The 54,395-nt window shown below is 43.5% G+C and overlaps 1 protein-coding gene across 6 annotated transcripts; it reads left to right on the forward strand.

Annotated features, from left to right (window-relative positions):
* Positions 1-933: 933 nt before the first annotated feature.
* Positions 934-40,372, forward strand: sepsecs (Sep (O-phosphoserine) tRNA:Sec (selenocysteine) tRNA synthase). 6 transcript variants are annotated; one of them, XM_021577629.3, is made up of 12 exons: positions 1,111-1,209; positions 1,602-1,726; positions 2,484-2,638; positions 2,767-2,885; positions 5,546-5,704; positions 8,843-8,996; positions 9,236-9,338; positions 10,750-10,879; positions 13,159-13,250; positions 34,023-34,116; positions 34,909-34,999; positions 39,595-40,372. In XM_021577629.3, exons 2-12 carry the CDS (start codon positions 1,613-1,615, stop codon positions 39,836-39,838), a joined length of 1,455 nt encoding a protein of 484 aa, XP_021433304.2. In that variant the 5' UTR covers positions 1,111-1,209; positions 1,602-1,612; the 3' UTR covers positions 39,839-40,372. The 6 variants fall into 6 exon arrangements, 5 of the variants coding, with proteins under 5 accessions (XP_090070479.1, XP_090070478.1, XP_021433304.2 ...); XM_090214355.1 differs by having other exon boundaries at positions 1,144-1,209; positions 6,410-8,996; XR_016490269.1 differs by lacking the exon at positions 1,602-1,726 and having other exon boundaries at positions 934-1,209; positions 34,023-34,185.
* Positions 40,373-54,395: the final 14,023 nt, after the last annotated feature.

The following is a 54,395-nucleotide window of genomic DNA, read 5'->3' on the forward strand; positions in this document are numbered from 1 at the left end:
GACACAATGCCCACTTAACACAGAAGCACCAATGTGTCAGACCTTGTCAACTAGTGCGCAATGGGACAAGCACATCCCTGCCGGCCGAACCCTCCCCTAACCTGGACAATGCTGGATCAATTGTGTACCACCCCATGGGTCGCCACCAGCTGCGACAGAGCCCAAACGCGATCACGATACGCTGGTTAAAATAGCAAAACAAACTCTGAACCAATTACATAAATTTGGGGACAGGTAGAAAAGCATTAAACATGTATGGCAATTTAGCTAGTTAGCTTGCACTTGCTAGCTAATTTGTCCTATTTAGCTAGCTTGCTGTTGCTAGCTAATTTGTCCTGGGATATAAACATTGAGTTGTTATTTTACCTGAAATGCACAAGCTCCTCTACTCCGCCAATTAATCCACACATAAACGGCCAACCGAAACGTTTCTAGTCATCTCTCCTCCTTCCAGGCTTTTTCATTGGATTTATATGGTGTTTGGCATCTAAACTGTCATAGTATTACCATGACTACCGGCAAAACATTTCATCTTTCAATCACCCATGTGGGTATAACCAATGAGGAGATGGCACGTGGGTACCTGCTTCTATAAACCAATGAGGAGATGGGAGAGGCAGGACTTGCAGCACGATCTGCGTCAGAAATAGAAAGGAGTTATATTTTAGCCCTTGGCAACCAGACTCTCGTTGGCACGCAATAATTGAATAACATGGATTTCTAAATTTATTTTGCGAAGTGTCTGGTCTGGTCAGCATGTTAGACCACTGCGCCACTCAGGAGGTCCAAGTGTATTGCACGAATGAAGTGGATGGAGAATAAAGTGTTTCTGGGTATTTAGACCTCAGTCCGCCATGACATAACACCATTTATAAATTCCACAGACCCTACTGGGTATTCACAACTTTTACTGCAACACCAATAATACTTTTTGCTCTATAAACCAATATATTCCATATACAGTGATTTGCATTGTGGCCATTTATTTGACATTGGAACATGTTTAAATATCACATGTAAGGCAAATGTCACTTAAATATGAACAAATATGAATCATTGTTAATGTTCCGACAATAAATGTTTTCTACTATTACATGGGACTTTATTTTAGGATGTTTCCGAAATTATGTGACCCGGAAGTACTTTTTTTTTTGTGAAGAGAAGGAGATCTCTAGCGACTGGTTCGTGACAGTGAAAACCGAAAGAAAGGTAAAGCAGATTAAAAAGATAAACGCTACAATCAAGATTTTCAGAAACGGTGCTGAGCGTCACTTGGATTCGTCGTTTGAACTGAATAAACCACTCGTTCTAGCCTACACACTACACCCAGATTCTGGATTAGTCGTAGCATAGCTTCGTCCTGCTACTAGCCATTTAAGACACCATTTATATTTACAAATAGCCATCTGTAACATAAAATACAATTCTAAATTGTTAATGTAAAGGGTAATTTAAATGGCTAGTTGCGCGACGAAGCTAGTCGTCGCATAACGTTAGACGCAGGTTGTACTTTGTACTTGAGTTTCGTGCGGAACACGTTCCCTAAAGTACACGTTTATACTGACGAATTGCGTATGTTAATCTACACATCTATTTGACAGCAATTGTTGAGATGAATAGTGAAAACTTTTCCATAAGTGAGAAGATTGTGTCGCCATCATACATTCGCCAGGGGTCACAGGCACGTCGCAGTCATGAGCAACTGATTAGACTGCTTTTGGAACAGGTATTATCCGATTTACCGACCTTAGAATTATCTGAATAGGGACGTCAAACATTCAGCCTGCTGCACAGACCCTATTGACGACCTAGTCTAGAGCGCCTGGTTAAATTCTGTTTAAGAGCATTTAAAAAATAAACGATTTTAAATGGTTAATACTAAGACGTATGTGATTATTGAACAAATGTGTGAATTTGCTTAATTTACTATCATCCTAAATTAAGATATTAAGACAAAACAAATCTAACATGTCAATTTAGGATGATAGTATATGTTGTCCACTCACAAGCTATTGCAACAATTACACCTATTTGTCAAAAAATGTAGAGTGTTTAAAAATGCTCTCGAACACGGTTTAACTGGCTCCTCTAGACTAGAGCTCCATAGTCTGTACAGCAGCTTGAATGTTCGATGGCACTACTAGTATTGGACAAATTCAGGTATGTCCCTCCCCGTTTCTTTCTGTTTACTTACCAACTTTTGGTTCTTAAACGATTTCCGTTGCAAGACGTAATGGAACCAAGCAGAAACAAATGAGGAAGGACCTATCTAAATGTATCCAATAGAAACTCATTTTTATTGCATAACGCAACAGTTTGGACTAATGATTACATCCATGATGTGAATGGAGATGGAGTGCACAACAACCATAACTTAGATGGATACTACACATACATTTGTTTACAGTTCTATTTAGCCTACATAATTCAGGTGTTGTGGCTGAAGCATGTACCTTGTTGCGTATACTCAATGTACCTTATAGGGCAAATGTCCAGAGGAGGGATGGAGCGAGAGCACAATAGAACTTTTCCTGAATGAACTGGCTGTGATGGACAGCAACAACTTCTTGGGAAATTGTGGCGTTGGCGAGAGAGAGGGCAGAGTGGCCTCTAGTCTGGTGGCCCGACGACATTACAGGTTATCAGCTGTTACTTGGAGCATTTTCAAAATAGACAAATTTACTTTAGCTTTGCTAAATTCCAAGTAGCCTTCAGTTTTGTCACACATGTCATGATCATGAGATCTGTGTTTATTGCTTTACACAGGTTAATCCATGGGATAGGACGATCTGGAGACATTGCTGCAATTCAACCCAAGGCTACAGGTTCCAGTCTGCTGAACAAGCTGACTAATTCAGTTGTGCTGGACATTTTAAAACTTTCAGGTGTGTAACTAAGTTTCCATTCAGCCTACTGATAAATTGATGGGGGAAAAAATCGATAGTATGCCAACATATCACAATATTATTTTGGACAATATTATATCGATACTTTCACTCCCAAGTATCTATTTGTTTATTTATTTTTTAATAGTATGATTATTATAAACTCTTAACATGTGTAAACATTTGTATGAACATAACAAGATTCAGCAACTGAGACATAAACTGAACAAGTTCCACAGACATGTGACTTTGCAGAAATGGAATGTGTCCCTGAACAAAGGTGGGGTCAAAAGTAACAGTCCGTATCTGGTGTGGCCACCAGCTGCATTAAGTACTGCAGTGCATCTCCTCCTCATGGACTGCACCAGATTTGCCAGGTCTTGCTGTGAGATGTTGCCCCACTCTTCCACCAAGGCACCTGCAAGTTCCCGGACATTTCTAGGGGAAATGGCCCTAGCCCTCACCCTCCGATCCAACAAGTCCCAGATGTGCTCAATGGGATTGAGATCCAGGCTCTTTGCTGGCCATGGCAGAACACTGACATTCCTGTCTTGCAGGAAATCACGCACAGAACAAGCAGTATGGCTGGTGGCATTGTCATGCTGGACGGTCATGTCAGGATGAGCCTGCGGTAAGGGTACCACTTGAGGGAGGAGGATGTCTTCCCTGTAACGCACAGGGCTGAGATTGCCTGCAATGACAACAAGCTCAGTCCGATGATGCTGTGACACACTGCCCCAGACCATGACAGACCCTCCACCTCCAAATCGATCCCGCTCCAGAGTACAGGCCTTGGTGTTACGCTCATTCCTTCGACGAGAAATGCAAATCCGACCATCACCCCTGGTGAGACAAAACCGTGACTCGTCAGTGCACTTTTTGCCATTCCTATTTGGTCCAGCGATGGTGGGTTTGTGCCCCTAAGCGAAGTTGTTGCCAGTGATGTCCGGTAAGGACCTGCCTTACAACAGGCCTACAAGCCCTCAGTCCAGCCTCTCTCAGCCTATTGCGGACAGTCTGAGCACTGATGGAGGGATTGTGCATTCCTGGTGTAACTCGGGCAGTTGTTATTGCCATCCTGTACCTGTCCTGCAGATGTCATGTTCGGATGTACCGATCCTGTGCAGGTGTTGTTACACATGGTCTGCCACTGCGAGGACGATCAGATGTCCGTCCTGTCTCCCTGCTGCACTGTCTTAGGCGTCTCTCAGTACGGACATTGAAATGTATTGCCCTGGCCACATCTGTAGTCCTCATGCCTCCTTGCAGCATGCCTACGGCACATTCACACAGATGAGCAGGGACCCTGGGCATCTTTTCTTTTGGTGTTTTTTTAGAGTCAGTAGAAAGGCCTCTTTAGTGTCCTATAGCTTGTTCTCTATCTTCTTTTTAAGTAGTGAGCAAACATGTTTTCAGCACATTTATTTCCATGACTTGCTGCAGTAGACATTAACAGATATGTTTGGAACATCAAATCGTCATAAAATTGCAGTATTGATTTTAAATATCTATAGAATAATTTATTTTATTTTATCTGCACCTACAGTGCATTCGGAAAGTATTCAGACCCCTTGACTTGTTCCACATTTTGTTACGTTACAGCCTTATTCTAAAATGGATGATATTGTTTTTTCCCCCTCATCAATTTAGACACCATACCACCCATAATGACAAAGCAAAAACAGTATTCAGACCCTTTACTCATTACTTTGTGAAAGCAACTTTGGCAGCGATTACAGCCTCAAGTCTTCTTGGATATGACGCTACAAGCTTGGCACAGCTATATTTGGGGAGTTTTTCCCATTCTCTGCAAATCCTCTCAGTTAAATAAAAAATAAATAAAATACAGATCCTCTCAAGCTCTGTCAGGTTGGATGGGGAGCGTCACTGCACAGCTATTTTCAGGTCTCCAGAGATATCCGGGCTCTGGCTGGGCCACTGAAGGAAATTCAGAGACTTGTCCCAAAGCCACTCATGCGTTATTGTGGCTGTGTGCTTAGGGTCATTGTCCTGTTGGAAGGTGAACTTCGCCCCATTCTGATGTCCTGAGCGCTCTGGGGCAGGTTTTCATCAAGGATCTCCCTGTACTTTGCTCCGTTCATCTTTCTCTTGATCTAAGAGAGCCAATATTCTATGCCAGGCATAATCTCACATTAGCTCATTGTTATGGAGGTATCCCCAAAAAATCTATAGAAAACCACTTAAACGTGAATGCAGCACCTTTGGTGTTGTTCTGGCTTTTTTGTTTGACGTGACTGTCATAGCTAAAGTTGGCTAGCTAGCAAGCAAGGTATTAGAACGTTGTCAGCCATCATGGCAACGGAAAATTTAGAACGAATGACTTGGTTGCTTAACAACGGTCTCGTCTCTGGTAACCTATTAGAACGAACGACCAGCCGGCATGGGTAGCAACCCTAGATTTGTGCCAGGACTATATCTTGTGGAAGTATGAAATAGTATCAATAAATTCATCAAAATAATGTTCTGTAAATAATTGTTTGAATATGTTGGAGACCTGTTGTATTAAAGTAATAATGCCCTCAAAGCCAGTGTTTGGAGGATATATTGGCACGGTTTGCCGGCCAACAAAAACAAACCATGCCAATATATCCTCAACACCGGCTTCTCGGGCATTATCACTTAATTGTCTGTGTTTGCAGGTGTGCGAAGTGTGACCAGTTGTTTCGTAGTTCCAATGGCAACAGGGATGAGCCTGACACTGTGCTTCCTAACACTTCGCCACAAGAGACCAAAGGGGCGCTACATCATCTGGCCCCGCATTGACCAGAAGTCCTGTTTCAAAGCCATGATCACTGCAGGTTAGGCACTAACATTAACATGAAAGTATGTTCTGCTCTTAAAACTATCCATCAACAGTTTATTGTACTCTACATTCATGCTCTGATTTGTTATTCTTGCAATAGATTTACCTATTAGTTCAGTTGGGTTTGAAAAAAGTACTTCTCTTTTCTAAGAGCTGCTTAACATGCATATACTCGAGGCGTAGGGTCTAACTTTTGCAGAGTGTGACATGCTCCTATTAATTACAATGAAACCTGGGCATGAGCAGCATGGGTCAATTAGAGACTCGCCCTGCTCAGCACAAAATTACTCTTGGTTTCTAATTTCAAGAATAAGTCTCACGGCTAGGGTTGCACATTTTGGTGGAAACTTTCCGTGGGAATATATGGGAATTAACGGGAATATATGGGTTATTAATGGAAATATATGCAAATTAATACTATTTCAATTTAATGTTTTTTGCATTGGATATATTTACCATATCATATGGAGACAGAAACATAAACCTTTTACCTTATTATAAGTTGACATTATTGCAAATGATTAAATCCTTCCAATATAAATAAAAGTTAACTCTTCACATGGGATAATTTCACAGAACAACAAAATAAAGGGAATATTGAGTGATCCCCAATGATCCATCTCATCTCCCAAAAACTTTTTCAACATAAAGCTGCAAAATGATAGTCTAGAAACTAAAGCTTTGGTTGTCTTCCTCTCAGGCTTCCATGTCTTCTACCTGGACCACCTCAATGTCCACTTCTTGAACATCAGACTCTGAGGCCTCATCTTCACTGTCATTTTCTAACCTTGTTGAGGATGGCTCATTGTCAGGCTCAAAAAGACTCCAATTTACCCGGATTGCCACCAATTTTTCAACCCTTGTATTGGTCAGCCTGTTGTGTGCTTTGGTGTGTGTGTTTCCAAACATGGACTAGTTGCGCTCTGAGGTAACTGATGTTGGTGGGATTTGGAGGATGATGGAGGCAACATGGGAAAGAGCCTCAGATCCACAAAGTCCCTTCCACCAGGTGGCTGATGAGATGTTGGCACGACTGCCATATTGCATCTTCATCCCAAAGCCCTTGTTTGGAAGTGTACTTCGCCAGACTGCCAAGAACCATCCAGGCCAAGGTTGGCGAGACACGGTAGTGATGACACCATAGACCTTGTTGATCTCTGCACCAGTCAGGATGCTCTTGCCAGCATACTTGGGGTCCAACATGTACGCTGCGGTGTGTATGGGCTTCAGGCAGAAGTCTTCACGCTTTCTGATGTATTTCAGAACTGCAGTTTCCTCTGCTTGGAGCAACAGTGAAGTGGGCAGGGCAGTATGGATTTCTTCTCTTACATTCAGAAGCGGAGTCTGAACATCAGACAGGATGGCATTGTCTCCCTCAATCCGTGCAATGGCTACTGCTATAGGTTTCAAGAGTTTCAGGCTGCTACCACTCTCTCCCGAAATACATCATCCAGGAGGATCCTCTTAATGGGGCTGTACATATCGACCGACTGTGATATCCAGGAGACTGTCAAACATGATTACAACACCACCCCAGCGGGTGTTGCTGGGCAGCTTCAATGTGGTGCTCTTTTTCTTCTCACTTTGCTTGGTGAGGTAGATTGCTGCTGTAATTTGATGACCCTACACATACCTAACCATGTCCTTGGCTCTCCTGAAGTGTATCCATTGTTTTCAGTGCCATGATGTCCTTGAGGAGCAGATTCACCAGTGCAAATACCTTCTGTGGTTCAAGGTCATTGATGACTTCCTTCAGCTCATCTGCAATGTGGAGATGTTGTAGTTAATTATTCCTGGCCCACAAACATCTGACCACTCATCAGAGATGGTTGCAATACAGTCTGCTTTCTCTATGATTTGCTTGACCTTCACTTGAACTCTGCATCCAGCAAATGAGTAGATAAAGCATGTCTGGTTGGAGGGGTGTAAGCTGGGCGAAGAACATTCAGAAATCTCTTCCAATACACATTGCCTGTGAGCATCAGAGGTGAACCAGTTGCATACACAGCCCGAGCAAGTCATTCATCAGCATTTCTCTGACCATGTTCTTCCATTGAGTCAAAAAAACGTATGATTCCAGGAGGACCATGAGCTGTTGCTATCGATAAGGTGTCTGATTCATCATTTTCATCTTGAGTAGAAGTAGAGGGACTTTTGTCAGAAGTTGCTTGTTCTGAGCACTGAGGGAACTTTATGCACTTGGCCAGATGATTTTGCATCTTTGTTGCATTCTTCACACATGATTTGGCACAGTATTTGCAAATGTACACAGCTTTTCCTTCTACATTAGCTGCAGTGAAATGTCTCCACACATCAGATAGTGCCCGTGACATTTTCCTGTAAAGAATAGAAAAAAAATGAGTAAAAAAAACAACAAATACAATTCCATGTACAGATTAACAGTTAAGCAGTTAGATTAAAAATGTCCTTTGTTTGATAAATGTTTTAAATTGAAACATGTATGGAAACGGGTGAATTAACACTCCTCAGTTAGCAGGCTCAAGCAAGCTAAAAACCCACATGGTAGCAAAAAACGAACTAGCATAAATTGTTAGAAATGATTTAAACACGCATTACTGTAGGCTACTATTTACTAGTTAACAAAAAATAATGTATGTCATATACAATATATTCACCCCACCCAGTATTTTAATCAAAATTTACCAGAAAGTATTGTTGTCCTTGGCTCAGAGAGTGTAGTAGTGTGAGCTCAATAGAATCTCATTAGTGTGCAAGATCTTGAGAATCAGCTGTACATGTGATGGAAGAGTGCACTGTGCATGCAGAGGGTTGCAATTCCATTGACTTGGTGATAGTTTAACCAAAATATGCCGCAAGCCTTATGTATATCCCACAAAAAAGGTTCACTATTATAAGCAAACTTTTTTGATGAATTTAAGCAAAATTCCCGGGCTTAACTCCCCATGGAAAATTTCCGGAAAGTTTCCGACCTTTTGCAACCCTACTCACAGCTCACGCCTGTGAATGCTTGATCAAGTATCTTGCTCTCTTGCTCAATTTATGCATCCACTGTGGCAGCTAAAAACCTACTGTTTTTGCGCTGCCCCAGTGTAGTTCACCATGAGGCAACCCCAACATTGACAACTCTCTTGCTCCTTGTAACCATGGACAGGGTTTGAACCAGTGGTGGTTGAGAACATTTTGGAGGGTGATGAGCTGAGAACAGATATGGAAGCTGTGGAACGTAAGGTGCAAGAGCTGGGAGCAGAGAACATCCTTTGCATCCACTCCACTACATCTTGCTTTGCCCCACGTGTTCCCGACAGGTATGCCTTGTCCTCAAGCCATCCAATCATGGTTCAGTAGAGCTGTGAAAGGTAGATGTGCATGTCCAATTATCATGTGCTATAATAAATGGTATGACTTGAAACAAATGTTATTTGTGTAATCTGCATGTTGTTTATTATATCTAATTCATGACATTATTGACAAACATACACTGGAGTAATGTATGTTAGGTCAAGAGTACGAGGGCATTATTGATGACTTTTCTCTGTTCTTGCAGATTGGAGGAGCTAGCCACTATGTCTGCCAAATATGATATCCCCCATGTTGTCAACAATGCTTATGGAGTGCAGTCATCCAAGTGTATGCACCTTATTCAGCAGGTACCAACTCATACCCCCCCCCCCCACCCCAAAAAAAGTATTCAGACCCCTTGATTTTTTTCTAAATGTGTTACATTTTATTCTACAGCCTTATTCTAAAATGTATTAAATATTTTTTCCCCCTCATCATTCTACACAATATCCTAAATGGACATTTTTAGATTTTTTTTCATATTTCACATTTTTTTAAGAGAGGTTTTTTATTCTTCATAAATGTGAGGGAAAAAAATCACATTTACATACACTGCCGTTTAAAAAAAATGTAACCTTTATTTAACTAGGCAGTTAAAGTTAGTTAAGAACAAATTCTTGTTTAAAACGACGGCCTAGTGGGTAAACTGCCTTGTTCAGGGGCAGAATGGCAGATTTTTACCTTGTCAGCTCGTGGATTCGATCTAGCAATCTTTCGGTTACTGGCCCAACGCTCTAACCACTAGGCTACCTGCCACCCCACCCCAAAAGTTTGGGGTCACTTAGAAATGTCCTTGTTTTTGAAAGAAAAGTAAAACATTTTGTCCATTAAAATAACACCAAATTGTTCTGAAATACAGCGTAGACATTAATGTTGTAAATGACTATTGTACCTGGAAACGTCAGATTGTTTTTACGGAATAGGCGTACGGAGACCCATTATCAGCAATCGTCACTCCTGTGTTCCAATGGCACGTTGTGTTAGCTAATCCAAGTTTATTATTTTAAAAGGCTAATTGATTATTAGAAAACCATTTTGCAATTATGTTAGCACAGCTGGAAACTGTTGTTCTGATTTAAAGAAGCAATAAAAGTTTCCTTTAGACTAGTTGATTATCTGGAGCATCAGAGACATTGTCCCGAAGCCACTGCTGCGTTGTCTTGACTGTGTGCTTAGGGACCATCAATGCTGCAGAATTTTTTTGGTACCCTTCCCCAGATCGGTGCCTCCACACAATCCTGTCTCGGAGCTCTACAGACAATTCCTTTGACCTCATGGCTTGGTTTTTTCTCTGACATGAACTGTCAACTGTGAGACCTTATATAGACAGGTGTGTGCCTTTCCAAATCATGTCCAATTAATTGAATTTACCACAGGTGGACTCCAAGTTGTAGAACATCTCAAGGATGATCAATGGAAACAGGATGCACCTGAGCTCAATTTCGAGTCTCATGACAAAGGGTCTGAATACTTATGTAAATGAGTTTTTTCTGTTTTTTATTTTTAATACATTTGCATAAATTAAAAAACAGTTTTTGCTTTGTCATGATGGGGTATTGTGTGTAGATTACTGAGGGAATCAAATTATGTAATACATTTTAGAATAAGGCTGTAATGTAACAAAATGTGGATAAAAGGATGGGGTTTGAATACTTTCCAAATGCACTGTATATTATTTTTATACATAGCAAAGTTAGTTTTTTTCTATAATCTCATTAGGGAGCTCGTGTTGGAAGAATCGATGCCTTTGTACAAAGCCTGGACAAAAACTTCATGGTTCCAGTAGGTGGTGCCATAATTGCAGGTTTCAATGAGTCTTTCATTCAGGAGATCAGCAGAATGTATCCAGGTTAGTGCTGTTTAAAATTCCTAAGGGCCATATGCGTTTGAACCAGGGCTGCAACCTTTTTGTGTAAAGTTGCCATTATCTGGATTAGTTACTAGTCTGTTATCATGTGAGGCTCATGTAGTGTAATTGTTCTGCCAGCCATCAGTGGTTGTATTTCTGTGTGTGTATTATATACAGTGGGGCAAAAAAGTATTTAGTCAGCCACCAATTGTGCAAGTTCTCCCACTTAAAAAGATGAGAGGCCTGTAATTTTCATCATAGGTACACTTCAACTATGACATACAAAATGAGAATTAAAAATCCAGACAATCACATTGTAGGATTTTTAATGAATTTATTTGCAAATGATGGTGGAAAATAAGTATTTGGTCAATAACAAAAGTTTATCTCAATACTTTTGTTATATACCCTTTGTTGGCAATGACAGAGGTCAAACGTTTTCTGTAAGTCTTCACAAGGTTTTCACACACTGTTGCTGGTCTTTTGGCCCATTCCTCCATGCAGATCTCCTCTAGAGCAGTGATGTGTTGGGGCTGTTGCTGGGCAACATGGACTTTCAACTCCCTCCAAAGATTTTCTATGGGGTTGAGATCTGGAGACTGGCTAGGCCACTCCAGGACCTTGAAATGCTTCTTACGAAGCCACTCCTTCATTGCCCGGGCGGTGTGTTAGGGATCATTGTCATGTTGAAAGACCCAGCCACATTTCATCTTCAATGCCCTTGCTGATGGAACGAGGTTTTCACTCAAAATCTCACGATACATGGCCCCATTCATTCTTTCCTTTACACGGATCAGTCGTCCTGGTCCCTTTGCAGAAAAACAGCCCCAAAGCATGATGTTTCCACCCCCATGCTTCACAGTAGGTATGGTGTTCTTTGGATGCAACTCAGCATTCATTGTCCTCCAAACACGATGAGTTGAGTTTTTACCAAAAAATTATATTTTGGTTTCATCTGACCATATGACATTCTCCCAATCTTCTTCTGGATCATCCAAATGCTCTCTAGCAAACTTCAGACGGGCCTGGACATGTACTGGCTTAAGCAGGGGGACACGTCTGGCACTGCAGGATTTTAGTCCCTGGCGGCGTAGTGTGTTACTGATGGTAGGCTTTGTTACTTTGGTCCCAGCTCTCTGCAGGTCATTCACTAGGTTCCCCCGTGTGGTTCTGGGATTTTTGCTCACCGTTCTTGTGATCATTTTGACCCCACGGGGCTATTGCAGATTCAGTCTTCCCAGTCTGGTGCAGGTCTACAATTTTGTTTCTGGTGTCCTTTAACATTTCTTTGGTCTTGGCCATAGTGGAGTTTGGAGTGTGACTGTTTGAGGTTGTGGACCGGTGTCTTTTATACTGATAACAAGTTCAAACAGGTGCCATTAATACAGGTAACGAGTGGAGGACAGAGGAGACTCTTAAAGAAGATCTCACAGGTCTGTGAGAGCCAGAAATCTTGCTTGTTTGTAGGTGACCAAATACTTATTTTCCACCTTAATTTGAAAATAAATTAATTAAAAATCCTCTCATTTTGTCTGTCATAGTTGAAGTGTACCTATGATGAAAATTACAGGCCTCTCTCATCTTTTTAAGTGGGAGAACTTGCACAATTGGTGGCTGACTAAATACTTTTTTTGCCCCACTGTACGTCTGTCTGATGTTGGTGACAAATTCTGTTTCCCCTCTGGAATATTGAAAGTTAATTAATTTTGGTAGCTCACGGTCTTGATCCAACTTCAATCCTGGGGAGCTACTTGTTGTGCAGTATTGTTTTCCAGCCCAGACGTAACTCACCAGTTTAAAATAATCAACATGTCATAAAATCAGGTATGCTTGTGCTAGGCCATAATAAAGACCTGCATGTGGCTAGTATGTGTTGTAGTTGGATATGTTGCCTAAAAGATCAGTAGAATAAAGAATAGAAGAAGAAACAGACTTCCATTTCCAACTATATCAAGTGAGTGTTTATCCTCTTTTTCTTTGTGATCGACTGTTGACTTCAAGCACCCTTTTTCTGTTTATGCAAGAATATAGACTTGAGCACATTCCTTCCATTTAGCTATAATAAAGTTCTCCATGAATTGGAGTTAGATTTTAAGCATTCAAAGCCATAATAATGAGCTTATATTTTCAATTATTGTATGAATTGGAACCATTAAGGAACCAAATCGTTAAGAGGAATTGATATTGTTACCGAAATCGATAGAATCCTAGGAAGGGTTCAGATTCGAAAGTGTTTGTCTGTCCCCTTTAGTATGACACTGACTTCCCTCCGTTTCCAGGTCGCGCATCAGCCTCACCCTCCCTAGATGTGCTCATCACCCTGCTCACCCTGGGAGCCAGCGGCTACAGGAAACTCCTGGCAGAGCAGAAGGTTGGGGCCTAATTTAATATTCATTCAGTTTAGGAAATAAAGTGAAACTGATTAGCATGTATTTTAATTTAGTGAAACATCTCAGTACAACAAGGGTGTAAGTCAGCCGCTATCCGTTTTTTCTCCGGTTGTCAGCACTGTGTCTTCTCTACATGTAAACTCCAGAGATAAAAATACAATTTAAGTAGAGGGGGAGGGCGAAAGCAAGGAGAAATCCATTCAAGTGAAGGAGAGGAGTTTCCAAAATAGTCCCTGTTGGCTCCATTTACTAAAATAGAGCTAACAATACAGTATACTAAAATGCGTTATGTACTACACCATTCCCAGACACTCCTAGGCAATATACGTGGAAAATCAGACTTGTGAAAGGGATAAAAAAACGTCCCTTTTTCAGGACCATATCTTTCAAAGATAATTAGTAAAAATTCAAATAACTTCCCAGATCTTCATTGTAAAGGGGTTAAACACTGTTTCCCATGCTTGTTCAATGAATCATAAACAATTAATGAACATGCACCTGTGGAATGGTCGTTAAGACACTAACAGATTACAGACGGTAGGCAATTAAGGTCACAGTTATGAAAACTTAAGACACCAAAGAGGCCTTTCTACATACTCTGAAAAACACCAAAAGAAAGATGCACAAGGTCCCTGCTCATCTGCGTGAACGTGCCTTAGGCATGCTACAAGGAGGCATGAGGACTGCTTATGTGACCAGGGAAATAAATTGCAATGTCTGTACTGTGAGACGCCTAAAACAGCGCTACAGGGAGACAGGATGGACAGCTGATCATCCTCGCAATGGCAGACAACGTGTAACAACTGCAACTGCATCACAACTGCAGGACAGGTACAGGATGGCAACAACAACTGCCTGAGTTACACCAGGAACACACCAGGAACGAACGCACAATCCCTCCATCAGTGCTCAGACTGTCCGCAATAGGCTGAGAGAGGCAGGACTGAGGACTTGTAGGCCAGTTGTAAAGGCAAGTCCTCACCAGACATCACCGGCAACAACGTTGCCTATGGGCACAAACCCACCGTCACTGGACCAGACAGGACTGGCAAAAGTTTTCTTCACTGACGCGGTTTTGTCTCACCAGGGGTGATGGTCGGATTTGCATTTATCGCCGAAGGAATGAGCATTACACCGAGGCCTGTACTCTGGAGTGGGATCGATTTGGAGGTGGAGGGTCCGTCATGGTCTGGGGCGGTGTGTCACAGCATCATCGGACTGAGCTTGTTGCCTGCAATGACAGTTACAGGGAAGACATACTCCTCCCTCATGTGGTACCCTTCCTGCAGGCTCATCCTGACATGACCCTCCAGCATGTGTGTGTGATTTCTTGCAAGACAGAATGTCAGTGTTCTGCCATGGCCAGTGAAGAGCCCGGATCTCAATCCATTGAGCACGTCTGGGACCTGTTGGATCGGAGAGTGAGGGCTAGGGCCATTCCCCCCCAGAAATGTCTGGGAACTTGCAGGAGCCTTGGTGGAAGAGTGGGGTTACATCTCACAGCAAGAACTGGCAAATCTGGTGCAGTCCATGAGGAGGAGATGCACTGCAGTACTTAATGCAGCTGGTGGCCACACCAGATACTGACTGTTACTTTTGATTTTGACACCCCCCCCCCCTTCGCCCTTTGTTCACGGACACATTCCATTTCTGTTAGCGACATGTCTGTGGAACTTGTTCAGTTTGTCTCAGTTGTTGAATCTTATGTTCATACAAATATTTACTCTTGTTAAGTTTGCTGAAAATAAACGCAGTTGACAGTGAGAGAATGTTTCTTTCTTTGCTGAGTTTAGCTCTTGTATTTTGCATTGGCAATGGTGCGCTGGTCTCCCCAGACAGCATTTGGTTACTTCTAACATGGTTCTTCTGTGTCACCATGAAATGTTGATTCCTATGGTATGCCATACAATGACCAAAATGCTATCAGGTTAATGTTTGCTCAAATCCTCCCAGGAAATACCGCTTGCCACCACATGACCCGACACTGCCAGAGTTGATTGATTTCAATTGATCCTGATCATACATTTTTTTTATGTCTGAACCAGATTATGGCCGTGTTAGAACGAATCAAAGCCGTATCATGGATCAATTGTGACTGACTGACTGATCTACAAATAATAATGAGAAGATGTTTTGTAGATTAGTCTGTCTTAACTCTCCTTCAAAGTCGGCTGCAATGTTGAACACGCCCGTTAATACCATCTGCAGCTTACTGATTTCAAAGCATACCCTTGCGATTCAACAGCTTTGAATAATTTGTCATAAAAGGACTCTTTCTCATTATTAAGAGCTGGTATACCTTTAGCTTAGGAAGTGAGCACTGTAAAGTCGCCCACAGTCCCAGGGTTTGTGTTCCGCACCATTCCCAGTGGTTGGCTGACTTTGCTGATTCAACAATCTTGGTTAGCATTCGGTGTGAAAAGACATCCAAAAAAACATCTTGCCAACATTAGAAAAAGAGTAAGGTTAACTTTAAGTATTAGCCAATTAGTCTGCATAGTGTCACGGGATAGAACGCTACGTTGTAGCTGACCCCATCAGAAAACCTGGCACACGTTAACATCACCAGGTGGCAGTTCCTGTAAAAACGTCCTCATCAGCTTATCAAAGACGTTAAACGTTTTCTCCACAAGTCAATGGCATTTCTTAAAATGGGTCAACTCAGCCGCCAGAGGGATTTTGTAAACCTCAAGTCAAGGTGTACTTTTGTTGCAATTACCTTCAGCCTGCTAGTGAGCAACCGTGGCAAAATTGGTTTGACTTTGGATCTCCTGGACTAGTTGGGGACCATCAATAAGTTACAAAATGTAAATGAGACAATTTTCATGTTGCACACCTTTTAGTTTTCTCATTAAATGTTTCAATATTTCTATATCAATTTATAGAATGTATATTTGGTTTAAGGTTAACTCATTGAGATTTGAAGCTATTGAATTTTAACATATTGTCCCATGTACATTGTGTAATTTACTGATTTGTCCCAAACTTGCACCATAGGGATATCCAAAGTATACCCGTATTTATCAGAAGTATTATGGTTGGGTCGTGTGTAGCTGCAATCTGAATTGATGGTTACTTGTGTGCTGCCAGCTGTCAGCATGTGGGCAGGATTGAAACCAACCCAACCTTCATTTACATTGTGACACAGTCATGACCACAAGTCTCGCAAAACTCAGTTTTGGATGAGTCTCACTTTATGACAAAACAAAATATATTATTTTCTCCCCAGTTTCGTGATATCCAATTGGTAGTTAGTCTTGTCCCATCGCTGCAACTCCCGTGCGAACTCGGGAGAGGCGAAGGTCGAGGGACATGCGCCTCCGAAACAGAACCCTGCCAAGCTGCACTGTTTCTTGACACACTGCTCGCTTAACCCGGAAGCCAGCCGCACAAATGTGTCGGAGGAAACACTGTTCAACTGACAACCAAAGTCAGCCTGCAGGCGCACCACAAGGAGTCGCTAGAGCGTGATGAGCCAAGTAAAGCCCCCCCCCGGCCAAACCCTCCCCTAACCCGGACGACGCTGGGCCAATTGTGCACCGCCCTATGGGACTCCTGGTCACGGCCGGTTGTGATCGAACCCCAGGTTGTAGTGAAGCCACAACACTGCAATGCAGTGCTTTAGGCCGCTGCGCCACTCTGGAGGCCCTTTTATCACCATGTCTTTATTACCAGTCTTTTGGAGCATTATTGCCATGACCGAGAATAGGGTAGTGTATTCGCAACTAAATAGCTGTAATTGGGAATACTTTTTATGGTGGTCTTAAATTAATATGATTGGGCAGTACAGAGACTGTAGGCGTTACCATAAAAGATCAGACACACCAGTAAGATTATCAAACGTTTGCCTGCCAACAATACTTAGCACCCCCTGAGTGTCAGCAGTCAATCTCTTTTTTGTGTTCATACAGCAAAGACCTTGAAGTCATTGTTAATATACTCCAAACCAGAAGGAGTCAGTAGCGTCGTTTGGCAATGCATATCCGCGTGAGTTTCTTAGTCAGAGAGGAAGAGGCAAAGTGAGAGGTTTCAGTCTCGCCAAAATCTGTACAAAATGCGTTTCTGTGGGCTTATTTTGGACCTAAGCTTGTTGCCTGCCTTCCTGCCTTTGGGACAACGACTCCCATTGTTAGGGCAGAGACATGAGCATTTTGTCATTATATACAGATTACTGGCTTAGTTAATGGTCTATATTCCAACGTTAACTAGCTAACTATGCTAATGTTGCTATTTTGTAGAACACCTTTGTTCATACTAGCCAGATGGACACAGCTAGATAACTACCTAGCAAGATGATGAAGAAACAATTTAATTCACTCGCCGTAGTCCCATACTGCCAGCGCCAGTCCGTAGCCAAATGTTTAGCTAGCTAATGTTAGCATGTTCACTAGCTAGCACAACATAGTTAGCTAAGGACACTGCACTACCTCAGCAGTGGACACGAGAAGGGTCAATCTGCAGACCTTGTTTACTACATGTCATGCCCACAACGTGCTGCGCCCAGTACGCACGTGTGTCACTTACTACATGCTGAGGCCACTGCCATTGAGGCTGCTAGCGATACTACAAAAGTATGTGGACACTCCTACAAATTTGTGGAGTCGGCTATTTCAGCCACACCCGTTTCTGACAGGTGTATAAAATAGAGCACACAGCCATGCCTTCTCCATAGACAAACATTGGCAGTAGAATGTCCCGTACCGAAGAGCTTTCTGCCCTGGTAGAACTGCCCTGGTCAACTGTAAGTGCTGTTATTGTAAAGTGGTAAGTGCAGCCACGAAGTGGTAGGCCACACAAGCTCATAGAATGGGATTGCTGAACCCCGTAGAGCGTATCAAATGCCTGTCCATGGCTGCAACACTCACTACCAAGTTCAAAACTGCCTCTGGAAGCAACGTCAGCACAAGAACTGTTCGTCGGGAGCTTCATGAAATGGGTTTCTATGGCCGCGGAGACGCACACAAGCCTAAGATCGCCATGCGCAATTCCAAGCATTGTGCTATAACTAGCTACTTCCCTCGCCGTAACATTAACAGAACTGTGGGAAAGCAGTGCTCAGCTGGCGGAGGCAAAGGACACTACACCGGTGTAGCTAGCTAGCAGCCTCCTTCTTCTGTGGGGTTTTTCGGCAGTTGGCATTCAACGTTGGTGCATTACCGCCACCTACTGTGCTTGGAGTGTGGGCCAGAGACGGCGCTAGTAGCCTCAATGGCAGTGGGTGCGGCATGTAGTAACAGCAGTCTGCAGATTGACATTATTGGCTAACACAGGCAGCTGTTTCATAGGAACTAATCTATAGTGACTTAATTATGTCAATGCTAGCTGCAGTGGTTAGCTAACTTGGAGGAAGTACAGTGCCTTCAGAAAGTATTCATAACCCTTGACTGAATTCAAAATTGATTAAATACATTATTTTTTTCTTACCCATCTACACACATACACCCCATAATGACGAAGTGAAAACATGTTTTTTGATATTTCTGCAAATTTATTGAAAATGAAATACAGCCATGTCTTATTTACATAAGTATTCACACCCCTGAGTCAATACTTTGGAGAAGCACCTTTTAGCAGTGATACCCAAGACTACTCAAAGCTGTTATGTCTGTATCAGCTTTCCACATCAGCATTTGGGGATTTTCTCCCATTCTTCATTGCATATTTTCTCAAGCACTGTTAAGTTAGGTGAGGATCAGCAGTGAACAGCAATCTTCAAGACTTTCCACAGATTTTCAATGGATTTCAAGTCTGGGCTTTTGTCTGGGCCACTCAATGACTTTCACATTCTTGTTCTGAAGCCATTCCAGCATTGCTTTGGCTGTATGCTTGGGGTCATTGTCCTGTTGGAACACACATCTTCGCCCCCAGTCTAAGGTTGTTTGCACTCTGAAGCAGGTTCTCATCAAGAATTTGCCTGTACTTGGCTGCATTCATTGTACCCTCTATCCTTACCAGTCTCCCAGTCCCTGCCACTGAAAACCATTCCCACGGCATGTTGCTGCCACCACTATGCTTCACGGTAGGGATGGTGTTAGACGGTGATGAGCTGTGCGTTGGATGCACTGAGAGTTATTTAAGATACTCTTCAATGAGGTAGGGTTTCAGATGTTTTCGAAAGATGGGCAGGGACTCCACTGTCCTGACTTTAGGGGGAAGCTTCTTCCACCATTGGGGTAACAGGACAGAGAGACCAGAGGTAGCAGAATGGAGTGCTTGGGCTGGGATGTAGGGTTTGAGCATAGCCAGAAGGTAAGGGTGTGCAGTTCCCCTTGCTGCTCCATCAGCAAGCATCAGGGTCTTGAAGATGGTGCAAGCTTTGACTGGAAGCCAGTGGAGTGTGCAGAGGAGTAGGTTGACATGGAAGAACTTAGGAAGATTGAACAACAAGCAGGATGCAGCATTCTAGAAAGATTGCAGGGGTTTGATGGCACAAGCGGGGAGCCCAGCCAACAGCGTTGCAGTAGTTTAGATGGGCAATGACAAGTGCCTGGATTGGGACCTATGCTGCTTCCTGTGTGAGGAAAGGTCATACTCTACGGATGTTGTAGAGCATGAACCTGAAGGAACAAGTCACTGCTTTGATGTTTGCAGAGAATGACAGGGTATTGTTCAGGGCACGCCAAGTTTCTTTGCAATCTCAGAGGGGGACACCATGGAGTCGTCAACTGTGATGTTTAGGTCCTGGGCAAGCTGAGATGTCTGCCAGTCACACAGAGATGCGTGTCGCCACCTGAGTGTCAGAAGGGGGGGAAGGAGAAAAATAGTTAAGTGTCATCCGCATAGCAATGATAGGAGAGACCATGTGAGGATATGAAGGGCCGAGTGACTTTGTGTGAAGAGAAAAGAGGAGAGCGCCTAGAACCGAGCCCTGGGGGACACCAGTAGAGCGAGCAAGTTGTGCAGACACAAATCCTCTACATGCCACCTGGTAGGAACGACCTGCCAGGTAGAATGCAATCCAGGAGAGTGCAGAGCCTGAGACACCCAAACCTGAGAGGGTGGAGAGGAGGATCTGATGGTTCACGGTGTCAAAGGCAGTTGATAGAGCTAGGATGATAAGAACAGAGGAGAGTGTCAGCTTTGGCAGTGTGGAGAGCCTCTGTGACACAGAGGAGAGGAGTCTCAGTTGAGTGATCTGCCTTGAAGTGGGACTAGTTAGGGTCAAGAAGATCGTTCTGAGAGAGATAACTAGAGAGTTGGTCAGAGACAGCACATTAAATTGTTTTGGAAAGAAAAGAAAGAAGGTATACCGGTCTGTAGTTTTTGACGTCAAGGGTCGAGTTGGTTTCTTGGGGAGGGGCCAACTTGAAGTCAGAAGGGACACAGCCAGTGATCAAGGGATGAGTTGATGAGGAATGGGAGGAGAGGATGTAGTCAAGTGGGCAGGTTGTCGGGCAGCCAGACATCACTAGTCGCAGGATTTCATCTGGAGGGAGAGGGGAGAAAGAGGTCAAGGCCACAGGAGGCTGCTGAAGGGAGAACAGCTCATAATAATGGCTGGAACAGTGCAAATGGAATGGCATGAATCATCTGGAAACCATGTGTTTGATGTATTTAATACCATGCCACTTATTCCGCTTCAGTCATTACCACGAGCCCGTTCTCCCCAATTAAGGTGCCACCAGCCTCCTGTGGTCAAGGCATATGGCAAAATCAACTGTTCACAGGAGACTGAGTGAATCAGGCCTTCATGGTCGAATTGATGCAATGAAACCACTACTAAAGGACACCAATAAGAAGAAGAGACTTGCTTGGGCCAAGAAACACGAGCAATGGACATTAGACAATTGAAAATCTGTACTTTTGGTCTAATGAATCCAAATAAGAGGTTTTTGGTTCCAACCGCTGTGTCTTTGTGAGATGCAGAGTAGGTGAACGGATGATCTCCGCATTTGTGTGGTTCCCACCGTGAAGCATGGAGGAGGAGGTGTGATGGTGTGGGTACGCTTTGCTGGTGACACTGTCTGTGATTTATTTAGAATTCAAGGCACACTTAACCAGCATGGCTACCACAGCATTCTACAGCGATACACCATCCCATCTTAGTGGGACTATCATTTGTTTTTCAACTGGACAATGACCCAACACACCTCCAGGCTGAGTAAGGGTTATTTGACCTAGAAGGAGAGTGATGGAATGCTGCATCAGATGACCTGGCCTCCACAATCACTCGACCTGAACCCAATTGAGATGGTTTGGGATGAGTTGGACTGCAGAGTGAAGGAAAAGTAGCCAATAAGTTCTCAGTATATGTGGGAACTCCTTCAAGACTGTAGGAAAGTATTCCAGTTGACAATGGTTGAGAGAATGCCAAGAGTGTTCAAAACTGTCAAGGCAAAGGGTGGCTACTTTGAAGAATCTTTGTTTTAACACTTTTTTGGTTACTTCATGATTCCATATGTGTTATCTCATAGTTTTGATTTCTTCACTATTATTCTACAATGTAGAAAATAGTAAAAATAAAGAGAAACCCTTGAATGAGTAGGTGTGTCCAAACTTTGGACTGGAACTGTATTTTAATAGATGTGGCCTAAAGATGAGATTAAATTAATAACCGTGTGATGGTGTCAATATTATCAATTGTAAAATTGAGAATGAAGAGACTGATGACCAGCGCTGTGTGCATTGACAAAGAAAAGAATGGAGTTTTCCAAGTAAGCTCTTCTTCCATATCATCCTACAGAGGTCCATGCAGGACAGACATTTTGATTGCTATACCCTATAAAAAAGAGCAGATTACAAGGTTTCTAATGAACCTGTTTTGCCAAACAACATCATCAAATCAAAGTGTATTTGTCACGTGCTCCGAATACAACAGGTGTAGACCTCACAGTGAAATGCGTACTTACAAACCCCAACCAACAGTGCAATTTCTAAGGAAAAAATAGGTATTAGGTAAACAATAGATAAATAAGTAAATAAATAAAGACATTGAAATGACAGTGAAAATAACAGTATGCAGGGTCACCGGTTAGTCGGGCTAATTGAGGTAATATGTACATGTAGGTATAGTTAAAGTGACTATGAATAAATGATAAACAGAGCAGCAGCAGCGTAAAAGAGGGGGTTGAAGGGACACAGTGCAAATAGTATGGGTAGCCATTTTATTACCTGTTCTGGTGTCTTATGGCTTGGAGGTAAAAGCTGTTGAGAAGCCTTTTGGTCCTAGACTTGGTGCTCCGGTACCGATTGCCATGTGGTAGCAGAGAGAAAAGTCTATGACTGGAGTGGCTGGGGTCTTTGACAATTTTTAGGGCCTTCCTCTGACACCACCTGGTATAGAGGTCCTGGATGGCAGGCAGCTTAGCCCCAGTAATGTACTGGGCAGTACGCACTACCCTCTGTTGTGCCTTGCGGTCGGAGGCCGTGCAGTTGCCATGCCAGGCAGTTGCCATGCCAGGCAGTTATTCAAACCAGTTGCAGCTGCAGAACCTTTTGAGGATCTGAGGACCCATGCCAAATCTTTTCAGTCTCCAGAGGGGGAATAGGTTTTGTTGTGCCCTCTTCACGACTGTCTTGGTGTGTTTGGACCATTCTAGTTTGTTGATGTGGACACCAAGGAACTTAAAGCTCTCAACCTGCTCCACTACAGCCCCGTTGATGAGAATGGGGGCGTGCTGAGTCCTCTTTTTCCTTTAGTCCACAATCATCTCCTTTTGTCTTGATTACGTTGAGGGATAGGTTGTTATTCTGGCACCACCCGGCCAGGTCTCTGACCTCCTCCCTATAGGCTGTCTCGTCATTGTCAGTGATCAGGCCTACCACTGTTGTGTGGTCTGCAAACTTAATGATGGTGTTGGAGTCGGCGCCTGGCCATCCAGGCATGACTCGGCATGAACGCCGAGCTGTAGTCAATAAATAGCTTTCCTCATGTAGGTGTTCCTTTTGTCCAGGTGGGAAAGGGCAGTGTGGAGTGCAATAGAGATTGTATCATCTGTGGATCTGTTTGAGCGGTATGCAAATTGGAGTAGGTCTAGGGTTTCTGGGATAATGGTGTTAATGTGAGCCATTTACCAGCCTTTCAAAGCACTCGATGGCTACGGACTTGAGTGATACGGGTCTGTAGTCATTTAGGCAGGTTACCTTAGTGTTATTGGGCACTGGGACTATGGTGGTCTTCTTGAAGCATGTTGGTATTACAGACTCAATCAGGGACAGATTGAAAATGTCCTTCAATAGAAGAAGACATCTGCCAGTTGGTCATCACATGCCTGGAGCACACGTCCTCCTCCGTAATCCGTCTGGCCCAGTGGCCTTGTGAATGTTGACCTGTTTAACCTCTCTGGGATATGTGGGACGGTAGCTTCCCACCTTCTTAACAGCCAGTGAAATTGCAGGGCACCAAATTCAAAACAGAAATCCCATAATTAACCTTCCTCAAACATACAAGTATTTTACATCATTTTAAAGATAAACTTGTTGTAAATCCAGCCATAGTGTCCAATTTCAAAAAGGCACACCAAACGATTGTTAGGTCAGTACCTAGTCACAGAAAAACACAGCCATTTTTCCAGCCAAAGAGAGAAATAGAGAAAATGAATCACTAACCTTTGATGATCTTCATCAGATGACACTCATAGGACTTCATGTTACACAATACATTACACCACATATGTCAGAGTCAAGGCCCGCGGGCCACATCCGGCCCGCAAGAAGGTTTTTTACGGCCCCTGGGATGATCTTGATTTATTATTAGAACCGGCCCGCAGCAAGCCGGCAGCCCGCAGATCTTTTACACGCACCAATACTACATTTCCCACAATGCAAAGGTGACGCACCGAGCAGTAGGCTGCTTCATTTCAATATTTATTGGCACAGCAGTCGTCAGCATCACAGTAAAATTAACTTTCAGATACCCATCAAAAATGGCAAAACGGAAGGTGGATACTGAGAACCGGGGGTTTCAAACAAGGTGGGAGTCGGAGTATATGTTCACGAAGGTAGCTGGAAAACCTGTGTGTCTTCTGTGTGGAGAAAGTGTGGCGGTACTGAAAGAGTATAATCTGAGACGACATTATGAAACGAAACACGCGGACAAAAACAAGAATATGGACATGGAACAAAGGCTACAAAAGGCAGAGGAATTAAAACGAGGCCTCAAATCTCGACAGGCTCTGTTCAAAAAAGCCAAATCACAAGGCCAGGCTGCTGTCAAGGCCAGTTTTATTTTGGCAGAAGAGATCGCTAAATCAGCCCGGCCATTTACGGAGGGGGATTTCATCAAAAACTGCATGATTAAAGTTTGTGACGAAGTTTGCCCAGAAAAAAGGCAACTCTTTTTAAATGTGAGTCTGAGCAGAAACACCATTGCCGAGAGAGTAGACCAGTTGTCCATCAATCTAAAAGAGCAGCTTGTGAAAAAGGGAAAAGATTTTATTGCATATTCCTTGGCTGTGGATGAGAGCACCGACATTTCTGACATTGCCCAGTTGTCAATTTTCATCCGCGGAGTGGACTCCAACCTAAGCGTGACAGAGGAGTTTTTGGCTTTACGTCCTATGCATGGCACAACTACGGGGCATGATTTGTATGAAGAGGTGTCAAGATGTGTAAATGAGATGGAGCTGCCTTGGGAAAAACTTGTGGGTTTGACAACCGACGGAGCACCTGCGATGTGTGGACACAGGAGCGGACTGGTGGCGAAGATACGGGAAAAGATGCAAGAGGAAAACGCGACAGGTGAGCTGACAGCTTATCATTGTATCATACACCAGGAAGCGTTGTGCGGTAAAGCCTTGAAAATGGAGCATGTAATGAGCATCATCACGCGCACAGTTAACTTTATCAGAGCCAAAGGTTTGAATCACCGCCAGTTCAAGGCATTTCTGACGGAGTTAGAAACGGAGCATGGTGATTTGCCTTATCACACAGAGGTGCGATGGCTAAGCCAGGGAAAGGTGCTTCAAAGATGTTTCGAGCTTCGTGAGGAGATTTGTCTGTTCTTGGACAGCAAAGGGAAAGACACAACACAACTCCGAGACGAAATGTTTCTGTGTGAAATGGCTTTTCTGTGTGACATTACGAGTCATCTGAATGCAATAAACTTGCAGCTGCAGGGTCGGGATCGTGTCATCTCTGATATGTACAGTACAGTGAAGGCATTTAAAACCAAACTGACTCTGTGGGAGACGCAGATGCGGAAAGAAAATTTGAGCCACTTTCCCAGCTGCCAGACCATGAAAGAGAAGCTCTCTACCAGTGCGTTCCCGAGCACACAGTTGGCTGATAAAATAGGTATGCTTGCCGCTGACTTTCGACGCCGATTTGCTGACTTTGAAGCACAAAAAAGCAGGTTGGAACTGCTCGGTAACCCATTTGCTGTTGACGTGGAAAGCTCACCACCAAACCTCCAAATGGAGTTGATTGACCTCCAATGCAATGATGCACTGAGGGCAAAATATGCGGCAGTGGGTGCTGCGGAGTTCGCCCGTTTCCTCCCCGGCACAATGCCCCAGCTGCGCATCCAGGCTGCTCAAACGTTGTCTATGTTTGGCAGCACATACCTGTGTGAACAACTGTTTTCTTTGATGAACCTGAACAAAACATCACACAGAAGTCGACTTACTGCTGAACACCTCCACTCAATTCTGAGGATTTCTTCAGCTCAGAGCCTTACCCCGAACATTGATGAACTTGTGGAAAAGATGGGACACCACCAAGTATCACCCTCAACCTCAAACAAGTGAACATTACTGTGCAATCACATATTTAGAGTTTTTACTCAGTTCAAGTTTAAAAGTTAAAATTTAATATTTGTTTTCACTGCATGTTACTTCTCCTTAAACAAAGTGTTGTTTTTGATTAATAGATTTTTGCACTTTATTTTTTTGTATTTCAATCCAATTATATTTTAAAAATATTTCAGTTGAGTGGATGATAGAAAATTGCTATTATTGTTTTTTCTTTGAAGTAAATTTAGCCCACTTTTGCTAAAATAGAAAATATAGTCTACTGATGGTGCCTTGAATACCGGTTTCTTTCATTTAATGTTCATGTTATGGGGATATTTATATAAAGGAAATTTGTCTTTTGTGTCTGTTGAAAATTAAAGATTACTGACAGAGCCATAAGAAAATATTGCTTTATTTATCTGATCATATTGTAATATATTTGTTAGGTTTTCAGTAGGTTCAATTAGGTTCACTAGACTATATGCGTCATTTAAACATTTTTCAATGAACATTCGAACAGTCCGGCCCTCGTCTTGTAGCTGATTTTTTTATTTGGCCCTCCGTCCATTTGACTTTGACACCCCTGCATTACACGATAAAGTTCATATTTATATCAAAAAATCTCAGTTTACATTGGCACATTATGTTCAGTAGTTCCAAAACATCCAGTGATTTTGCAGAGAGCCACATCAATTTACAGAAATACTCATAATAAACATTGCTAAAAGATACAAGAGTTATGCATGGAATTTTAGAGCCACTTCTCCTTAATGCAACCACTGTATCAGATTTCAAAAAAACTTTACGGAAAAAGCAAACCATGCAATAATCTGAGTACGGCGCTCAACACAAAAACAAGCCATGCAGATACCCACCATGTTGTGAAGTCAACAGAAGTCAGAAATAGCATTATAAATATTCACTTACCTTTGATGATCTTCATCAGAATACACTCCCAGGAATCCCAGTTCCACAATAGATAAAGTCCATAATTTATGTCCAAATAACACAATCCAAACTCACGAGGCGCGGGCAAGTCCAGGCGAAAGTTCAGACGAAAAGTCATGTTACAGTCCGTAGAAACATGTCAAACGAAGTATAGAATCCATCTTTAGGATCTTTTTATCATAAATCTTCAATAATGTTTCAACCGGAGAATTCCTTTGTCTGTAGAAATGCAATGGGACGCAGCTAACTCTCGTGAGCACGCGTGATCAGCTCATGCCACTCTGGCAGACCCCTGAGTCATTCAGCTCTCATTCCCCCCTCCTTCACAGTAGAAGCCTCAAACAAGGTTCTGAAGACTGTTGACATCTTGTGGAAGCCTTGGGAAGTGCAAAATGACCCCATAGACACTGTATATTCGATAGGCAATGACTTGAAAAACAACAAACCTCAGATTTCTCACTTCCTGGTTTAATTTTTTTCTTTTTGCCTGCCATATGAGTTATGTTATACTCGCAGACATCATTCAAACAGTTTTAGAAACTTCAGAGTGTTTTCTATCCAAATATACTAATAATATGCATATTCTAGCTTCTGGGCCTGAGTAGCAGGCAGTTTACTCTGGGCACCTTATTCATCCAAGCTACTCAATACTGCCCCCCCAGTCCCAAAGAATTTTAAAGGTCTTACTCGCTACGGAGAGCATAATCACACAGTCGTTCGGAACAGCTGATGCTCAAATGCATGCCTCAGTGTTGCTTGTCTAGAAGCGAGCATAGCAGTGATTTAGCTCGTCTGGTAGGCTTGTGTCACTGGGTAGCTTGCGGCTGTGCTTCCCTTTTGTAGTCTGTAATAGTTTGCAGGCTCTGCCACATTCAACGATTGTCGGTGCCTGTGTAGTACAATTCAATCTTAGTCCTGTATTGGCGTTTTGCCTATTTATGATTTGTCGGAGAGCATATCAGGATTTCTAATAATCTTCCGGGTTAGTCCCGCACCTTGAAAGCGGCAGCTCTACCATTTAGCTCAGTGCGAATGTTGCCTGTAATCCATGGCTTCTGTTTTGGGGTATGTACGTACAGTGACTGCGGGGACGATGTCCTCGATGCACTTATTGATGAAGCCAGTGACTGATGTGATGTACTCCTCAATGGCATCGCAAAACAGTCCTATAATTTAGCATCTGCTTCATCTGACCACTTTTTTTATATACCAAGTCACTCGTGCTTGCTGCTTTTCATTTTTGGTTGTAAGCTGGTCGGATTTGCCAAGTGGAGAGTGAGGGAGAGCTTTGTACGCATCTCTGTGTGTGGAGTAAAGGTGTTATAGATTTTTTTCCCTCTGGTTGCACATTTAAAGTTAGTGAGGGAGATATGTCTCCAGCTTCAGTGATTTTTGCAATTTGTTCCAGTCATTGGCAGCAGAGAACTGTAAGGAAAGACGGGAGATAAGGCGGAGCTATACCTAGACATTTCGATGACCTGGAGCCAGTGGATTTGGCGACGAATATGAAGCAAGGGCCAGCCAACGAGAGCATACAGGTCGCAGTGGTGGGTAGTATATGGATGGGCCTTTCGTGGCAAACGGATGGCACTGTGATAGACTACATCCAATTTGCTGAGTAGAGTGTTGGATGCTATTTTGTAGATGACATCGCCAACGTCAAGGATCGGTAGGATAGTCAGTTTTACGAGGGTATGTTTGGTAGCATGAGTGAAGGAAGTCAGAACCGTCCAGAGTAGTGATGCTGGACAGGCGGGCAGGTGCGGGCAGCGATCGATTGAAGAGCACGCATTTAGTTTTACTTGCATTTAAGAGCAGTTGGAGGCCACGGAAGGAGTGTTGTATGGCATTGAAGCTTGTTTGGAGGTTTGTTAACAGTGTCCAAAGAAGGGCCAGAAGTGTACAGAATGGTGTTGTCTGCGTAGAGGTGGATCAGAGAATCACCAGCAGCAAGAGCAACAACATTGATCTATGTAGTCAAAAGAGTCGGCCCGAGAATTGAACCCTGTGGCACCCCCAGAGACTGCCAGAAGTCCAGACAACAGGCCCTCTGATTTTACACACTGAACTCTATCAGAGAAGTTGTTAGTGAACCAGGCAAGGCAGTCATTAGAGAATCCAAGGCGGTTGAGTCTGCCAATAAAAATACTGTGATTGACAGAGTCGAAAGCCCTGGCCAGGTCGATGAAGACGGCTGCACAGTACTGCACAGTGCTGTCTTTTATCGATGGCGGTTATGATATCGTTTATGACCTTGACGTGGCTGAGGTGCACCCGTTACCAGCTTGGAAACCAGATTGCATATCGGGGAAGGTACTGTGGGATTCGATATGGTTGGTGATCTGTTTGTTCACTTGGCTTTCGATGTTTAGGCTACTGATATTTTCTGATGTTTTCTTAATTGACCGTGCATCTTAATGACCGTGTGTCTTGGTGGTTTGGGTATTTTATTTGTCAAAAATACACTTACTGTGTTCCAACGCACATGCTCTTTGTTTCATAGTTGTCACGAAGGTATCCAACCTTTTTACATGCTGTATATCCTACAGTAACAAAGTAAGGAAAATGTCATGTTCTTTCAAATATTTAGATTTAACATTCTGTTACCTAAGACCTATATAAACACAACCAAATGACATTGGCACGAATGGGGGGAGGGGCAGGGGGTCCAACTTCATGCCGCTTTGAGGATGAAATGTTCAACGTTTTTGTGTTCTATGATATTTGTCTCAAAGCACTGCTAGAGTGTAAAATACATATTTAGGAAGAGTCAGGGACAGGTAGGTGGGTTCAAGGTTTTTATTGAAATTAAGTTCTTGACGGTTCTTGTGTTAAATGCTTAATAAAAATGGAGGACAAATGTATCTTTGTCATATAAACCATATTGCTTACAGTAAATTACAATGGATTAAGAGCTATTGCTCCTTTTTATATTTATTTAACCTTTATTTAACTAGGTAATTCAGTTAAGAACAAATTCTTATTTTACAATGACGGCCTACCACGACCAAACCCTCCCCTAACCCGGACGATGCTGGGCCTATTATGCGCCTACATCTACAGTATCCTATTTGACTGGTTGGGCTTGCATAACTGTTGTTATATTTACTTTTCGATAAGTCGGGGTGGGTATTTACATTACCCACCCCGACTTATCCAGGTCTGCTAACTAAACTGTAAAGGTCTGACATTTTTTGCTGTTTTGTTTTAGTTCATTTTGTAATACCTGCTAAGAGACTCCATTACAGGGAGGGGTCTTCTGGGTGGGGAACCACCAATGGAATAATTTTAATTTAACTTAAATTTAAGAATTTGTTCTTAACTATTCTTAACTGCCTAGTTAAATAAAGGTAATAAAAAAATGGGTATGTTTCCCTGTGGGCCCTGCTTTTTGTTACACATCCATGGGCTTATCAACGCTAAAGATAACAATTATATAATTAATATAACGGTCCTTTATGAAAAACAATGCTAATGCTATTCTCTTTGAATTTGAAAGGCCAAAATGTTCCTAATAAACGCTCCAGCTGTCTTCATATCCTAGCAAGAAACCATTATTGATATAGTAATGCTCCAAGAAACACACCTGCTCCATAGTTAACTTAAGGGGGCTGAATAATTTTGCACGCCCAATTTTTCAGTTTTTGATTTGTTAAAAAAGTTTGAAATATCCAATAAATGTCGTTCCACTTCATGATTGTGTCCCACTTGTTGTTGATTCTTCACAAAAAATACAGTTTTAAATATCTTTATGTTTGAAGCCTGAAATGTGGCAAAATCAGCCCCAAACCAAACTAAAGGTGTAATCATAGTTATACATGAGAAACTCAATCACCGTCTTGGGTTAAGACGAAGACCAAGAAGGCATAAATGTATCCATAATGTAAAGAAAATGACCTTTTATTAGTGTGTACACTCCGAATTCATATAATTTTGATTGTCTGAACAGCATATTGTTAGAATGAACTGAATTTCATCTGGTTATTGGGAAAGATATGAATGTAATTTTGGACATGCGAGTCAAATCTAATAAGACCAACTGCATTCCACAAGCAACCAAGGCTCTCCAGCATATACTCTCTGATTACAACCTCATTGATGCATGGCGAACACATAATCCTAAGCAAAAGAGTACACTTTCAACTCAAACAGGGATAAAACATTATCACAAATACATTTCCTACTATTTGCTACATCTCTATTTTGTTTTATCAAGAAAATAGAAATTCGACATACTGGATGACCACCACGTTTACTACTGTCAACTTCAAATCTTGGATATCTGCTATTCTCTGCCTTGTTTTAAAATATTTTTTGTTACCAGGTCTTAACCTTTTAGAGGCGTTCCAGAGGATTGCAAACAACCTTGTTATTTACACCCTATTTTGGACTCGAAGTGTCAATGTATGGTTCATACATACATAATAAAACATCTGCAGTCCTCTCCCAGCGGTGAAAGGCACAGAATCATTACATTTTTACCTGGCATCATTTAGTGCATGAGACACGCTCTTGTTCATGTCATGTAGCCTAGTGAGGCATGTGATCTGAAGCGAGTGGGATTGCCTGACTACATGGGTTTAATATTAGTTATTTTCATAACAGCGAAAATACATAGATTTATTCAATCAAATCCACGCATCATAAGTTAGATCTATTTGACCTTGTTGTTTTTGAATTTCACTCTTTCAATAGGCTAAATTGATCTGAAAAACAAGCACAAAATGTGTGCAAGAAATTGCATTTTAGCTAGGCACATACATTAGAAGACAATTGTCAAACTGATCAGAAACACTATGCTCACAATCTGTATCTCCTAAATGGTGTCGCTGGTCTATTTAGTTAGAATTTGGGAATAGATTGCGCAATAGACTAGGGTTTTTACCGGGCGTGAATCTCAACACAACAAACATAACTTTGATGTGCTAGAGAAATGTATACTTCCAAATTTCACCCACTTTTCAGATGAAAATACATAACCCTACCTTTCTGTTGTTTCAACCATCCATATCATATAATTCCATGCCATTTGTCCTTATAGACATACACACAGGTATTCCATGATATGTGTTAAAAATCCAGCACTGCAGTTAATTGCCAGCGATCGTAATTCATCACGTATGCAAATGCAATATATAATCATTACACTACTTTCAAGGAATCGGGCAATTGATGCAAACATGTAAGTAGGCATTAACTTTTCCTTTATATGAAATGCATTCTCACAATCGCTTGCTTGCCATACTAGTCTACAACAAGGGATTAGCCAGCCACAACCAAACTTTGAGAGACCATGTTGATTGGCAGGTGGAATGATGTTCCAATGATGTTGCAAGGTTAAAGACCAAATAGTTAAAAAGTATAAGATTGATGGTGTTCTTAATTTTGTCTCTGAGCTCTACAGACAATTCCTTCAACCTCATGGCTTGTTTTTTGCTCTGACATATATAGCCAACTGTGGGACCTTATACAGTGCGTTCGGAAGGTATTCAGAACACTTGACTTTTTCCACATTTTGTTATGTTACAGCCTTTTTCTAAAATAGATTAAATAGTTTTTTTTTCTCATCAATCTATACACAATTACCACATAATGACACATTTTTGCAAATGTATTAAAAATAAACTGATATATTACATTTACATAAGTATTCAGACCCTTTACTCAGTAATTTTTTGAAGCACCTCTGGTAGCGTTTACAGCCTCGAGTCTTCTTGGGTATGACGCTACAAGCCCGGCACTCCTGTATTTGGGAAGTTTCTCCCAGTCTTCGCTGCAGATTCTCTCAATCTCTGTCAGATTGGATGGGGAGCGTCACTGCACAGCAATTTTCAGGTCTCCCCAGAGATGTTCGAACGGGTTAGAGTCCGGGCTTTGGCTGGGCCACTCAAGGACATTCGCCCACTTGTCCCAAATCCACTCCTGCGTTGTCTAGGCTGTGTGCTTAGGGTCGCAGTTCTGTTGTGAGGTCCTGAGCGCTCTGGAGCAGGTTTTCATCAAGGATCTCTCCGTTTATCTTTCCCTCGATCCTGACTGGTCTCTCAGTCCCTGCTGCTGAAAAACATCCCCACAGCATGATTCTGCCACCACTATTCAGTCCAAAGAGTTCATTTTTGTTTCTCATTGTCTAAGAGTCCTTTTGATAAACTCTAAGGGGGCTGTCATGTGCCTTTTACTGTGGAGTGGCTTCCGTCTGGCCACTACCAGTGGTGGAAAAAGTACCCAATTGTCATACTTGAGGAAATTATACCTTAATAGAAAAGAAACTCACCCAGTAAAATACTACTTGAGTAAAAGTCTAAAAGTATTTGCTTTTAAATATACTTTAGTATCAAAAGTAAATGCAATTGCGAAAATATACTTTTAAAAGTAAAATTATAAATAATTTCAAATTGCTTATATTAACTGAACTGCACAATTGGTTTGTTTTTGTTAATTTACCAATAGCTAGGGCAACACTCCAACACGAAGACATAATTTGCACACAAAGCATATGTGTTTAGTGAGTCCGCCAGATCAGAGGCAGTAGGGACAAAATAACGTAACAAAATGTGGAATAAGTCAAGGGGTCGGAATACTTTCCGAAGGCACTGTATACTTGGGATATTGTTTTTCAACAGGAAAAGTAAAAAGAAATAGCTGGATTTTGTCTTTAATGTCAGACCAGGCAAGACTGAACGTGCATTATAAAGAAAGGAAAAGCTGCACACTAGTAGATCCAATGCATTAATCTATTCAACAATGTTTGACAGCTAAACTGTCTTAATCAGGGTACATAGATCCCCAAATTTATATTAGTGTATTTATTTTTAAGTGTCTTAGATTCTGTTTGTAATGAAAAGCGCTATATAAAATAAATGTATTGTTATAATGCTAGCACAGTTTGGGAACGGGAGTTAAAAGGAGTGAAAACTAGCACTTGAGAACTGACTAAATCAGTCTGGTAACCATCTGAGGGACTGGTCAGCATCATCCCAGGGACCGGTGCCGGTCACAGACCAGAGGTTGAGAAACACTGGTCTACGTGGAGGAAAACTGATAGATAAGTAATAAACAGCCCTCTGTTTATAAGGCTGAGGGAGAGAGTGGGAGCGTAATGCTATTTATATCTATCTCTGTTTGCATGGCCTGAAGGAGATGTACACCTACCTGGCACAGGAGCTGAAAAGGCTTGCTGCGGCTCATGGGGAGAGACTGCTGCACACCCCACACAACCCCATATCACTGGGTAAGATACAGCGCACACAACCCCATATCACTGGGTAAGATGCACCCTCACACATCCCCATATCACTGGGTAAGATACAGCACACCATATCACTGGGTAAGATGCACCCTCACACAACCCTATAACTAGGGAAGATACAGCGCACACAACTCCATAGCAGTGGTTAAGATGCATCTTACACAACCCTTGTCACACTTAAGAATTGCATACCTCAGATCCAGTAATTTAGGGATAATCCAGAGATAAGAAATTAGCCCAGAGATTCATCCAGAGATCTCTAGATTAGCCCTAAATTACTGGATCTGAAGTATTGCAATTCTTAAATCGGAGTAAAGTTGCTTTCACATTACACAATATTCGCCTGAAATTTCATGTTCGTGCAATATTCTTAGTTTGGGGCATCCTATGAGAATGTTGGAGCAAAATTTGTGTGGTGTGAAAGTTTCTACGAATGCTGTCTACGTCCGAAATCTAAACATGCTTGATTGACCCCAATGCAAATTTCATTCTACATTACAAATTAGTGTGTAGAGTGGAAGGTAATATCTTTCAAAATGTGTATTAGTAGCTATTTTCTCTCCATAGTCAGTCCTTGTAAACTTGCAACTAATCTAAAGCTTTAACCCCAGTAAAGTTCAAACAAGCTAGCGTATGCATGTCACAGCACTTTTCTGCTCGTCACATGCTGGGTGAATATTGCTTCTATGTCTGTAAAATTGTGACTTATGACAAAGTAAAAGATGTGAATTCCAATGTTGTGTTGACCTTTTGTCTGTGCATGTTTTCATGTAGCCATGTCTCTGGATGGCCTCCAGGCACAGAGCGGCAAGTCTGTGACTCAACTGGGCTCCATGCTGTTCACCAGGCAGGTGTCTGGGGCCAGGTAATTATTTAACTAGGCAAATTCTTATTTACAATGATGTCCTACCCCGGCCAAACCCTAACCGGGGTGACGCTGGGCCAATTGTGTGCCGTCCTATGGGACTCCCAATCACGGCCGGTTGTGATACAGCCTGGAATCGAACTAGGGTCTGTAGTGACGCCTCTAGCACTGACATGCAGTGCCTTAGACCGCTGCGCCAAACGAAAAGTATTTTTCCCCAGCTCAGTGGAGACCTGCGGGACAATTTAATATGTGAGTTGAGGTAGTGGGGGGAGTCTCTGAAGAACCTCATTGTTTACAAAAAGTAGCCAGTGCTGGGCCCTTCTGGTAGTCAGAGACTACCAGCCAACAGAACTATACAAAATGCAGTGATGTGTAAGAAAATTGTCCCGAGTGACAAAACGCAGTGCTGAGTGATAGTCTAAAGTCTTTAAAACAGAGGCTGCCGCATGCATGTAGATTATATCAAGTACTGGTAGAAGCATTGCTTGAACAATCTTCCTCATACTTTCCAAAGTGAGGCAGGATTTATTTCTATAAAAGAAACCAATCTTAATTCTCTGCTTTTTTTGTCCGTTTTTCAATGTGTGTTTTAAAAGAGAGTTTATCGTAAATTCAAATACCGAAGTACTTATAATGGAGAACTTACTCAATTTGGGCTCCCTTTAAAAGAGGCTGCGAATTTTTGCAGCTTTTTGTTAAAAATCGCGCAACATTTCAACGTCCTGCTACTCATGCCAGGAATATAGTATATGCATATGATTAGTATGTGTGGATAGAAAACACTCTGAAGTTTATAAAACTGGTTAAATCATGTCTGTGACTATAACAGAACGTGTTTAGCAGGAAAAATCCCAAGGAAAACTGTTCACAAAAAAACCCCCAAAATATCCCTCCGCCAGTCTCTGTATTGTCTATGGCAAGGGAAAATAGATAGGGCCCTGTTTACAATGCCTACAGCTTCCACACGATGTCTCCAGTACTGTCAATTGATTTTAAATTAATCCTTGGTAAAATAGTCGTCGAGCACACCAGAGGAAGTTATGAAAGAAAGAATGTGGACCATGATTTCAAAACGTGCTGCTATTGAATACAGATCGCCCCGTGATCAATTTGATCGATTATTAACGTTTACTAATACCTAAAGTTGGATTACAAAAGTAGTTTGAAGTGTTTTGTCAAAGTTTATAGTCAACTTTTTTAATTTTAAAAAATGACGGTGCGTTTTGGAACGGTGCTTTTTCATGGATCAGACGGGCTTCATAAATGGACATTTTGGGTATACATGGACGGATTTAATCGAACAAAAGACCCAATTGTGATGTTTATGGGACATATAGGAGTGCCAACAAAGGTAATTAATGTTTTCTATTTTATTTCTGCGTTTTGTGTAGCGCCGGCTACGCTAATTATTTTGTTTACGTTCCCTTTGGGTATTTCGGGGGTTGCATGCTATCAGATAATAGCTTCTCATGCTTTCGCCGAAAAGCATTTTAAAAATCTGAAATGTTGGCTAGATTCACAACGAGTGTAGCTTTAATTGAGTCCCTGCATGTGTGTTTTAATGAAAGTTTGAGTTGTATCGAGTACTATTAGTTGTCACTCTGAAATTTCCGCTGATGTTGATCCCTGTACAGGGACAGCAGCCGTAATTAATGTGCAAATACACATGTCCTCAGGGTCAATATTACAAGACCTAGAGACAACATAAATGTGGTTTTATTAGGATTTAGAACTAGTTTAAGATTAGTATGCATTTTTTTTTTAAATGAGTCAAAACCGTGATGGTCATGAATGGCCTGCTGTATTGAGTGGGCACAGGAGTAAATAACTATCATCCGCGTAGAGATTAATGTTACAGGTTTTATCAGATAGACTAATATTATTTATATAAATAGCGAAGAGAACAGGGCCCAAATTTTGACCCTGCGGCATACCTTCTGTATTATTGAGGAAACTGCATTTGATACCATCAGTAAGCACACATTGTGTCCTGTCCATTAAATTGTTTTTGAACCAATTGCAAGATGCCTAATCTAGGCCTATTTCAGACAACCTTTGAACAAGTATGAAATGGTCAACTGTATCAAACGCCTTTGACAGGTCAATAAATAAGGCTACACAATGATTTTTATGGTTGAAGTAATATAGCACATAATTTAAGATAAGAAGATGAAAAAAATATGCATATTAAAAAAAATAACAAGTACTGGTAGATAGAACAGTCCAAATAAACCAAGACAACGGCCATATTTGTAAATTAATAAAGAAAATACAATCCTCAACATGTCTCTTAATAATGTCTTGAAGTGACCAAAAAACACTTGGGAGTCTGATTTTAGGGTATTTTTGAATACATTCCAGTTATGGGCATGTAAAAACTAAAAGCTGTTTTACCTAGGTCAGTAGGGTCAAAGGTTTAAAAAACCAAACTATTTGCCATTCATGGGCGCGAGTGAGGTATTTCTTCTGTATGTCATGATCGATGTGAGTTAGTATGGTAGTTTCTGCAGGAGAGCTTTGTAAAATATATCCTGGTTTACAGTGGGGGCAGAAGAGTGAAGCACCGTGTCATCGGCATAAAAGTGTTGCTTACAGTTCTTCATTAAGGAACCAATATCGGTAATATAAAACGTGAACAGAACTGTCCCTAAAATGGACCCCTGAGGAACACCTTTTGTGTCCTCTAGGAATATTGATGTTTCAAATGTTATTAGTCATTTGGAATGTGCATGGTATACATGCAAGTTCCTTCTCGACAATGCAACCACAATTAAGATATAAATTAATATATTAATATATATTAACATAAAGTAAATGGCAGCAACTATACATTAAGATATATCCATCCGTAAGGTAGTTATTGACCATGCACATGCATTTCGATCAAGTCTACTAGAGGACAATCTACGCAGTAAAATCCACAGTACAATTTTTTTTTTTTTACATTTTTATCTTCAATAACATTATCAACAAAGAAAGCAGCTGAGATGGTATTATGTCCCTGTCTAAATCCTGATTTGATACAGTTGATGTCGGAAGTTTACATACACCTTAGCCAAATACATTTAATCCTAGTAAAAATTCCCTTCCACAACTTTGGAAGTATGCTTGAAAGACCCATTTGCGACCAAGCTTTAACTTTTGTCTTGAGATGTTGCTTCAATATATCCACATAATTTTCCTTCCTCATGATCTCATCTATTTTGTGAAGTGCACCAGACCCTCCTGCAGCAAAGCACCCCCAAAACATGATGCTGCCACCCTCGTGCTTCACGGTTGGGATGGTGTTCTTCGGCTTGCAAGCCTCCCCCTTTTTCCTCCATACATAACAATGGTCATTATGGCAAAACAGTTTTATTTTTGTTTCATCAGACCAGAGGACATTTCTCCAAAAAGTACAATCTTTTTCCCCATGTGCAGTTGCAAACCATAGTCTGGCTTTTTTTTTATATGGCGGTTTTGGAGCAGTAGTTTCTTCCTTGCTGAGTGGCCTTTTAGGTTATGTCGATTTTGGACTCGTTTGACTGTGGATATAGATACTGTTGTTCCTGTTTCCTCCTCATCTTCACAAGGTCCTTTGCTGTTGTTTTGGGATTGATTTGCACTTTTTACACCAAAGTACGTTCATCTCTAGGAGACAGAACACGTCTCTTTCCTGAGTGGTATGACGGATGCGTGGTCCCATGGTGTTTATACTTGAGTACTATTGTTTGTTCATATGAACGTGGTACCTTCAAGCGTTTGTAAATTGCTCCCAAGGATGAACCAGACTTGTGGAGGTCTACAATTATTTTTCTGAGGTCTTGGCTGATTTCTTTTGATTTTCCCATGATGTCAAGCAAAGAGGCAATGAGTTTGAAGGTAGGCCTTGAAATACATCCACAGATACACCTCCAATTGACTCAAATTATGTCAATTAGACTATCAGAAGCTTCTAAAGCCATGACATTTTCTGGAATTTTCAAAGCTGTTTAAAGGCACAGTCAACTTAGTGTATGTAAACTTCTGACCCACTGGAATTGTGATAGGATGAAATAATCTGTCTGTCTAAACAATTGTTGGAAAAATTACTTGTGTCATGCACAAAGTAGATGTTTTAACCGACTTACGAAAACTATAGTTTGTTAACAAGACATTTGTGGAGTGGTTGAAAAACTCGTTTAAATGACTCCAATGTAAGTGTATGTACTTCCGACTTCAACTGTATGTGTTCAGAATACAGTTCCTGGATAAGGAGGAATGAAGTTGAGTTTATGAAGAGTACATTCAATTGAGCACATTTTATGCATTTTTACCACAGGTTTACCCCCTATTTCCCTGGAAGTGAACACATTCATTTTCAATGTTTCAAAGAAATGAATCTGTCATACAATAATTGTATAGCCTAGTACAGCTGAAATAACATTTTCCCCTTTTCAGATATTCATTAGCTTTGCCTGTTTGTTCAAATAGGAAGCAATGTTGTAGTATGGGATAAATTTGCTATCCCTTTCTCTTTTGTGGGCGTTTCTTCCAAGCATCTTTTTAAACTTGCTTGTTTCAAGACAATTTCTGCATGCAGAAGGTGTGGTAATGGTAATGTCTGTTTTCAGGGTGGTTGCCCTTGGTAACAAACAGATGGTGAGCGGTCACATGTTCTGCGGCTTCATGTCCCACTCAGAGGCCTACCCACATCCCTATCTCAATGCCGCCTCGGCTGTTGGCATCACACGGGATGACGTGACACTCTGCATCAAAAGACTGGACAAGTGCCTGAAGAGCCTCAGGAAGGAAAGCAGTGCAAGAAGTGGTTCACCAATACCTCTCACAGGCCAGGAGGACCATGCTGGAGAGTGAATAAAAATATGTAGGGAAAAAGTGCTCATGTACTTTTTCAGATAGTAACATTTTATGCCTAGTGAAAATCTTCAATCCCCTTGCTTTCACATTTGTCATATTTTGCTGCCTGAAATGTGAATCTTAAAAAGGATTACAATTACAGAAATCTTCTCAAATTATAAAAAAAACAAAGTTGTATTAATTGCATAGGTCTTCACACCTCTTGCTGTGGCGTATCTAAGTAAGTTCAGGAGCAAATAAATGTGACACCTGTGGTGTGAAGACACTATGAGCTTAAACCTGAAATAATGATTGTTGGTCCATGGAAGTATAGGTCTTATAACATGTCACCATCATTAACACATGACAATACTGCATTCCAGCGGCACTGTGGAAAACAAGTTCTGTGTGACTAATGCTATTTGCTTGTACAGATTTATACTGATAAGTTATCCAATGTCTGTATGAATTGGTTGCATTCATTGAAGACTCCACTGATCATAATGACATTGAGGCAATAGTGTGGTCTATATAAAGTACCTTGTGAAAGTATTCACGCCCCTTGACTTTTTCCACATTTTCTTGTTACAGCATGAATTTCAAATGGATGTAAAACATTTTGTCACTAGTCTACACACAATACCCCATAATGTCAAAGTGGAATTATGTTTTTAGATATGTTTACAAATGTAATAAAAAATGAAAGGGTTGAGCCAATAAGTTTAACCCCTTTGTTAGGGCAAGCCTAAATACTTACCCAGAAAGACTCACAGCTGTAATTGCTGCCAAAAGTGATTCTAACATATCGTCTCGGGTGTGAATACTTACACTAAATAGCCAAAAGTATGTTGAACATCTCATTCCAAAATCATGGGCATTAATATGGAGTTGGTCCCCCTTTTCTGCTTTAACAGCCTCCACTTTTCTGGGAAGACTTTCCACTATACAGTGGGGCAAAAAAGTATTTAGTCAGCCACCAATTGTGCAAGTTCTCCCACTTAAAAAGATGAGAGAGGCCTGTAATTTTCATCATAGGTACACTTCAACTATGACAGACAAAAGGAGAAGAAAAAAATCCAGAAAATCACATTGTAGGATTTTTAATGAATTTATTTGCAAATTATGGTGGAAAATAAGTATTTGGTCAATAACAAAAGTTTATCTCAATACTTTGTTACAGTGCCTTGCGAAAGTATTCGGCCCCCTTGAACTTTGCGACCTTTTGCCACATTTCAGGCTTCAAACAAAAAGATATAAAACTGTATTTTTTTGTGAAGAATCAACAACAAGTGGGACACAATCATGAAGTGGAACGACATTTATAGGATATTTCAAACTTTTTTAACAAATCAAAAACTGAAAAATTGGGCGTGCAAAATTATTCAGCCCCCTTAAGTTAATACTTTGTAGCGCCACCTTTTGCTGCGATTACAGCTGTAAGTCGCTTGGGGTATGTCTCTATCAGTTTTGCACATCGAGAGACTGACATTTTTTCCCATTCCTCCTTGCAAAACAGCTCGAGCTCAGTGAGGTTGGATGGAGAGCATTTGTGAACAGCAGTTTTCAGTTCTTTCCACAGATTCTCGATTGGATTCAGGTCTGGACTTTGACTTGGCCATTCTAACACCTGGATATGTTTATTTTTGAACCATTCCATTGTAGATTTTGCTTTATGTTTTGGATCATTGTCTTGTAGGAAGACAAATCTCCGTCCCAGTCTCAGGTCTTTTGCAGACTCCATCAGGTTTTCTTCCAGAATGGTCCTGTATTTGGCTCCATCCATCTTTCCATCAATTTTAACCATCTTCCCTGTCCCTGCTGAAGAAAAGCAGGCCCAAACCATGATGCTGCCACCACCATGTTTGACAGTTAGGATGGTGTGTTCAGCTGTGTTGCTTTTACGCCAAACATAACGTTTTGCATTGTTGCCAAAAAGTTCAATTTTGGTTTCATCTGACCAGAGCACCTTCTTCCACATGTTTGGTGTGTCTCCCAGGTGGCTTGTGGCAAACTTTAAACAACACTTTTTATGGATATCTTTAAGAAATGGCTTTCTTCTTGCCACTCTTCCATAAAGGCCAGATTTGTATACGACTATACGACTGATTGTTGTCCTATGGACAGAGTCTCCCACCTCAGCTGTAGATCTCTGCAGTACATCCAGAGTGATCATGGGCCTCTTGGCTGCATCTCTGATCAGTCTTCTCCTTGTATGAGCTGAAAGTTTAGAGGGACGGCCAGGTCTTGGTAGATTTGCAGTGGTCTGATACTCCTTCCATTTCAATATTATCGCTTGCACAGTGCTCCTTGGGATGTTTAAAGCTTGGGAAATCTTTTTGTATCCAAATCCGGCTTTAAACTTCTTCACAGTATCTCGGACCTGCCTGGTGTGTTCCTTGTTCTTCATGATGCTCTCTGCGCTTTTAACGGACCTCTGAGACTATCACAGTGCAGGTGCATTTATACGGAGACTTGATTACACACAGGTGGATTGTATTTATCATCATTAGTCATTTAGGTCAACATTGGATCATTCAGAGATCCTCACTGAATTTCTGGAGAGAGTTTGCTGCACTGAAAGTAAAGGGGCTGAATAATTTTGCACGCCCAATTTTTCAGTTTTTGATTTGTTAAAAAAGTTTGAAATATCCAATAAATGTCGTTCCACTTCATGATTGTGTCCCACTTGTTGTTGATTCTTCACAAAAAAATACAGTTTTATATCTTTATGTTTGAAGCCTGAAATGTGGCAAAAGGTCGCAAAGTTCAAGGGGGCCGAATACTTTCGCAAGGCACTGTATATACCCTTTGTTGGCAATGACAGAGGTCAAACGTTTTCTGTAAGTCTTCACAAGGTTTTCACACACTGTTGCTGGTATTTTGGCCCATTCCTCTATGCAGATCTCTAGAGCAGTGATGTTTTGGGGCTGTTGCAGGGCAACACAGACTTTCAACTCCCTCCAAAGATTTTCTATGGGGTTGAGATCTGGAGACTGGCTAGGCCACTCCAGGACCTTGAAATGCTTCTTACGAAGCCACTCCTTCGTTGCCCGAGCGGTGTGTTAGGGATCATTGTCATGCTGAAAGACCCAGCCACGTTTCATCTTCAATTCCCTTGCTGATGGAAGGAGGTTTTCACTCAAAATCTCACAATACATGGCCCCATTCATTCTTTCCTTTACACGGATCAGTCGTCCTGGTCCCTTTGCAGAAAAAAAGCCCCAAAGCATGATGTTTCCACCCCCATGCTTCACAGGAGGTATGGTGTTCTTTGGATGCAACTCAGCATTCTTTGACCTCCAAACACGACGAGTTGAGTTTTTACCAAAAAGTTATTTTGGTTTCATCTGACCATATGACATTCTCCCAATTTTCTTCTGGATCATCCAAATGCTCTCTAGCAAACTTCAGACGGGCCTGAACATGTACTGGCTTAAGCAGGGGGACACGTCTGGCACTGCAGGATTTTAGTCCCTGGCGGCGTACTGTGTTACTAATGGTAGGCTTTGTCACTTTGGTCCCAGCTCTCTGCAGGTCATTCACTAGGAACCCCCGTGTGGTTCTAGGATTTTTGCTCACCGCTCTTGTGATCATTTTGACCCCACGGGGTAAGATCTTGCGTGGAGCCCCAGATCGAGGGAGATTATCAGCTGTCTTGTTTGTCTTCCATTTCCTAATAATTGCTCCCACAGCTGATTTCTTCAAACCAAGCTGCTTACCTATTGCAGGTTCAGTCTTCCCAGCCTGGTGCAGGTCTACAATTTTGTTTCTGGTGTCCTTTGACAGCTCTTTGGTCTTGGCCATAGTGGAGTTTGGAGTGTGACTGTTTAAGGTTGTGGACAGGTGTCTTTTATACTGATTCAAGTTCAAACAGGTGCCATTAATACAGGTAACGAGTGGAGGACAGAGGAGCTTCTTAAAGAAGAAGTTACAGGTCTGTGAGAGCCAGAAATCTTGCTTGTTTGTAGGTGACCAAATTCTTATTTTCCACCATCATTTGCAAATAAATTCATTAAAAATCCTACAATGTTATATTCTGGATTTTTTTTTTCCTTTTGTCTGTCATAGTTGAAGTGTACCTATGATGAAAATTACAGGCCTCTGTCATCTATTTAAGTGGGAGCACAATTGGTGGCTGACTGAATACTTTTTTGCCCCACTGTATGTTGGGACATTGCTGAAGGGACTTGCTTCCATTCAGCCACAAGAGCATTAGTGAGGTCGGGCACTGATGTTGAGTGATTAGGCCTGGCTCGCAGTCGGCATTCCAATTCATCCCATAGGTGTTCCATGGGGTTGAGGTCAAGGCTTTGTGCAGGCCAGTCAAGTTCTTCCAAACGAATCTCGTATGGACTTTGCTTTGTGCACGGGGGCATTGTCATGCTGAAACAGGAAAGGGCCTTCCCCAAACTATTGCCACAAAGTTGGAAGCACAGAATCATCTAGAATGTCATTGTATGGTGTAGCATTAAGATTTCCCTTCACTGGAACTAAGAGACCTAGCCCGAACCATGAAAAACAGCCCCAGACAATTATTCCTCCTCCACCAAACTTTACATTTGGCACTTGCATTGGGGCAGGTAGCGTTCTCCTGGCATCCGCCAAACCCAGATTCATCAGTCGGACTGCCAGACGGAGAAGCGTGATTCATCACTCCAAAGATTTTAGGTTTGTGTACGGCTGCTCGGCTTTGAAAACCAGACAAACAGTTATTGTGCTGATGTTGCTTCCAGAGGCAGTTTGGAACCCGGTAGTGAGTGTTGCAACCGAGGACAGACGTTTTTTACAAACTCAACAAAAAAAGAAACGTCCCTTTTTTAGGACCATGTCTTTCAAAGAAAATTCGTAAAAATCCAAATTACTTCACAGATCTTCATTGTAAAGGGTTTAAACACTGTTTCCCATGCTTGTTCAATGAATCATAAACAATTAATGAACATGCACCTGTGGAACGGTCGTTAAGACAGGAACAGCTACCAGACGGTAGGCAATTAAGGTCACAGTTATGAAAACTTAGGACACTCGAGGCCTATCTACTGACATCCTCCTTCCTCATGTGGTACCCTTTCTGCAGGCTAATCCTGACATGACCCTCCAGCATGACAATGCCACCAGCCATACTGCTTGTTCTGTGTGTGATTTCCTGCAAGACAGGAATGTCAGTGTTCTGCCATGGCCAACGAAAAGCCCAGATCTCAATCCCATTGAGCACGTCTGGGACCTGTTGGATTGGAGTGTGAGGGCTAGGGCCAATCTCCTCAGAAATGTCTGGGAACTTGCAGGTGCCTTGATGGAAGAGTGGGGTAACATCTCACAGCAAGAACTGGCAAATCTGGTGCAGTCCATGAGGAGGAGATGCACTGCAGTGCTTAATGCAGTTGGTGGGCAATCTGTAGAGCCAATTGGAAGCTGGGGATGATTAGGCGGCCATGATGGTCAGATTGAGAATTTAGCCGGGACACCAGAGTTAACACCCTTACTCTTACGATAAGTGCCATGGGATCTTTAGTGATCACAGAGAGTCAAGACACCCGTTTAACAACCCATCCAAAAAGCGGCACCCTACACAGGGCAATCATTGCCATGGGACATTTTAATTTTTACCAAAGGAAAGAGTGCTTTCTACTGGCCCTCCAACACAATTTATAGCGCATCTGGTCTCCCATCCAGGGACTGACCAGGAACAACTTTGCTTAGCTTCAGAAGCAAGCCAGCAGTGGGATGCAGGATGGTATGCTGCTTTCTCTGAACAAGAATGAAAACAATAACATACATTTTTGTGAGGGGCAGCATTTCAGGTAGTACTATGGGATGTTTTCACACAGAACATTTCATTTTAAAGAGATACAACCAACCATAGAGGACTCATCTTTATATCTGTGCCATTATAGCATCTGTGACAGCATGGGCAGCGCTGTTGAGGATATCTCCATTTTGAAATAGTTAATTTTGCAGGTAAATACAGGCAAATATATTGATAAGTCACCTTGTCCTAGAGAGATTTACACAGTTATCAAAACGTCCCGTCAGTGTGACCTCTAGGTTTTATGGGTATTATGACCCATACTGTGGTACTCTATACCCATAAAACCTAGCGGTCAAACGGAAATGGTTCCAATAATTTTTCCACCATTGATTTTTCCCATAGGGGACAAGAGAAACACTTAAAATAAGGGCTGTTACACTGGCATGATGTTTTGATAACTGTGTAAACAGTGGTTTAAGGTACTTAAGTAAAAATACTTTAAAGTGCTACTTAAGTAGTTTTTTGGAGGTATCTGTACTTAACTATTTATATTTTTGACTACTTTTACTTCAGAAAATATTGTACTTTTTACTCCATACATTTTCCTTGACACCCAAAAGTACTTGTTACATTTTGAATGCTCAGCAGCACAGGAAAATAGTCAAATTCACACACATATCAACCGAACATCCCTGGTCATCCCTACTGCCTCTGTTCTGGCGGACTCACTAATAACAAATTATTGGTTTGTAAATTATGTCTGAGTGTTGGAGTGTGCCCCTGGCTTTCCGTAAATAAAAAAATTTAAAAAATGGAAAATGGTGCCATCTGGTTTGCTTAATATAAGGAATTTGAAATTATTTCTACTTTTACTTTTGATACTTAATTAAGTATATTTGAAAACAAATACTTTGTAGACTTTTACTCAAGTAGAATTTTACCGGGTGACTTTTACATTTACTATTATTTATTTATTATTTATTTGATTTACCTTTATTTAACCAGGTAGGCAAGTTGAGAACAAGTTCTCATTTACAATTGCGACCTGGCCAAGATAAAGCAAAGCAGTTCGACAGATACAACGACACAGAGTTACACATGGAGTAAAACAAACATACAGTCAATAATACAGTATAAACAAGTCTAAATACAATGTGAGCAAATAAGGTGAGAAGGGAGGTAAAGGCAAAAAAGGCCATGGTGGCAAGGTAAATACAATATAGCAAGTAAAACACTGGAATGGTAGTTTTGCAATGGAAGAATGTGCAAAGTAGAAATAAAAATAATGGGGTGCAAAGGAGCAAAATAAATAAATACATTAAATACAGTTGGGAAAGAGGTAGTTGTTTGGGCTAAATTATAGGTGGGCTATGTACAGGTGCAGTAATCTGTGAGCTGCTCTGACAGTTGGTGCTTAAAGCTAGTGAGGGAGATAAGTGTTTCCAGTTTCAGAGATTTTTGTAGTTCGTTCCTGTCATTGGCAGCAGAGAACTGTAAAGAGAGGCGGCCAAAGAAAGAATTGGTTTTGGGGGTGACTAGAGAGATATACCTGCTGGAGCGTGTGCTACAGGTGGGAGATGCTATGGTGACCAGCGAGCTGAGATAAGGGGGGACTTTACCTAGCAGGGTCTTGTAGATGACATGGAGCCAGTGGGTTTGGCGACGAGTATGAAGCGAGGGCCAGCCAACGAGAGCGTACAGGTCGCAATGGTGGGTAGTATATGGGGCTTTGGTGACAAAACGGATTGCACTGTGATAGACTGCATCCAATTTGTTGAGTAGGGTATTGGAGGCTATTTTGTAAATGACATCGCCAAAGTCGAGGATTGGTAGGATGGTCAGTTTTACAAGGGTATGTTTGGCAGCATGAGTGAAGGATGCCAATTCTAGATTTAACTTTGGATTGGAGATGTTTGATATGGGTCTGGAAGGAGAGTTTACAGTCTAACCAGGCACCTACGTATTTGTAGTTGTCCACGTATTCTAAGTCAGAGCCGTCCAGAGTAGTGATGTTGGACAGGCGGGTAGTTGCAGGTAGCGATCGGTTGAAGAGCATGCATTTAGTTTTACTTGTATTTAAGAGCAATTGGAGGCCACGGAAGGAGAGTTGTATGGCATTGAAGCTTGCCTGGAGGGTTGTTAACACAGTGTCCAAAGAAGGGCCGGAAGTATACAGAATGGTGTTGTCTGCGTAGAGGTGGATCAGAGACTCACCAGCAGCAAGAGCGACCTCATTGATGTATACAGAGAAGAGAGTCGGTCCAAGAATTGAACCCTGTGGCACCCCCATAGAGACTGCCAGAGGTCCGGACAACAGACCCTCCGATTTGACACACTGAACTCTATCAGAGAAGTAGTTGGTGAACCAGGCGAGGCAATCATTTGAGAAACCAAGGCTGTCGAGTCTGCCGATGAGGATGTGGTGATTGACAGAGTCGAAAGCCTTGGCCAGATCAATGAATACGGCTGCACAGTAATGTTTCTTATCGATGGCGGTTAAGATATCGTTTAGGACCTTGAGCGTGGCTGAGGTGCACCCATGACCAGCTCTGAAACCAGATTGCATAGCAGAGAAGGTATGGTGAGATTCGAAATGGTCGGTAATCTGTTTGTTGACTTGACTTTCGAAGACCTTAGAAAGGCATGGTAGGATAGATATAGGTCTGTAGCAGTTTGGGTCAAGAGTGTCCCCCCCTTTGAAGAGGGGGATGACCGCAGCTGCTTTCCAATCTTTGGGAAGACATTAAGGTATCTTTACCTTTTCTCAAATATGACAGTTGGGTACTTTTTCCACTACGTGTAAATCTCTCTACGACAAGATGACTTATCAATATATTTGCCTGTATTTACCCCCTAAAAATGAAATGATAATTAGCTGCTAATGTGGTTATCATAAATAACTACAAATTCCATGATGATCTGGGCAAGACTGCTGAAACGAAGCAAAGGTAAGAATATGTGTATTAACTATCTAATGTTATCTAAATGTAGTGAATAAATTGGCAACATTTCTTTAAACGGACTGTTAACTGTCTTGTTCAAGTTTTAAATTGATACAATACCTGTAAACAAAGGTGTCAGCTAGAGATGACGTGGAGGAGTTTGCAGGGATTTGTCATTTTGCACGGTCTACTTTGATGCCATAAGGGGGAAAAGAGGGAAACTCATTCGGTTCATAAAATGTATAGCTGTGTAACGGCGTTCGTCTGTAGGAGGAGGAGAAGTGGACCAAAGCGCAGCGTGGTGGTTATTCATGTTCTTTAATGAATGAATGACGATACATGAAATAACTAAATGAATACGAAAACAACAAACGGAACGTGAAACCTAATACAGCCTATCTGGTGAACACTACACAAAGACAGGAACAATCACCCACAAACACACAGTGAAACCCAGGCTACCTAAGTATGATTCTCAATCAGAGACAACTAATGACACCTGCCTCTGATTGAGAACCATACTAGGCCGAAAACATAGAAATGCCCCAAAACATAGAAAAACAAACATAGACTGCCCACCCAACTCACGCCCTGACCATACTAAATAAATACAAAACAACAGAAATAGAGGTCAGAACGTGACAGTACCCCCCCCCCAAAGGTGCGGACTCCGGCCGCAAAACCTTGACCTATAGGGGAGGGTCTGGGTGGGCGTCTGTCCGCGGTGGCGGCTCTGGCGCAGGACGCGGACCCCACTTCACCATTGTCTTAGTCCGCCTTATTGTCCGCCTCCCTGGCTTACTCACCATGGCCACCCCTCTCAATGACCCCACTGGACAGAGGGGCTGCTCGGGACAGAGGGGCAGCTCGGGACAGAGGTGAAGCAGCTGCTCGGGACAGAGGGACAACTGCTCGGGACAGAGGGGCAGCTGCTCGGGACAGAGGGGCGATAGCAGCTCGGGACAGAGGGGCGATAGCAGCTCGGGACAGAGGGGCGATAGCAGCTCGGGACAGAGGGGCGGCAGCTGCTCGGGACAGAGGGGCAGCTGCTCGGGACAGAGGGACAGCTGCTCGGGACAGAGGGACAGCTGCTCGGGACAGAGGGACAGCTGCTCGGGACAGAGGGGCGGCAGCAGCTTGGGACAGAGGGGCGACAGCTGCTCTGGACAGAGGGGCAGCTGCTCGGGCGGCCCCTGGCTGACTGACGGCACTGGCGGCCCCTGGCTTACTGGCGGCCCCTGGCTGACTGGCGGCACTGGCGGCCCCTGGCTTACTGGCGGCCCCTGGCTTACTGGCGGCCCCTGGCTGACTGGCGGCACTGGCGGCCCCTGGCTGACTGGCGGCACTGGCGGCCCCTGGCTGACAGGCGGCACTGGCGGCCCCTGGCTGACGGGCGGCACTGGCGGCCCCTGGCTGACGGGCGGCACTGGCGGCCCCTGGCTGACGGGCGGCACTGGCGGCTCCTGGCAGACGGGCGGCACTGGCGGCTCCTGGCAGACGGGCGGCACTGGCGGCTCCTGGCAGACGGGCGGCACTGGCGGCTCCTGGCAGACGGGCGGCGCTGGGCAGACGGGCAGCACTGGCGGCGCTGGGCAGACAGGCAGCACTGGCGGCGCTGGGCAGACGGGCGGCACTGGCGGCGCTGGGCAGACGGGCGGCACTGGCGGCGCTGGGCAGACGGGCAGCACTGGCGGCGCTGGGCAGACGGGCGGCACTGGCGGCGCTGGGCAGACGGGCGGCACTGGCGGCGCTGGGCAGACGGGCGGCGCTGGCGGCGTTGGGCAGACGGGCGGCGCTGGCGGCGCTGGGCAGACGGGAAGCTCCGGCAACGCTGGGCTGAGTAGCTCTCCTAGCGCCGAACAGGCGGGAGACTCCGGCAGCGCTGGAGAGGAGGAAGGCTCTGGTAGCGCCGGAGAGGCGGGAGACTCCGGCAGCGCTGGAGAGGAGAGAGCCCCTGCAAGGATGGGCCGGAGAGACAGCCTGGTACGGGGAGCTGCCACCGGAGGGCTGGTGCGTGGAGGTGGTGACGGATAGACCGGGCCGTGCAGGCGCACTGGAGCTCTTGAGCACCGAGCCTGCCCAACCTTACCCGGTTGAATGGTCCCGGTCGCCCTGCCAGTGCGGCGAGGTGGAATAGCCCGCACTGGGCTATGCAGGCGAACCGGGGACACCGTGCGCAAGGCTGGTGCCATGTAAGCCGGCCCAAGGAGACGCACTGGAGACCAGATGCGTAGAGCCGGCTTCATGGCACTTGGCTCGATGCCCACTCTAGCCCGGCCGATACGTGGAGCTGGAATGTACCGCACCGGGCTGTGCACCCGCACTGGGGACACCGTGCGCTCCACAGCATAACACGGTGCCTGCCCGGTCTCTCCAGCCCCCCGGTAACCACAGGAAGTTGGCTCAGGTCTCCTACCTGGCGTAGCCATACTCCCTGTTAGCCCCCCCCCAATAAATTTTTGGGGCTGACTCCCGGGCTTCCATCCACGACGCCGCGCTGCCTCCTCATACCAGCGCCTCTCCGCTTTCGCCGCCTCCAGTTCTTCTTTGGGACGGCGATATTCTCCTGGCTGAGCCCAGGGTCCTCTTCCGTCTAATTCCTCCTCCCATGTCCATACCTCCTCGCGCTGCTCCTGCTGCTGCTTTCTCCGTTGCCCATTACCACACCGCTTGGTCCTGTTGTGGTGGGTGATTCTGTATGTTGATGGCTTGTTTCAGCACAGTCCATATGATTAGCTTCACGGTTGTTATTTTGTTTACTGGTTTTGTATAGTTTTCAGTGTTCACTACTTTCTTTATTAAAGATTGACCATGGACACTTACCACGCCGCGTATTGGTCCTCAGATCCATCTCGCCTCTCCTCTTCAGATGAAGAGGAGGACGGCCGTGACAGAATCACCCACCAACCAAGGACCAAGCGGCGTGGTAGAAAACAGCGACGACAGCAGCAGCAGCAGCAACAACAGCGGCCGGTATCACAGGACTCCTGGACATGGGAGGAGATACTGAACGGAGAGGGACCCTGGGCACAGACTGGGGAATATCGCCGCCCCAAAGCAGAGCTGGAGGCAGCGAAAGCTGAGCGGCGGCGATATGAGGAGGCAGCACGGCAGTGCGACAGGTACGAGAGACAGCCCCAAAAATGTTTTGGGTGGGGGCACACGAGGGGTGGAGCTAAGCCAGGTAGCAGACCTGCGCTCACTCCTTGTGCTTATTATAAGCAGCGTGATACTGGGCAGGCACCGTGTTATGCGGTTAAGCGCACGGTGTCGCCAGTACGTGTCCATAGCCCGGTGCGCTATAGGACAGCCCCCCGAGAGTGTCATGCGAGTGCGGGCACCGAGCCAGGGCGTATGGTGCCTGCTCAGCGGGTCTGGTCGCCGGTACGCAGTTTTGGTCCAGGGTATCCTGCGCCGGCTCTGCGTGCTGTGTCTCCGGGGCGCTGGGAGGGTGCAGTGCGTCCTCTGCCTGCGCTCCGCTCGTGCCGGGCGAATGTGGGAGTGGAGCCTAAGGGAGAGGTGCGTGTAGTAAGCACTAGATCTCCCGTGCTTACCCACAGCCCGGTTCAACCTGTGCCTGCACTCTGGAGGGTCCGGGCTAGAGTGGTTATCCAGCCTGGGGAGGTGGTGCCAAGGTTGCGCACCAGAGCTCCAGTGCTCCCCCACAGCCCGGTCCTTCAGGTGCCTCCTCCTAACCCCAAGCCTCCTGAAGGGCTCCCCAGCCTGGTGGTTCCTGTGGCAGCCCCACGCACCAGGCTGTCTCTCTGTCTCCTCCCTGCAGGTGGTCCCGCCTGTCCGGCGCCGCTGCCGGAGTCTCCCGCCTGTCCGGCGCCGCTGCCGGAGTCTCCCGCCTGTCCGGCGCCGCTGCCGGAGTCTCCCGCCTGTCCGGCGCCGCTGCCGGAGTCTCCCGCCTGTCCGGCGCCGCTGCCGGAGTCTCCCGCCTGTCCGGCGCCGCTGCCGGAGCCTCCCGCCTGTCCGGCGCCTCTGCCGGAGCCTCCCGCCTGTCCGGTGCCGCTGCCGGAGCCTTCCGCCTGTCCGGCGCCGCTGCCGGAGCCTCCCGCCTGTCCGGCGCCGCTGCCGGAGCCTCCCGCCTGTCCGGAGCCTCCCGCCTGTCCGGAGCCTCCCGCCTGTCCGGAGCCTCCCGCCTGTCCGGCGCCTCTGCCGGAGCCTCCCGCCTGTCCGGCGCCTCTGCCGGAGCCCCTCTGTCCCGAGCAGCTGCCCCTCTGTCCCGAGCAGCTGCCCCTCTGTCCCGAGCAGCTGCCCCACCTCTGTCCCGAGCTGTCCCTCTGTCCCGAGCAGCTGCCCCACCTCTGTCCCGAGCTGCCCCTCTGTCCCGAGCAGCTGCCCCACCTCTGTCCCGAGCTGCCCCTCTGTCCCAAGCAGCCCCTCTGTCCAGTGGGGTCATTAAGTAGGGTGGGTGATTGTCTATGTTGATGGCTTGTTTCAGCACAGTCCATATGATTAGCTTCACGGTTGTTATTTTGTTTACTGGTTTTGTATAGTTTTCAGTGTTCACTACTTTCTTTATTAAAGATTGACCATGGACACTTACCACGCCGCGTATTGGTCCTCAGATCCATCTCGCCTCTCCTCTTCAGATGAAGAGGAGGACGGCCGTGACAAGCTGGGGAGGTGACAACTACAAGAGGGTGGGGACCAAAAGGAGGGAAGAGTATAAGATGTTTTGTGAACTTTCTAAATGTATGCACACAGTTGACTGTATCCTTGGTATTAAACACTTGAAACTTCTCTTGAGATTTTGGTCTTAATTCCTTATTGCAAAGAGGTTGCAATAGCATTTTTCTTTTTAACACATGGTTATCAAAACGTCACGCCAAGGTAAGCCTACACGAAACAGCCCTTATTTTAAGTGTTTCTAAAATCCCCAAGTAAAATAATGAATGGTGGAAAAACTATTGGAACCATTTCTGTTTGACTGCTAGGTTTTATGGGTATTATGACACCTCCAATGTGGGGCTCTATGGTCTATGCTAAAATGGCCTCTATCATGCTCTATGGATACAACCTAATAATACCAGGTGGGTACAGTAAATCAATTACCTTGGCTAGTATTTCAACCAGTCTGTAAAGAAGCATGTAAACACTTTGTTACTTTAGTAATGTGGAAGACATTGAAAGCTTTTGCATACGTAATTTCTGTGTTCAATATTTGCAATTACAATCCTTGCCAAACCTTTCAAAGGGAACATTATGCCATAGACATGTCAGAAAACCATAGTGATATGCAAAAATTGTTTACTCAGTGGTTTAACATGGAGGAATTTCCTTTATCTGCCACAATTGTGAGATTCCTTCTACTTTTGTCCAATAAATTCAATAACTTTTTGTTGCCACTGGATTTCAAATAATCAAACAGATTGGATAATGTAAAAAACAACTGTTTTAATTTGAAATGTTTTCTGCTGGACATAAATACTTTGGAATGAGATACAGTGTACATCCAAACATAATCCCATTCAGATCACATGCCTCTGATGTAAACGTCATGCATGTGCAAATGTAAATCTTAGGAAGTCTATCTGCCACTATAGTTTCATTTAAAGAAGCACTTAAAGAAGCAATATCCCACATATAAATACAGTAATGTACACATGCTTAAGGGTAAACTAATATGTTTTGACCAATATTTTCAAAAACTTAATGGAGTAGGCCATTCAAGGAGTTGGTCTAATGGTTCCTTCTGATGAGAAATAGACAAGCTTGTGTATTGTGTGAAGGCGTTAGGCGCACACTTCTGTCCAGGTGTTACTTATGCCTGCCAGATCGTACAACGCCTGGATAGGTATTTTGCGTATCAGCTAACCATATCATATATTATAGCAATATGTCCGTCAGTGAAACAGTCGATGACATGGCACGCAACCAT

Source organism: Oncorhynchus mykiss, chromosome 21 (genome assembly GCF_057628025.1).
Source record: "Oncorhynchus mykiss isolate SJ-2025 chromosome 21, ASM5762802v1, whole genome shotgun sequence".
Taxonomy (NCBI): Eukaryota; Metazoa; Chordata; class Actinopteri; order Salmoniformes; family Salmonidae; genus Oncorhynchus; species Oncorhynchus mykiss.

Bases quoted from the DNA above. Each gene is read 5' to 3' on its own strand.
- sepsecs (XM_090214352.1), top strand. From the start codon at position 1,078: ATGTTTTCTACTATTACATGGGACTTTATTTTAGGATGTTTCCGAAAT. The intron at 5,705-8,842 runs GTTAGGCACTAA...AACCATGGACAG, and splicing joins CAAAGCCATGATCACTGCAG to GGTTTGAACCAGTGGTGGTT. The intron at 35,000-39,594 runs GTAATTATTTAA...GTCTGTTTTCAG, and splicing joins AGGCAGGTGTCTGGGGCCAG to GGTGGTTGCCCTTGGTAACA.